Here is a 72,089-nt window from a genome sequence, read left to right as displayed (position 1 = left end):
GAGTATCCCAAGTGGGGCTCAAGCTCATGAAAGTAGCCCTATGCAGAGCTCCAGCTTGTGAGATCATGACCTGAGCCGAAACAGAGTCAGATGCTGTTTAAGCTGTTTAACTGACTGAGTCACCCAGGCGCCCCTTCTTTCTGATTCTAACATTGTCAATATCAAATTTAGCATTTTGGTCATGATTCTACTTCAGGCTGATTAGGTTACAGAGTTCATGATTGATTGTCCTATCAATTATTGTACCGTGCTGGAAGTGATTATATTGCAGAAGCAGCTGATCACACAGCCCTTGCAGTATTCAGTAGTTTCCAAAGTGGGGGGTCGATGGCTTTCTAATTTCTTAGACAGGGAATATTTATGAACATCTTGTTTCTGGGAACCCTGAAATATGGTACTTTAGGAAGGTGGGGATAAGTGATCTTGGATTTCAGTGTATGTTTTCCTATATATTTGAGGTTATAGAAATAAATCACTCATAGTTAAATCCAGAAAATATGACATTAGAAGATAGTTGATATGATCACATACTTAGGAATTTTTCAATACACTTTAATCTGTTAATGTACTTTTTGTACCCAAATAATATTCACTGAAATGTTTGTTGTTAAAGGTCAGAAAACTTGGGCCAAGATAGAAGGAAATAATCCCTTGAATATTTTCCCAATTACACTTTGTATCCTTAAAACATAAGGTTTATGGGGGGAATCTTACTTTGTTCTGAGATAGAAACAGCATGGCTGTGCTGTTAACCATAGTCCTGATAAATCAAGCAAATTCCTATTTTTATCTGCATTCTAATCAGGCAAAATCAAAGTTTTGTCTTTATCCAGATTTTTGAGAAAACTGTGGCTACACAGACCTGCCCAGATTTTTGTGGGCTGAAAAGTTAATATAGATTATCCTTTCTATAAATTTGATGTTGATTAAGTAAAGGAGAGAAAGAAAGCAAAAACCTTGATAGGAAGGTATAGATGAGGACAGATTCGGGATAGAGAGCAGACAGTGGAGGGGAGATCGAGAATAGATTGAGCAAAAGTTGATGGAGTCAGCTACAGAAAACTTCAAGTAGTGGGATCACACACTTCCTGCTGAAATCTTTACTTCTCATCCTTGGAGCTAGACTTCTACTTGGAGTTTAAACCAACCATCAACTGGGGCGCCTGGGTGGCTCAGTCTGTTGAACGTCCGACGTCGGCTCAGGTCATGATCTCGCGGTTCAGGACTTGGAGCCCCGCGTCGGGCTCTGTGCTGACAGCTGGGAGCCTGGAGCCTGCTTCGGATTCTGTGGCTCCCTCTCTCTCCGCCCACCCCTGCTTGTGCTCTGTCTCTCTCTGTCTTCCAAAAATGGATAAATATTTTTTAAAAATCTTAAACCAACCATCAACCAAGGCTGTAGCATTAAGAAAAATGGTAGAAAATTTTAGAAGTTGGCCCATACTGGCCCCTTCTTGTGGCTTTTTGAAAAGCTCCACAAGAAAGTGATGAATTTAGGCAGCAGCAATGGAAGGAAAGATAAATGTACTAAGAGAGATGCTTTCAGCCTTTCGGCCATACCTGTCCTGGATTTTCTCTAAAGGAGAAAAAAATAAACCCCCAATTTGTTTGAGCCACTGTTTTCCACATTCTGTAACTACCAGCCAAATGTAAATTCCTAACTGATTCACTGGACAGCAGGTAGTCTCTCTTTACTTAGTGAATCTTAGGACTGTGTGTTCACAATTCACTTAGTGAAGTAGAAGTCCAGGTCTGTCTGTTGAGAATTATATGGTCTGAATCAATTCAATAAGAATGTTATTGAATGGCTATCACGTGCTTGGCAGTAATGTGCATTGAAAGAAATGTTTACTGACAATACCAAAGCCCTTAAATTATATTTCCTCTTTCCAGGACAGTTTTGAAGGTCTGCACTTGAGAATTCATCTCCTTTCCTGCTCTGCCCAGTGGGCCGAACCCTGGAGGAAATTTCATGGCTGCAGACTGAAAAATTGAGAACCTGTAACCCGCATTTTTACACTTCAGAATTGAGCACTTTACACCCACTAGGCAACATGTTATATTTAACTTGCATTATGTATAGTCCTACTCACCTGAAAATACACATGATTTTCATTGTGAATAAGATTCGTTCCATAAGTTGTCTGCATTCACTTGCTCTCATGAATATTAATTGGTGGTCTGCTCAGCATCCATTTTCCTCCTTTTCCATTCCTAAGGGCAAGCTGATTGCTGACCAGGTAGCTGCCCCGCTTCCATACACAAATTCACACATATGTGCACCCATTTATGCTTTCCTTCATCTATGAGCCTATGTCTATGACAGGATTTCTCTTGTTACACAATCAAAAGGCCTTTGTAGATAGTAAATAAGGAGGCTGCAGATGGCAATGAATTTGTGGGAAAAACAGATGAATAACAGAGTAAGGAACAGGGCTGGTGGGTGATAGTATACTCCCCTCAAATGGCAATTATCCGGTGTTCAATTCTCTGACACCAGAGCCATGCGAAAGGACAGGTCCCTAGAGGGCCTGGCTGCACTTACCAGGACTGATGGTGGCAGGCAGTTAACAGGGAAGGATCTTGAGACATACCCAGAAAGGTGAGATCCCAGGAAATCATTCTGAGCAGCCAGAAGCCGGAGAGAGGAGAGCAGGGATCCAGGAGACAAAGTGGGCCAGATGGTAAAGAAGCAGTAAGGCCAAGGCACCAAAGAAATGATAGGAACTAGGGCTAGTAGGGGGGCTGAAAAGCTCAAGGTAAGCATCAATGAAACAGGCTGGGATGGAGCTTGGTGTGTGTGTGTGTGTGTGTGTGTGTGTGCGCGCGCGCGCGCATGCTCAGGATAAGGGTAATTCAGAAACTCATCTCAAAGAAGTGGGAATGTAGTTTCAGACCCCTTATCTGAATGTTTGGGTTGCTCTTGCCAACAGCGTTGAGCCAGCAGATTCCAACCAAGTTGTACTTCACTGAGAATAAACATCATAGCAGAATGGAATACCTACACTTTTAAATCCATAACCTTATCATATAAGAATATGTTTACTGGGGCACCTGGGTGGGTCCGTCGGTTGGGCCTCCGACTTCAGCTCAGGTCATGATCTCGCAATTCGTGAGTTCGAGCCCCACGTCGGGCTCTGTGCTGGCAGCTCGGAGCCTGGAGCCTGCTTCGGATTCTGTGTCTCCCTCTCTCTCTGCCCCTCCCCTACTCATGCTCTGTCTCTCTGTCAAAAATAAATGTTAAAAAAATTAAAAAAAAAAAAGTTTACAGATAGTACCCTACAGGGCCACCAGGTGCCAGGCACTCCTAAGGAAATTTAGCATGAATGATCTCAGTGGATTTTTAGAATAGCCTTATGAGATAGGTACTATCATTGTTCCCATTTTGAAAATGAGAAAGCAAAGGATCAGAAATGGTAAGTCATCTGCCCAAGATCATCCAGTGAATAAGTGGCACAGCAGGACTGCAGGCCCAAATGTGTCACATTCCAGAAAGTATGGGCTCATAAGTGCATGTTCTCCTGCCAGCCTGATACCTCCTATGCTGTTTTCAGAGAGATAGGCCATATGCTCTTCCTCATTAATAGTTTGCTTAGCACGTAGATGAAGGTGCCACTTCATCCATTTGGCAGCGAAGAGGAAATACATGAATACAGAATGAAAAAGACTCAAGAAAGCAAGAAATAGCTGAGCTCAGGGGATAGAAGTCCCCTCCATTCCACAGGATTCACCTGGCAATGCTGAGTAAATACCAGCTGCGGTGAATTGCATGCCACCAGGAAGCTGCGTTATAATAAACCAAGGATACATTTTTTTCCCTGAAAAATTGTATTTTTTGCTGATGCAGTCTTTGGAATGTCTGTCACTTTCAGGAGGCTCTCGGGGATATGGTAGATCAACACTTGACATTCTGTGCACAGCTCATGGTCTGATGCAGGATGTCTTGGCAAACTCAAGAAGCTTTACACTCCTCACAAAGTTCAAGTGGCTTTCCTTTCAGTGCTTTCGTGAACCTCTCAAGATTTTTTTTAAATGTTCATTTATTTTTGAGACAGACAGAGACAGAGCATGAGCAGAGGAGGGGAGAGAGAGAGAGAGAGGGAGACACAGAATCTGAAGCAGGCTCCAGGCTCTGAGCTGTCAGCCCAGAGCCCGACGTGGGGCTCGAACTCACAAGCTGTGAGATCATGACCTGAGCCGAAGTCGGACACCCAACCGACTGAGCCACCCAGCACCCCAAACCTCTCAAGATTTTAAAAATAAAAATGGTTTATTGCAGCACAAGCGTGTAGTAATTATTCCATAAACAGTACCACTTCAGAATACTTACAGGTTAAGTCTTTCAAAATGAGGAATAAGGTGACTTCAACTGCCGTTTAAGGCAGGGCAATCCATAAAACACAAAAGACCCCAAGTAGCCAAGGTAATCTTGAAAAATAAAAACAGAGCTAGAGGTAGCACAGTTCTAGATTTCAAGATCTACTACAAAACTGTAGTAACCAAAGCAGTACTGGCACAAAAAGACACATAGATATTTTTTTAATTTTTAAAGTTTATTTATTTATTTTTGAGAGAGAGACAGAGAGAGTGAGCGAGGCAGGGGCAGAGAGAGAAAGAGGGAGACAGGGAATGTCAAGCAGGATCCGCACTGTCAGCACAGAGGTCGATGTGGGGCTCAAACTCACAAACCATGAGACCATGACCTGAGCTGAAACCAAGAGTCGGACATTTAACTGACTGAGCCACCCAGGTGCCCCAAAAATAGATACATAGATTAATGAAAAAGAATAGAGAGCACAGAAATAAAGCCATGCTTATATGGCCAATTACTCTATGACAAAGGAGGCAAGAATATACAATGGTGAACAGACAGTCTCTTCAATAAGTGGTGCTGGGGAAATTGGACAGCTACATGCAAAAGAATGAAAGTGGACCACTTTCTAACACCATACACAAAAATAAACTCAAAATGGATTAAAGACCTGCATGTGAGACTTGAAACCATAAAAATCCTAGAAAAGAACTCAGACAGTAATTTCTTTGACATCTGTTGTAGCTACATTTTCCTAGATACATCTCCTCAGGCGAGGGAAACAAGAGCAAAAATGAACTACTGGACTACATAAAAATAAAAAGCTTTTACACAGTGAAGGAAACCATCAACAAAACAAAAAGGCAACCTACTGAATGGGTTCATAAATGATATATCTGGTAGGGGGTTCATATCCAAAATACATAAAGAACTTATACAACTCAGCACACACACACAATCTGATTATATATATATATATATATGTATGTGTGTATATATATATACATATATGTATATATATGTATGTATATGTACATATATATATATATATATATTACGCACTCAATGCCCACGCTCTCCACACTGCCCTCACCCAGGCAGTGTGGAATCATTCCAGAGCCTCTAGGGTTTGAGTGGGGAGTGTCAAATCTCTGAACGTTCAGGAGCTTGAAGGGAGAAGCCAGTGCTATCAAGGGTTTATTCTGCTGCTTCTGGCAAAAGTTGCAGTTGTGAAGATGTGCGAGTCTTCTGAGGCCTGAAGTTCAAAGTGAACTGCTCCATAGTGGCAGCCTCCTGTGTGTTTCACCAGGCCTTGGTGTGCCAAGGGGTCCACCAGTGGCCGGGTGGTACCCTAGACGGGCAGTCTCTGCTGCTTCTGGAACACCTCTCAGCACTCCCGCTGATCACTCAGGTCCAGCTTGGCCATGGCTGAGGGCTGCCTTGCTGTGGCCTGGCTCCCACCCCTGGCCTGGCCTGAGAGGCATGGAGTGGGGCCTTGGCAGCCAGGTGGGAGCAGGGCACCAAAGGCCCCTGGGCTGCTTCTCTCCAGGTGGCTTGGTGGCCACATTACTCCTTGCCCACCACATGGTTCTATACAGATGTTTTTGATAACACAGTACTGTAAATGTATTTTCTCTTCCTTATAATTTTCTTTTTTAAAATTGTTTAAATTTTTTATTTTTTATTTTTCAGAGAGAAAGAGAGAGAGACAGGCAGAGCGCGAGCAGGGTAGGGGCACAGAGAGAGGGAGACAGAGAATCTGAAGCATGCTCTGTGCTATCCGTGCAAAGCCAGATGTGGGGCTCGAACTCACAAACCCTGAAATTATGACCTGAGCCAAAGTTGAGTAGTCAACCAACTGAGCCACCCAGGTGCCCCCCCTTATAATTTTCTTAATAACATTTTCTTTTCTCTAACTTACTTTAACATGAGAATATAGTATATGATACATATAACGTACAAAATATATGTTCATCGACTATTGATGTTATCAGTGAGGCTACTAGTCAACAGTAGGCTATCAGTAGTTAAGCTTTCTTTTTTTTTTTTTAATTTTTTTTCAACGTTTATTTATTTTTGGGACAGAGAGAGACAGAGCATGAACGGGGGAGGGGCAGAGAGAGAGGGACACACAGAATCGGAAACAGGCTCCAGGCTCTGAGCCATCAGCCCAGAGCCTGACGCGGGGCTCGAACTCCTGGACCGCGAGATCGCGACCTGGCTGAAGTCGGACACTTAACCGACTGCGCCACCCAGGCGCCCCTCAGTAGTTAAGCTTTGAGGAGCTAAAGGTTATATGCAGATTTCCTTTGTTTTAATTTAATTTTTTATTTTTAGAGAGAGAGAGAGAGCACAAGCAGAGGAGAGGAGCAGAGGGAGAGAAAGAGAATCTCAAATAGGCTCCACACTCAGCGAGGAGCCTGACATGGGGCTCAGTCCCACAACTGTGAGATCATGACCTGAACAGAAATCAAGAGTTGGACACTCAATCGACTGAGCCACCCAGGCACCCCTATATGCAGATTTTCAACTAGGGTGAGGAGTCAGCACCCCTAACCCTAACCCTGTTGTTCAAGGGTCATCTGTAGTAGTGAAAATAATAGCAGCAAATATTTATATAGAACAAATATTATTTGACTTGTGAAAATTAATAAGGGACACCTCATCAGGAATAGGATTGGGAACCCAGCAGAACTCTCACACCCTATCACTCTCAATTGCAGATCCAATAGGAAGAGACATACCTTGCAAATCAATACTACTTTAGCTACTACCTTACTACCCCAGCAGAAGGAAGAAAGGTTTCCCCTTCCCTGGAAGAAAGGTTTCCCCTTCCCTGGAAACAGCTCAGCCAATAAGAGACAGTCACAATTCAGCCAATGAAAAGCCACTATCCTTCAAACTCCCAGTTTACTCCAATGGGCTATTCGTTTATAAAAGTCCTTCCCAATTCCCCCCTTTCCTCTGTAAAATAGGTTTCCTCTACTTGGTTCTCCGAGTTTGCCTATGGTTTTGCCATAGCTTACTTGTCCAGAATCACAATATTCTATTCCCTAATAAATTCATTTTTGCTGGTAAAATAACTGGCAGTATTATTTTCCTTTTTTTAAATAAATGCAACTGATTTTTTTATTTTTATTATTTTTTTAATGTTTATTTATTTTTTGAGAGAGAGAGACAGAGCATGAGTGGAGGAGGAGCAGAGAGAGAGGGAGACACAGAATCGGAAGCAGGCTCCAGGCTCTGAGCTCTCAGCACATAGCCCCACACGGGGCTCGAACCCTCGAACCATGAGATCATGACCTGAGCCGAAGTCGACGCTTAATGGACTGAGCCACCCAGGCATCCCCGGAAGTATTATTTTCGAAGTTTGACATGTTTAACCCTCACAACCATTAGTATCCCCATTTTACAGATGAAGAAAATGAGTGACAGAGAGGTTTAGACTATTAACCAGAATCATATGGCTAATAACCTTTAAAGCTGGGAATATGAAGTCAGGCAGTCTGGTCCCAAAGTACATGCTCTTCAAAAAAAATATTGAGGGGCGCCTGGGTGGCGCAGTCGGTTAAGCGTCCGACTTCAGCCAGGTCACGATCTCACGGTCCGTGAGTTCGAGCCCCGCGTCAGGCTCTGGGCTGATGGCTCGGAGCCTGGAGCCTGTTTCCGATTCTGTGTCTCCCTCTCTCTCTGCCCCTCCCCCGTTCATGCTCTGTCTCTCTCTGTCCCAAAAATAAATAAACATTGAAAAAAAATTAAAAAAAATATTGAAGTATAATTGACATACAATATTAGATTGGTTTCAGGTGTACAACATTCAATATTTGTATAATTGCAAAGTGATTACAGTAAGTCTAGTTATCTGTCACCATACAAAGTTGACTTTTGGGATCTCCAGAGTATATGCTCTTTTTAAAAAAAAATTTCTTATTTATGTTTTTTATTTATGTTTGAGACAGAGAGAGACAGAGCACAAGCAGGGGAGGGGCAGAGAGACAGCGAGACTCAGAATCTGAAGCAGGCTCCAGGCTCTGAGTTGTCGGCACAGAGCCCGATGCGGGACTCAAACTCACCGCGAGATCGTGACCTGAGCTGAAGTTGGATGCTTAACCAGCCGAACCATCCAGGCACCCTGGAGTATATGCTCTTAACCACACTTCTAAGGTAACAATTCAGTCAGAAGAAATCCATGATTAACAAAGGCAAGAAGAGCACGTGGTAAAATAATGGTCTAAAGTCTAGAAAAGAATCAAACTGATAAAATGTAGTTCAGATGTAGTTTAGCACAAAGAAAGAGAGCAAGATTACAGAATCCTGAGGGAGGAAAAGAAACCCTAGACAAAGAACAGACTGGAATCAGGGCCCTGATGAAGGAACTCAATATGCATTGTGTCTTAAAATGAACAAGATTGAACTTTGTATCTATTCTATTGATCTGTAATTGTCTGATTGTTCTATACCTATAGTTTATTAATTGGCATTGCCTACTGAGTTATAGAACTTTGCCATTAACTGTAGATATTATTTTTTAGCGATGTAAAAAATGTTGTTGAAAGAGGAAGATACCCTTATAGTCTTGGCCACTTCAACGATTAATTCAATATTAATAGATCAGCATTTCCACCTGGAAAAAGCATTAAATCTAACCTCTAGGACTTAATTTCTTTCTTTATAAAATGAAGGGTTATCATAGATTAATGATTTATATAACTTTCAGCTTAAAAACCTTGCCTGTTTTTCAATTTGCTAAGCACATAAGAGCAAGCAAATCAATGTGCATATTGAAAAAACTCGTAAAGTGTTTTAGAGAAAATATAAATGCAAATGATGAAAACAGGAAAGAGTGGGAAGGTCACACACTTATCTGTACTATGCATTTGGCAATTGATCATGCGCCACTTTGTGACATTACCTCTACTATTATTTGATTTCATGCGTTAAGTAGCTTTATTATACTCATTTAATTAATTGAACAAATAGTTGGCACCTGCTAATGTCAGGAACTGGTTCTAGACACTGGGTATACTGGTTAAAAATCGAGCCCTTTTGGTTTTGCAGAAGAGATTAAGATCACTTTTAGGATACAGACTGTCACAGGTATTTTATATTTGCTTTCAATGATGCTTGGGAGTTGGTATATCCTTGATCATTGTGATTCAGTTTTAGCTTACGGCTCAGTGGGCTAAGCGTCCAACTTCGGCTCAGGTCGTGATCTCAGTTTGTGAGTTTGAGCCCCGTGTCGGGCTCTGTGCTGACAGCTCGGAGCCTGGAGCCTGCTTTGGATTCTGTACCTCCTGCTCTCTCTGCCCTCCCTGCCTTGTGCACGCGCTCTGTCTCTCTTAAAAATAAACATTAAAAACATTTTTTTTTAAAGATATGGTGAAATTCTAGAGACACACTACTCTTGATCGTACATAATAAGATCATCAGATTGTCAAAACTTTCCTGGCCACCAAATATGTACAAAGTGATGTAGGCAATATAAAGAAGCATAAACTAGCTTCATCCTTGACACACTTATCAGAATTTAAAGAGAAGTTACATGGGGCGCCTGGGTGGCGCAGTCGGTTAAGCGTCCGACTTCAGCCAGGTCACGATCTCGCGGTCCGTGAGTTCGAGCCCCGCGTCAGGCTCTGGGCTGATGGCTCAGAGCCTGGACCTGCTTCCGATTCTGTGTCTCCCTCTCTCTCTGCCCCTCTCCCGTTCATGCTCTGTCTCTCTCTGTCCCAAAAATAAATAAACGTTGAAAAAAAAAAATTAAAAAAAAAATAAATGAAGAGAAGTTACAGAAGATCTAATGAAAAGTGTCTGGGGCGCCTGAGTGACTCAGTCAGTAAGACGTCTAACTTCGGCTCAGGTCATGATCTCCCAATTCACAAGTTCAAGCCCCACATCAGGCTCTGTGCTGATAGCACGGAGCCTGAAGCCTGCTTCGGATTCTGTGCCTCCCTCTCTCTCTACCTTTCCCTCACTCACGGTCTCTCTCTCTCTCTCAAAAATAAATAAACTTTAAAAAAATTTAATGAAAAGTGTCTAAATAATAAAGAAACACATTAATTTCATCTTACATAACAGGAAATCTGGAAGGTAGGGCAGTTTCAGGAGTGGTTGCTTGACTCAATAATGTTATTAGAACTTAGGTTCATTGGGTTTTTCCAATCTGCTATCCTTAGTAAGTTGGTTACTCCCCATGTAGTCACAAGATGCATGCAATAGCCTCAGATATCACCTATTCACCAAAAATGTCTACAGTTTGGAAGACAGTAAAAGAATGCTCTGTTCCTTATGTTCTTTTATAACCATAAACATAAAATATATAACTTCTCTATATCTCATGGCCCAGAACTTGCTCGCTAACCTATGCCCACCTCTGGCAAGGGAAATGACATTACTCTGAGTGGCTTATACCACTGAATTTTAACCTTTTAAAACCAGAACCCACAGTAAGAACCCAATTTACATGTTATTACATAACATGTGTATGCACATACACACATGCACTCACACACATAAAGCTTCATAAAATACCTCTTAACCTTGATGCACATAATATGCTTTTATGTTATTTATGATATTCTATTTCTTTAATTTAAAAATGCCGACAATAACCCTTCCAAAAAATTGAAGAAGAGGGAAGAGTTACAAACTCATTGTTTTGAGGCCAGCATTAGCCTGATGCCAAAGCCAGACAGAGATACTAAAAGAAAACTACAGATCTAGATCCCTGATGAATATTGATGCAAAAATCCTCAACAAAGTACTGGCTAAACAAATTCAAAAGCAGATTCAAGGGATCAGAGTTCACGACCAAGTGGGATCTATCCCTGTGATACAAGGATGATTCAACATATGAAAATTCACCAATGTAATACACTATATTAACAGAACAAAAGATAAAAATCACATGTTAATCTCAAAGTGTGCACAGAAAGCATTTGACAAAAGTCGACAACTTTTCAAGATAAAAGCTCAACAAACCAGGCGGAGAATAGAAGGAAACTACTTTATCATAATAAAGGACATAAGAAAAGCTTACAGGTAAGATCCCACTCAATAGTATAAAAAAAGACTGGAAAGATCTTCCTCTTTTAAGATCAGGAGCAAGAGAAGGATGCCCATTCTTGCCACTTCTATTAAACACAATATTGGAAATCCTAGATAGAGCAATTAGGCAAGACAAAGAAATAAAAGGCAACCAAACTGGAAAGGAAGAAGTTAAAATTCTTCTTGTTCACAGACTATATGATCTTATATGTAGGAAATCTGAAGACTACACACACACACACACACACACACACACACACACACACATACTGTTAGAACTATAGACAAATTAAGTAAAGCTGCAAGACACAAAATCAGCACACAAAAATCAGTTACATATCTATATACAAATCAGTTACATATCTGTATACTAACACTGAACAAGCTGAATAGGAAATTAAGAAAACAATCCTATCTACAATAATGTGAAAAGGAACAAAATACTTAGGAGTAAACTTACCTATGGAGTCAAAAGCCTTGCACACTGAAAACTACAAAACATTGCTGAAAGAAATTTAAAGAAGACACAAAGAAATGGAAAAACATCCTATGTTCGTGAATTGGAAGACTTTATATTGTTAAAACATAAATACTACCTAAAGTCATTTACAGATTCAATGCCGACCTTATCAATCCCAGTGGCATTTTTGGCCTAAATAGAAAAAAAATCATCCTAAAATTCGTAATGTATGTAATCTTAAAAGACCCTGAATAGCCCAAATAATCTTGAGAAAGAAGAACAAAGCTGGAGGCCTCACACTTTCTTATTTCAAAAGCATATTATAAGGCCTTGGTAATCAAAACAATATGGTACTGGCATAAAGACAGACATGTTGACTGATGGAACAGAATAGAGTGTGCAGAAATAAGCCTTCACATATATGGTCAAGTGAACTTTTACAAGGACACCAAAAATACATAATGGGAAAATAGTGTCTTCAACAAGTGGTCCTGGGAAAACTAGATATCCACACGCAAATGAATGAAGTCAGATCCTTATCTTATATATCATATACAAAAATTAACTCAAAATGGAATAAAGACCTAAATGTAAGACCTGAAACTATAAAACTCCCGTAAGAAAACACAATGGAAAACCTTTTTGACAGTGAATTTGGCAATCATTTCTTGGATATGACATCAGAAACAGGGACAACAAAAGCAAAAATATTCAAAAGGCCCTACATCGAACTTACAAACTTCTGTGCAACAAAGGAAACAATCAACAAAGTGAAAAGGCAGCATATGAAAGGGAGAAAATATTTGCAAACTATGTTTCTCATAAAGGGTTAACATCTAGAATATATGAAGAATTTCTATAATTCAACAACAACAACAATGCAAACAAACTGATTTTAAAAATGGGCAAAGGTTTGAACCGAGGATATATACAAGGAAGATATATACATAGCCAACAAGGATATGGGAAGATGCACAACTTCACTAATCATCAGGAAAATACAAATCAAAAACACAATGAAAGGGGCGCCTGGGTGGCTCAGTCAGTTAAGCCTCTGACTTCAGCTTGGGTCATGATCTCGTGGTTCATGAGTTCGAGCCCCACATCAGGCTCCATGCTGACATCTCAGAGCCTGGATCCTTCTTCGGATTCTGTGTCTCCCTCTCTCTCTGCCCCTCCATGGCTCACACTCTGTTTCTCTCTGTCTCTTAAAAATAAATAAACGTTAAAGAAAACCCACAATGAGATACCCCCTCATACCCATTGGGATGACCACTATCAAAAATAAATAAAACAGAAAACAACAAGCCTTGATAAGGCTGTAGAGAAATTAGAACCCTTTTGCACAGTCAATGGGAATGTAAAATGGTGCAGCCACGGTGGAAAATAGAATGCAGTTTCCTCAAAAAATTTTTTAAAAAATAGAATTTCCGTATGAGCCAGGAATATCACGTCTGGGTATACATCTAAAAGAATTGAAAACAGGATCTCAAAGAGGTATTTTTACACCAATGACTATTGCATTATTCACAACAGCCAAGAAAGAGCAGAAGCCTAACCGACCATCAAAGGATGAATGGAAAAAGAACATGTGGTATATACATACAATGAAATATTATTCAGCCTTAAAAAAGAAGGCAATCCTGTCATGCTACAACATGGATGAACCATGAAGACATTATGCTAAGTGAAAGAAACCAGTTACAAAAAGACAAATACTGCATGATTCCACTGACATAGGGTATCTAAAGTGGTCGAGTTTCTGGAAACAGAAGGTAGAATGGTGGGTGCCAGGGGGTGGGTGAAGGGGGAAATGGAGAGTTGTTGTTTAGTAGGTATAGAGTTTCAGTTTTGCCAGATGAAAAAGGCCTGGAGATCTGTTGCATATAGTAAATACTAACATACCATTTTCCTGAAAATCGTTAAAATGGTTAATTTTATATTATGTGGGTTTTTTTTTTTACCACAATAAGAAACATATTGATTGTGACTTTTATGTTGATTTGATGACTCACTAATGGGTCACAGCCTGGATGTGAAAAATCCTAGCTTGGATTAATCAAGATTGACCATCTGTGATGTGACCTACTACAAGTGTGTCGTATATGACATGATCAAAATCAGGGCTTTATTAGCAAGCAAAAGGTAGGGGGAAATGGAGTGTTATTTGGCAATCAGTATGTGGTCTTCTGTGACTGGCACAATGTTTTCAAGGTCCACCCAAGGTACAACCCTCTAAACATCTAAAAACATTGAATTATACAATTTTTTAAAAAGTTTATTCATTTATTTTGAAGAGAACAAGGTGGGGCAGGTAGAGAAAGAATCCCAAGCCCCGTGTGGGGCTCAGTCTCACGCACCGTGAGATCATGACCTGAGCTGAGACCAAGAGTCCAACACTTAACAGACTGAGCCACCCAGTCGCCCCTGAATTATACAATTTAAATGGCTACAATGTATGGTATGTGGATTATAGTCCAATTGAGCTGCTAAAAAAAAAGGGGAGCATCATGGCAAACAGAGTTTATATCCAATGAAATAAGGACAATAATTCAGCATATGGAAAATGTATAAATGCATATGCAAACAACTTTAAAATACTCATATATGTGCCTATGTAAGCAATTTTGAAATGAGGAAATCAATGTCAGAATTGTAGAGAGATAGGAAGAACTATTTCCTGATGATACTGTAAATTCATTATATAATGGCAATATGTAACAAGAAGTATCATACTTAGTTTTGAACTAGTAAAAAGAAGAGTCAGGAAGAAAAGCTGATGAGCTAGCAAAACATCAGTGTCTGCACAGGAGATACTTTATTTAGAAATTTCCTTAGCTCTATATTTTCAGTTGAATCTCAGAAAGTAGCCCTTCCTAGCTCAACTATTTTTCTACCTGATTCAGAAAAGTCTGGATTCTCTTCCTATGAATACTATAGTTCTACTACTAAACCACGTTTGTTTGTTTTCATTTCTTATTTAAGTGTTTTTTTATTTATTTAAGTAATCTCTAAACCCAACGTGGGGCTCAAGCTCACGACTCCGAGATCAAGAGTCGCATGCTCCTTTGAGCCAGCCAGGTGCCCCTTCTAAGCCATGTTTGAACTCGATTATTTTAGTTAGCCGTTTGCTAATTTTGTCATCCTTCTTTGTCTTCCACATTAGATTATCAATTTCGTGAGTCTAAAGACTTAATTTCCAGGAGTAACATTGTATTAAGAAATTAACCCCTGTGGAGGGGTGCCTGGGTGGCTCAGTAAGTTAAGCATCAGACTCTTTAAAAAATTTTTTTTATTTACGTTTATTTATTTTTGAGAGACAGAATGAGAGCATGAGCAGAGGAGGGGCAGAGAGGAGACACAGAATCCGAAGCAGTCTCCAGGCTCTGAGCAAGCGTTCAGCACAGAGCCTGATATGGGGCTCAAACCCACAAACTGTGAGATGATGACCTGAGCCGAAGTCAGACACTTAACCGACTGAGCCACCCAGGTGCCCCGAAGCACCAGACTCTTGATTTTGGCTCAGGTCACAATCTCATGGTTTGTGAAATCAAGCCCTGCCTTTGACTCTGAGCTGATATCACAGGGTCTGCTTGAGATTCTCTCTCTCCCTGTCTCTCTGTCCCTACCCTGTCTACTCTTTCTCTCTCTCCAAATGAGTAAATGTTAAAAAAAAAAAGAAAGAAAGAAATTAACCTGGGGAAAGGAAGACACCTGCAAAATTTGACCACTGTCACTTAATCAGCTGTGTGACCTTAACTTCTCTGAACCTCAGTTACTTACCTGTATAGTGGGAATCATAATGTAGTCCAAGGTGTTGTTGTAAGAACTAAACAGGATGAAGTTATATGAAGCCCAGAGCTTGGTACATGGTAGATTTTCAATTAACATTAGTTTTTTTTTGCCTCTCAGTAGCCTTCTGTTGTGTCACAGTTCAGGCAACATGGTCTATATGCCCTAATTCTCCACCTTACATGAGCCCAAAGACACTGCTAACGCTTAAACTTATGGGGATCTTACTGGGCTTCTAGTTTTTACTTCCCATTTGGTCCTCACAATTTCTTTCATTTTATTCACTTTTATCCCTTCCCTGATCTATGTTGATTATATCATTTCCTCTAAATATGAGTACATAGTGGATATCATGACAGTTTTACACTAGCCAACACTGACATTTACATAAAACATTCACAAAAATTTCTTGACTACTGTGAAAAAGGGGGTTTGTGTATTAGATACACAATGGAAATGAACTATTGATCAGAAAGTACTATTGTAATTGAGAAAACAGTAGCTATGACTTTAAATTTAATTGTTAAGATAGGGTTACCCATCTTGGGCCCTCTTCTTAACAGCTAGTCCAGACATTAATCTGTTACATAAGCAAAGGTTCGGGAAGCTACAACAGAGCTCAAGGAAGCTTCTGAGTATCTTCTGTACAGATTAAATTAACTGATATAGCTTCATAATATTTAGATTAAATGCAATAAGTAATTTTACAAGTATGTGCTGAGGGAAGCGGGGAGAGGAACTAGTATTGAAAGACTGAAAAAGAGGTGTTTTTGGGTTGTTCAGACCTTGGAGTTATGTCAATGCCCTCCAGACGAAGGCTACTGGACGCATACCTGTAATCATGTAAGTTGGGTTTATTGCTTGTTACAGGGAGGGAGAATGCACACCATGGGGATCCGTGGAACATCTTATTAAGAGAGTTTAGAAAGGACTTTGGGGGCACCCGGGTGACTTAGTTAAGCGTTGGACTTCGGCTCTGGTCATGATCTCACAGTTTGTGAGTTCGAGCCCTGCATCGGGCTCTGTGCTGACAGGTCAGAGCCTGGAGCCTGCTTCGGATTCCTCTCTCTGCCCCTCCTCCGCTTGTGCTTTCTCTCTCAAAAATAAATAAACATTAAAAAAAATTTTTTTTAAAGAAAAGACAGTATACAGGATTTGGGTCCACATTAGGTGAGTTGGGGAAGTGTTGAAGGATGCAGTCTTTTCTCTGGATATGCAGCATCCATACTCGGTGCTCTCAGGAGGTGGGAGTAACCTCATGATTAGTAACTTTAATAAATCTTACTTAGAAGAAGGGAAGACTAGGCCGAGGGTAAAGCTGTAATTGGCACAGAAGCATCAGTCACCGATGTCAGCTAGGATAAGGGAATGTTTAGTCATTTGTGTGGCTTGGACAGTTCTCTTATTTTGTCTAGGTTCAAACATGATTACACAGCAGTATTTTTTTTTGTTTTTTTTGCCTTGATAGATTGTAGTCACAGAGTGGCTTTTCTTGATGTTCATGCTCGATAAGATTATTCATGTTCAACAGGAGAACACCAAGATCTAGTTGTGCCTGATAGCCAGGCACCTGGGTGTCAGGGCTTGCTTCTCTCTTTCTCAGTTAGATGCATCATCAGGTCTTACCCCATTTTCTCTGTTTTCTGGCTGAGTTCTTGCTGCAAAATCAGAGGTTTTCCAAGATTATTGTTATAAAAGGGGAGGGAAGAGAAACTAACATTTAGTGAGCACTTATATATTAGGCACTGTTGTATATATAAGGACACATCTCGTTTCAACATAGTAGCAACAATTGGGCAGATCAGCACCTGCGTTTTAAAGAGGAAGAAACCAGCTCAGACAAGATAGATAACTTGCTCAAAGTTACACAGCTCGTAAATGGAATCTGATTTTGAATCCAGACCCGTCTCCATAGCTTTACGTGCTTTCTGTGCTACCATTGCTTTGAGGGAGTTTTAGGATACAACCTGTTCTTTATGTCTGTGCTGTTTAAGAAATATATTGGGGCGGCTGGCTGGCTCAGTAGAGTAGGTGGAGTGTGCTAATCTTGATCTTGGAGTTGTGAGTTCAAGCCCTGCATTAGGTGTAGAGGTTACTTAAAAAGTTTAAAAACGTCTCAGGGGCAACCGGGTGGTTCAGTCGGTTGAGTGCCGGACTTTATTTAGCTCAGGTCATGACCTCACGATCCGTGGGTTTGAGCCCCGTGTGGGGCTCTGTGCTGACAGCTGAGAGCCTGGAGCCTGCTTCGGATTCTGTGTCTCCCTCTCTCTCTGCCCCTCCTCCTTTCATGCTCTGTCTCTCTCAAAAATATATAAACATTTCAAAAGCTTAAAAACATATTAAAAAAAGAAAAATATTATATTCCGAATTGAAAGATGAAGAAGTAGTATTTCCTTGAATTCACAGTTTTATTGACTATTTTTAGATTAGATTATGTCAGATGGCAGGAGATATATATATATATATAGTTTTATATTTATTTTAAGACAGAGAGAGAGAGCAGGGGAGAGGCAGAAGGTGAGAATCCCAAGCAGGCTCTGTGCTGTCAGTACGGAGCCTGACACAAGGCTCGAACCCATGAACAATGGGATCATGGCCGAGCCGAAATCAAGAGTCAGGATGCTTAACCGACAGAGCCACTCAGGCGCACCAGAAGCACCTGATATTATAGTCCTGTTCCACCAGACACTGCAAATACCCAGGGTAGGGGGTACAGGGACAAAGCACAAAGAACTAAAGTATCGAAAGCTGCATGTATGGATTTTCCATCATAGGAGTAATTTAGGAGCTGGCCATCGAAGGAAAAGTGGTTTCTAGAAGTAAGCTTCTAGGTTCCAGTTTACAGCTTCTGTCACTTGGTCCAGAACTGCAGACTCAGCCTTGCCCCAGTCTCTGGGAGCCACCTGGCTGTCAGGCAGGGGAACTAGAAAGAACCCTGTACTCACAGCTCAGTCACTCAGCATCAAGTCTGTCTTTCTACCAGTCCCTTTCGTAATAGTTTAGTCTAACAAATGGGCTCTTACTTCGCTCCTTATGAATATGTTTCTACTTTCTTTTCCAGTTCCAGTAACCAAATCTTCCTCGAGAGGAGTCCTCACAAGTAATCCTCTTTTTCCATGACACTGGGTGAAAAAAGGAAATTTCAACAGGCATATTCCTCTTTTCTGATGGAGCTAAATTGCTTCAAGGATTGACATCTAAGTGACTGACCACTCCCTTTATGGACTTCTATTAATGTTCAAACCTGGGAATTGGAATCCGATGGACTTGGTTTGAATCCCTGCTCTTCTACTAAAGTACCTTGGGCGGAGCACCTGGGTGGCTCAGCCGACTTCGGCTCAGGTCATGATCTCGCGGTCCGTGAGTTCAAGTCCCGCCTCAGGCTCTGTGCTGACCGCTCAGAGCCTGGAGCCTGTTTCAGATTCTGTGTCTCTCCCTCTCTCTGACCCTCCCCCATTCATGCTCAGTCTCTCTCTCTCTGTCTCAAAAATAAATAAATGTTAAAAAAAAATTAAAAAAAAATAAAGTACCTGGGCAAAATGCTCAACCTCAGTTTCCTTCTCCTGAAAACACAAATCCTACTGTCTGACTCACAGGGCTATTAAAAGAGAGTGAGGTGCTGTATGATAAGGTCAAGCAAAGTGCCTGAAACATAAATGTTCAGGAATTGGTACCTCCTTTTTTTTCAATTCAGGTAAACTTGACATAAAATTAACCATTTTAAAGTGTACAATGCAGTGACGTTTTTAGTACATTCACAATGTTTTGCAACAATCTCCTTTTTTGCAGTTCCAAAACATTTTCATGGTGGCCAAAGGAGATCCGGAGGGGTAACTCCTGTAGAGCTCAAAAATGCTTTGAACCCTTGGCGGTAAGGCACATTCATCACAATGAGAACATTAAGATCACAATCTGAGGTTAAGTACAACACTCCATTCATTGTTTTCTGATCTCTGGTCTGATCACCAGAGCTTGGGAAATTCAGCAAAATAGAGGTATAATTCCTAGTCTACTTGCTTTATGGTCACTTTAAGAATTTTTCATCTCACATAAGGTCAACCCGCAGGGTTTTTATAGCTCGGTTGCCCTTTTTACCCACCATCATACCATGAAGTTTTGCTAAAGCACATTACTCAGCTGGGTTCTATGCCAACTTCTTATAACACAATTTATCATTGACCCAGACTAGGTGTTTGCTAATTCACTCAGAATTAATTGTGCACTTTAATCATTTTCTTTGAATCAGTTCCCATGTCTGTAGCTTTTGTAAGTACTAGCTGCATACTAATTAAAAATTTCCCATCAGTTGTATATGAGGTATGACTATAAATTTTCTTTTTAATTTTCCTTCTATGACTCATAAACTGGCTTAGAAACAATTTCAAACAGGAGTAGAAGGTTTGCAAGTGATATGGCAATCCATGGAATAAGTGGTCTTTTTTTTTTTTTTCCTGAGGAGAATAGGCAGATAGGTACATTCCTATTTGTTAAAATGGTCTCGGTATACTGCTCCCAATGAATATTCTCCGTTTCCACATTGCTATTAGACTCCTCATTTTTTTTAAGTTTATTTATTCATTGAGAGAGAGAGAGAGAGAGAGAGAGAGATGTCAGGGGGGAGGTAGATAAAGAAGGAGAGAGGGAATCTCAAACAGTTTCTGTGCTGTCAGTGCAAAGCCAACATGAAGCTCGAACTCATAAACTGTGACCATGACCTGAGCCAAAACCAAGAGTTGGATGCTTAACCAACTGAGCCACTCAGGCACCTTACCTTTGCGACTTTTAGAGTATAATAGGATATAAACTTTCTTACATTCAGATGAAAAAAAAACCAGTTTTTAATGAAGCAGTCATGTGTTGCAACAGGGAAAATATTCTTTACAAATGGATAGTGAGAAGAATAGTTTAGTACTATTCATACCCTGTGTCAATTACTTGAATGAGGGAACAAAAGACTAGAAGTGTGTTGGAAACCTGGGTTCTAGTCCTCAGGCTTAAACTAAATAATATTTTTGGGTAAGTCACACCCTGATACAGGGACCACAGTTTTCTTAATTTGTCACATCACAATATCTTCCCTATCTACCTCATCAAGATGCTGTAAAGACGAACTTGACATATTCTTTTTTTTTAATTTTTTTAATGTTCATTTTTGAGAGAGAGACAGAGATAGAGACAGAGGATGAGTAGGGGAGGGTCAGAGAGAGAGGGAGACACAGAATCTGAAGCAGGCTTCAGGCTCTCAGCTGTCAGCACAGAGCCCCACGTGGGGCTCAAACCCACCAACTGCAAGATCATGACCTGAGCTGAAGTCCGGCACTCAACCGACTGAGCCACCCAGGTACCCCAAACTCGCCATGTTCTAAGATGAACTGATTACATCCACCATCGCTTCTCCCAACTCTCCTTCCCAAATCTTGTCTTTTACGCTCCTAATTGTCTCACAGGTCTTTCTTCTTTATTCCATTCTCATTATACTAGGTCAAATTCAATTCATCTCCGTTTTCTGAACAGCTGTAATAAACTGGCCAGCCTGCCCTCATTCTTGCCCTCCTCCAAACCATCCTGTATTTTTTAAGAGTTATGTACTGAAAATACAATCTGTGCCATTCTCTGGCTTAACATTTGAACGGCTCCCCATTGCAAAGTGATAAAGTTTATTTTTTAAGTCTGGTGTACAAGGCACCATTCAAATCTTCAGCAACCCTACTGTGGCAGATGGGTATGGTCTACCATGCCAGATTGCTGAATCCATCTGATTTTAGCTCAGCATTGGAGAAGCTCAATGTGTCATTGCCAATTTCCTGCACTACGTGTGAGTCATAGCATCTCTCTGCTATTGCTTCCTTGGAAGCTGCAGAAGGCTTCTAAACCATACAGGTGCAACCTGAAAGTATGTGGAGTTAATGTCCCAGGGATAGGGGACAACTCTCAAGCAAAGGAGGACAAAAGTCAATGGATAAATGTCCTAGCTTCTTTGTTCTGTGGTGAGACCATCTGAGGCCTGTTCTATACAGCTGCTCAGGGAATTCCTAGCAGGATTGGGCTCCTGTGGCCCACAGCAGTTGGACTCTTTCTTTGGAGGTGATTCTTGGGACCATTTCCTAAATAAACTGCTTACCCCAAGCCCTTGCTTCAACATCTGTTTTATGGGTAACCCAAATTAAGAGACTTTGTTTTTGTCTGCTTGATTTTTTGATCATTAAGATACATATGCTAAAGTCTCCTAGCATGATAGTGATTTCTCCTTACGTTTCTATTAGATTTTCCTTATTTATTTTAAAGCTCTCTTACTAGATGCCTAAGGGCTCAGGACTATGTTATCTTCTTGGTGGATAAAACCATGATGTTTCCCTCTTTGTCCCGTTAAGTTTATTCACCTTGAATTCTATTTTATATGACATTAATATTGATACACCTGCTCTATTTTCTTAGCATGTGTATAGTATAACTTTTTTGATTTTTAATTTTTATTTTATTTCAGTGGTCTCTTGTAAACAAAAAATAAGTGTATAAATGGATGAAAATCTCCAATCTGATGGTGAAAATCAAAAGTATGCCATCACATTCTATCAGTAAGGCTGCAGGGAAAGAGTCACTATCATATACTGCTGGTGGGACTGCAAAATAGTACAATCCTTTCAGAGGGATGTTTGGAAATCTCCGACAAAACTACATATGCATTTGTCTTCCAACAAAACAATCCTGTCTCCAGGAGTTTATCCTGAAAACAGACCTACAACAATATAAAATACATACAAACAGGGCGCCTGGGTGGCTCAGTTGGTTGAGCGTCTGACTTCGGCTTGGGTCATGGTCTCACGGCTTGTGGGTTCGAGGCCCACGTGGGGATCTGTGCTAATAGCTCGGAGCCTGCAGCCTGCTTCGGATTCTGTGTCTCCCTCTCTCTCTGCCCCTCCCCTGCTTGTGCTCTGTCTCTCTCTGTCTCTCAAAAATGAATAAATGTAAAAACAAAATTTTAAAAATAAATAAATAAATAAATAAATAAAATACATATACACAAGGTTGTTCATTATAGCATTGTGATTTCAAATTACTGGAAACAACCTAAATCCTCATGCAAGAGAGTGCTTGAGTAAACTACATCACACAGTGGAATACTATGCAGATGCAAAAAAGAGTAAGAAAGAACTTTATGATTTCTAGAAGATAATGTTAAGTGAAAAAAGCAAAGTGTAAAACAGTATGCTACCTTTCACACAAGCACAAAAGGTGGAATAAGAAAATCTACATGTTTCAAGGGTGCCTGGGTGGCTCAGTCAGTTGAGCGTCCGACTTTGGCTCAGGTCATGATCTCACAGCTCGTGAGTTCAAACCTCACGTCAGGCTCTGTGCTGACAGCTCAGAGCCTGGAGCCTGCTTTGGATTCTGCGCCTCCCTCTCTCTCTTCCCCAACCCACTCACATTTTGTCTCTCTCTCAAAAATAAATAAACATTAAAAAAATTTTTTAAAAATCTACATGTTTCAGCTTATTTGTGTAAAAAGAAACATGAAAAGGAACTAGAAACTAATGAAATTGGTAGGGGATATGGAAAAAGTGTAGAAGAAATATAAAAGAGTGATACTTCTCTGAATATACACTTTTGTCTGATTCTGACGTTAGGAACCATGTTAATGTTTCACATATTTAAAAATAAATAAAATCAACAAGGATGGGGCAAGGCAAGAAAAACAGAATAGAAACAGAAACAGATGACCCCAACTTTATTTCGAATGGATGACATAACCACTTCAAAGTGTTTGTGTGTTCGTATGGGAAAGGGGGCACCTTAAGACTTAACATAAGTAGCTGAAATTATAGTATTTTGATGGTATACTTTATAAAGACAACAGGAAAAAAATTGGACACCCAATGATGTATGATTTTGAGCCAGCAACCTCTAAACTTCATTTCCTACCTGTGTCTGTAACCTCCTGCAACATTTTGACAAGGCTTGCCCCTTACCCCCACCCCCCACATCCCATAACACCATGCATCGTCTGACTTCTTAAAATCTTGCATTGTACAAGAGCCTCTTTTAAATCTTGTGCTGGTGGGACTTGCTTTCTATAAAATGCCTGTGCAGTGCTATTCATTCTCTCTCAGTTCTGGATTTTCTCCCAAAGAGCCATCCACCCCACTTTTCGCCTTGGGGCTTCCTTACCTTTTTTAATAATACATTTGTTTTAGTCACACCAAAAGTCTTCCATCAGTAGTTTCAACATTTGAACCTAACCTTGGGAGGCAGCTTTCCCACGACACAGTGAGGTTACTATAACAAGGATAAAGGTAGATTGGAAACAAATATTGTACTCTTGTTGGTAGGTTTGATTTTCACAGGGGTATGGGTTAGCAATTCTGCAACTCCTTTATATGTATCCTGGGATTGAGCAAGTAAGTTAATATATTGCCAATAATGAGAACAGTCCACTTATTGTTTCCAATAAGTGACACAATCCAAATGTCCATAAACAAATGAATGGACAACTGTGGAATATCTAGTAAGATGGAATATTATTTAGCTGCAAAAAAGAATAAAGTACTGACATATTCTATGACACTGATGAACCTTGAAAACACTATCCTAAGTGAAAGAAGCCAGACACAAAAGGCCATGTGTGTGATCCCGTTAATATGAAATGTCCTCAATAGGCAAATCCATAGAGACAAAAAGCAGATTAGTAGTTGCTTAGAGTTGGGAGGGAGGTTTTGAAGAGAAAGGGGAGTAGCTACTAATGAGTATTCTGGAATTAGATGGTTGCATGATCCTGTGAATGCACTAAAAAAACACTGAATTATACACCTGAGAAGGTGAACTTTATAGTATATGAATTATATCTCAAGAAAGTTGTTTAAAAAATTATGCCACTTTATTTCAGCTCGTACTTCCGTTATAACAATTTACTTATCATTTTTTCTTTAAAAACCAGGTGCACCAATAAACTAACCAGATAATAATGTAAAATGTATCTTCTTTTTTTAAAAAAAGAAGTACTGTAGTTCTTTCATAGCTTTTTAAACCTGTTTCCATGTGAAAATGACTCCGGTTTTGGTTGAAATGATTTTCCTTTAGTTATAGTTGTTAATCAAGTGAGCCAGCAAAATGGCCAAGTTTACCATTCCTCCATTCTTCTTTCCGGGGAATTTCTATCACACTGCACTGCGATAATCCATATTCTTATCCCTCTGGTACTAGGCGGTGAACTTCCTTTAGGGGATGAATCAAGTCTTATTATTTTCGTACCATTAGGGTCTAAGTTAGTGCCTGAAGCATCATAGCAATTCATGAAACATCTGTTGAACGATCCAATGAATAAGTGATGAATTATAAGCTCTATCTCAAACAGTCCGTGAAAAATGTGCAAATTTATCAGCTCTCTTTTCTTTTTTAGGAGTAGCAATCACTGATACTTCCTGATTCAAAAAAGCTCTGCCAGGCATCCAAAAGTCAGAGCAACATAAAGGTGGGCAATTTTTGCAGAAAATAGTCAATTGGAATATACATGAAGCTGCCTAAATGCCTTAAAATTACAAATAGAAAGGGGCGCCTGGGTGGCTCAGTTGGTTGAACATCTGACTTCGGCTCAGGTCATAATCTCACGGTTCAAGAGTTCTAGCCCCATGTCCGGCTCTGTGCTGACGGCTCAGAGCCTAGAGCCTGCTTCGGATTCTGTGTCTCCCTCTCCCCGGGCCCCTTCCCCACTAGTACTCTGTCTCTCTCTTTCTCTCTCTCTCAAAAATAAATCAATATTAACAAAAATAAAAAAATAAAATTACAAATAGAAAATATTACCCAGTAAACATCTGAAAGTAGAAGTTTCCTTTCTCTCCTCATTTTTCAAAATGCACACAACACATATAGTGCAAAGTGTTAAACTGTTAAAGTTACTAAATGAACAACTAAGATGCTGAGAGAGAGAGAGAGAGAGATCATAGCACATATATGATAAGAAAGGCTGCATCCCATTGGGATTATAATTTGAATCCATGGTGATTTAGTTTTGGGTTAGGCTACCTGTTTTTTTTTTTAATATGATCAGAGATAAGCCATGATCTATGCCCTAAATGGGTTTACAATCCAGTCACTTGGAGAGAATCCCTTCTTTCAGAATTTATTGAGAACCTACTAGATGTTAGGCTCTGTTCGAGGATCTGGGGATATAGCAGCACACAGAAACAGTCAAAAATCTCTGCCTCACAGATCTTTCATACCTAGCTGCTTTTCATGGTTTGCTTCCTCCACCTAACCCGCACTGAAATTTTTTTTCTCCATCTCTGGCCAGCCTGCTTCCAAGTAGGGCCCTGAATATTAATCCTTTTGACGATAAGGAACTGGTAATAGCCCATGAGAAAAGAAGAGCCCTTTTTCTCTTCATGATGTCAATAAAGGATTGGATAATTTGTCAATGAAATAGTAAGGAGTAGGGGTGTCTGGGTGGCTTAGTTGGTTAAGCATCTGACTCAATCTTGGCTCAGATCATGATCTCACCATCAGGAGATCAAGCTCCTCATTGGGCTCTGCGCTGGGCATGGAGCCTGCTTAAGATTCTCTCTCCCGATTTTTGCCCTTCCCTTGCTTGTGCATGCACACGTGTGCACACGCATGTGCATGGGTGCACACATTTGCTCTCTCAAAAAAAATTCTAAGGTATAAGCATTTGTTTAAGCAACCTTTTTGTTCTCTGTTATCCACTCCCTTCTAAGAAATATGGCCCATCTCTCATCCACATAGTGATGGTGAACTCTCGCCATTGCTGTGCTTTCATGGACTGACAACTCCGAATTTTTATAAAGGTTGGTGACATAGAGCTTCCAGCACTCTCTCTTCTGATTGTTCTGTGGCTGCTCTCCTAACTCCAGGTAAGTGAGGATAAATGAAGATGATGAGGGAGTACCATCTCCTCTAGTTTTTCCAGTCTGACATGCTAAACTAGAGTTAAAATACTAGAAGATGCGGAAAATGTACTACCGCGGGCACTGCAAGTTGGTTAGCAGGTCAGGTGAAATACACACACACACACACACACACACACACACACACACTCACATACACACAACTCTATTTTATGCTCAAATGGGGACTGTGATGCTGTTGTCACTCATTATACAGAACTGAGGGGTTTTCTTGTATCCAATATTTTGTTATGAAAATGTTCCCAGATCCAGGAGAGGTAGATGAATTTTACAGTGAACACCCATATTCCCACCACCTATATTCTATAATTAACATTTTATTTTACTTGCTTTATTGCATATTCCCCCACCTATCCATCCGTCTCTATATCCATCCATCAATCTGGAATGGAGGATTTAGAGTACTTTTCACAGGCTTATGCAAGGGATAAGATGTACAAATAGACCTCCTGATTGCTAGACCCTTGCCCTATGCTCTGCCTTGAAGTTAATCTCTTTCCTTTGTCAAATTGAATTTAGTTTTCAAATACTGATAGCTCTGTAAAGACTAATCTTTTCTATTAAGCTCTTGTCTAATTAAAGGGGATTAACCTGGCTAGAAGCTTCTGATGATTTATTTATTTAAGCATTCTTGTAATTGCTCAGTATGTGTTCAGAAACTCAGATAAAACATGAATTTCATTCATCTTGAGAAGATATGCTCACAATAATTCTATTAAATGTCATCTCTAATCCCCAGACTCTCTTGATTTAATCCAGGAAGGTTCTATTGCTGCCAGCAGCTCTTTGTGGACTGTCCATGTTAAATTAATTATAAGATTTAAAACAGGATTATCTCGACTCGTATTTGACTTGATCTTTGTCCTTTTCACCCTTTCAATTCTCTTTTGTACAGTCAGTTCTTATTGACCTCAGTGATACCACTGAGTGTGAAAGGTACAACAGAGACGATTAAACATGGAAAACCCTCAAAGATTATCAACTACACTTCCTAAAACATACTTATGATTTTTAACACATTGAACTTAAAATTTAAGTGTAAAAGTAGTCATGGAAATTGGATGGGCTTAGAACATCTTTCGCTCCCTTAAATAGTGTGTTTTTAAATTTTATTTATTTATTTATTTATTTACTCTGCGAGAGGGGCCGGAGGGAGGGGCAGAGAGAGAGAGAGAGGGAGAGAGAGAATCCCAAGCAGGCTCCACACTGTCAGCACGAGGAGCCCAATGTGGTGCTTGAACCCACAAACCCGAGAGATCATGACCTGAGCTGAAATCAAGAGTTGGACGCTTGGGGCGCCTGGGTGGTTCAGTCAGTTGAGCGTCCGACTTCAGCTCAGGTCATGATCTCACACTCATGGGTTCAAGCTCTGCGTCAGGCTCTGTGCTGACAGCTCAGAGCCTGGAGCCTGCTTCTGATTCTGTGTCTCCGTCTCTCTCTTCCCCTCCCCCACTCATGCTCTGTCTTTGTCTCAAAAATAAAGATAAACATTTAAAAAAAAAAAAGAGTTGGACACTTAACCAACTGAGCCATCCAGGTGCCCCAATTAGTGTCGGTTTTTTTTTAAGGTTTATTTATTTTTGAGAGACAGCACTAGGGGGACAGAGGATCCAAAGGGGGCTCTGCACTGACAGCAAAGAGCCTGATGCAAGGCTCAAACTCATGAACCATGAAATCATGACCTGAGCCAAAGTTGAACGGTCAACTGACTGAGCCACCCAGGTGACCCTAGTGTGTTTTGTTTTTTCGTTTTTTGTTTGTTTTAAAAAGCAAACAAATGAGCAAACAGATTGAGCCAAAGACTTTCCCCAGGAGAATTTAGGCCTCTAATTGTGGGGTATTTTGTTTTGTTCACTGTTGTAATAGAGCTGTAATATCTCCATAGCAAAACTAACTATTCAATTGCATGAGAAAAATAATAAAATGCCATTCCAGGGGTGCCTGGTTGGCTCAATCAGTTAAGCGTCCAACTTTGGCTCAGGTCATGATCTCATGGTTCATGGGTTCAAGCCCCGTGTCAGGTTCTGTGCTGACAGCTGAGAGCCTGGAGCCTGCTTGGGATTCTGTGTCTCCCTGTCTCTCTGTCCCTCCCCCACTCGTGCTCTGTCTCTGTCTCTCTCTCTCTTAAAAATAAATCAACATTAATTAAAAAAAAAATGCCATTTCAAAGTGTCTCGGATTTCCCAAAGTGCTCCTTGAGAAACTGCATCTTGTTCACTATTGTATACCCATCGCCTATTGTTGGAGAAGTGAATAAAGTACGACAAAGATGGCCGGTGGGGCTAAAACAAACTCTGGTCTCTAGCTTAGAGACCCCCTCTTCCAGGTTCTTCTTCCTTGATTTGGTGCACAGGCAAAAACCCCCACAGATATGGAAGCTGACGACTATAAATTACCCTCCCCACTTGCATTCGGGGCTCAGATCTTTGGAGACATGGTCTCCTCTGAGCCCACCAGTGTTAAATAAATCTCCAATCCACCAAGATCTCCGAGTGCCGCTTGGGTTTTCTGCCAGCGTTCCAGCCTGGTTCTGTAACACCATCATGTGGGGGAATATAGTAGGTGCTCAGTAAATAGTTTGAGTCTTTTTATTTTTTATTTTTATTTAAAAAATTTTTTTTTAACATTTATTTATTTTTGAGACAGAGAGAGACAGAGCATGAACAGGGGAGGGTCAGAGAGAGGGAGACACAGAATCCGAAACAGGCTCCAAGCTCTGAGCTGTCAGCACAGAGCCTGATGCGGGGCTCGAACTCACGGACCGCGAGATCATGACCTGAGCCGAAGTCGGCCACTTAACCGACTGAGCCGCCCAGGCGCCCCAGTTTGAGTCTTTTTAAATAAACAGAAAGGTGTGACCCCCCCCCCCTCAGATTTAAGTTTTTGCATGTGGACCATATTTAGTCACAATGATTCAATCAATGGCTCTAAATAAAAGGGTCTAGAAACTATGGACCATGGGTTAAAAATTTGGCCCACTACCGGTTTCTGTAAATAAAGTTCTGTTACAACATAGGCTTGCTCATTTGTCTGTGGCTGCTTTCATGCTACAATAGCAGAGTTGAGTAGTTCTGAAAGAGACTATGTGGCCCACAAAGTCTAAAATATTTATTTACTCTCTGTCCTTCACAGAAAGAGTTTTTCCAATTTGCCGTAGGGAGTGTGTTTAGGCAAAACTAAAAGGGAACTTTCAGGGAATGCAAATCAATACCATAGTGAGATGCCATGCTACAACATCTAGGGTGGCTGTGATTTCTTTAAAAACTGAAAATATGGGCACCTGGGTGGCTCAGTTGGTTGAACGTCCGACTTCAGCTCAGGTCATGATCCCCCGGTCTGTGAGTTCAAGCCCCTCATTGGGCTCTGCTGACAGCTCAGAGCCTGGAACCTGCTTCAGAGCCTGTGTCTCACTCTCTCTGTCTGCCCCTCCCCTCCCAGTGCGCTCTCTCTCTCTCTCTTTCTCTCTCTCTCTCAAAAATAAATAAACATTAAAAAACCCCACAAAACTGAAAAGAAACAATGTTGGCTGGAATGTGGAGAGATCGGAACCCGAGTATGTTGCTGGTAGGAATGCATAAAGGTACAAGTGCTGTGGAAAACAGTTTTGTGATTCCTTGATAAACAAAACACAGGATTGCCATATAACTTAGCAATTCCATTTAGAGGTATATACCCAAAGGAATTGAAAGCAGGGACCTCAGATATTGGCATGCGGCATTGTTTACAATAGACAAAAAGGTGGAAACAACCTATGATGTTGCAATTTATAAGAAACAGATTTGGTCTCCCTCCCGGTTTCTAGAGGCACAGAGCTCCTAAAATCCTTAGAATTTCCTAAGTGATGAGAATAACAAGGGTATCTTTTGTGATGTTAATGCTGTGACTTTTGGACCGCAGCCTAACGTTAGGGTCTGGTTGCTAGGAGAATCAAACGCAAGAACTTTCAGTCCCAACCCTCCCTGACCTGTGGGAGGGGCAGAGGGACTGGAGGTTGAATCAATTGTTATTGGCCATTGATGTAATCAGTCGTGCCTACGAACTGACAGGATTTAGAGAGCTTCATTCATTCTGAGGCTGCTGAATTCAGGGAGGTGGTGGTTGGTCGAGTGCAACGCCAGGAGAGGGCATGGACGCTCCATGCCCCTTTTCCCCTGCCCTGCACATCCCTTCCATCTGGCTGTTCATCTGTATTCTTTATCACCCCCTCTAAAAAACGGGCAAACACGAGTGTTTCTCTGAGTTCTGTGAGCCGCCGTAGCAAATTACTCAAACCCGTGGAGGGAGTTCTGAGAACCTGTCATCTGTAGCCAAATCTGGACAGAAGTTGTGGTTAACCTGGGAGCCTACTACTTGTGACTGGCATCTGAAGTAGGGGTGGGAGCAGTCTTGTGAGACGGAGCCCTTAACCTTTGGGATCTGATGCTATCTCCAGGTAGATAGTGTCAGCATTGAGTTTAATTGTAGGACACCCAACTGGCTTAGGAAACCCAGCTGGCGTGGGTGAAAAAACCCACACACGATGGGTGACCAGAAGTGTCCAAAGGCAAGTATTCTGTGTCAGTAGTAAAGGAGACACACGGGAGAGAAACAACAGGAGATGGAAGACGGAGGTTTTTCCTTTACATAGAACCCGAGTGCCCATCAACAAAGGAATGAGTAAACAAAATGTGGAATATCAGTCATCCATAAAGGAAAAAAAAAACGTTCTGACTCATGCTACGATTGATAAATCATGAACACATTATGCCAAGTGAGAGAAGTCAGACACAAAAAGGCAAACGTGGTTCCACTTATATGAAATATCTAGATTAGGTTATAGAGTTTCTTCTGGGGCTAATAAAAAAAAAAATAGGCACCGGGGCACCTGGGTGGCTCAGTCGGTTGGGTGTCCGACTTTAGCTCAGGTCACGATCTCACAGCTTGTGAGTTCGAGCCCCGTGTCGGGCTCTGTGCTGACAGCTCGGAGCCTGGAGCCTGCTTCGGATTCTGTGTCTCCCTCTCTCTCTCTCCCCTCCTCCGCTCATGCTCTGTCTCTCTCTGTCTCAAAAATAAATAAACATAAAAAAATGAAAAAAAATAGGCACCAAAAACATACTCTTAACTACAGAGAATAAACTGATGGTTACCAGAGGGGAGGTGGGTGGTGAATGGGTTAAATAGGTGATGGGGATCAAGGAGAGCATTTGTGATGAGCACCGAGTGTTGGATGGAAGTGTTGTACACGTGAAAACTAATAATACCCTGTATGTTAACTAAATGGAATTTCAATAAAACTTAAAAAAATAATTTTTGGAAACGGTGATGATGACTGCACAACACGTGAATGTAATACCACCGAGTTGTGCAATTAAAATGGGTAAAGTGGCAAATTTTATCTCATTTAAAAAAATGTTTGTTTCTTTTTAAGAGAGAGAGAGAGACAGAGAGACAGAGTGTGTGCAGTGGAGGGGCAGAGAGAGAGAGGGAGACACAGAATCAGAAACAGGCTCCAGGTTCTGAGCTGTTTGCACAGAGACCAATGCGGGGCTCGAACCCTTGGACTGCGAGATCATGACATGAGCCGAAGTCAGACGCTCAACCAGCTGAGACCCAGGCACCCCACCACAATTTTTATGTACCAATAAATATTGAACATAGCAATAAATATTGAATTGTACACACCAAATGGTTGAATTGTGTGGTATTTGAATTGTATCTCAATAAGGCTGTTAAAAAAAACAATCTAAATTGTGAGGGAATAATGAGTGTTTGGGCTCCTAAAAAAGTCAGAAAAGTCTCAGAGCACTCAAATCGCATGTTTTATTAAATCAATTTAACATTACAGTTAGAAGTTAGGGCAGGAGCACCTGGGTGGCTCAGTCAGTTAAGCGTCCGACTCTTGGTTTCAGCTCAGGTCACAGTCTCACGGTTTGTGAGTTCGAGCCCTGCATGGGGCCCTGTGCTGGCAGTGTGGAGCCTGTTTAGGGTTCTCTCTCTCCCCCTCTCTCTCTCTCTGCCCCTCCTGTGCTCGCACTCTCTCTCTCAAAATAAATAAATCAATTTACAAAAAAAAAGGGGGATAGAAATAGAATATGTTAACACACTTAGGACAAGCTGCCAGTGAACTGAACCACGCCTGGGTTATGCAATGTTTATGTGTTCAGCCTTCCTCACTGATGGTGTAATTGGGCAGACCAGCGATGACGTTTGAGCACAGAGGCTTTGTGAATGAAAGAAGCCCCAAGCCAATCAGACACACATTCTCTATTGGACAGTTGTAGGGGCAGGTGAGCCTGTCCACAGTTGGAACTTGCCATAGCCCAACGAGCAGCTGGAGATTTTTATTTTTTGGTTCCTGGCCAGAGGATACACAGGCCCAGAATAGATGTCACTCATGAATGGCTGATTCAGGTCCTCATGAATACTGAGTGCCTCATATATTTAGTGTGCTGTGAATATTTGGTGCCTCGGGGGCTTGATGTATATTTACTGCATCATGAATATTAGGTGCCTCCTGCACCTCATGAATATTTAGTGCCTACTTAGTTTCCCTATCCCTTCTGATTTATGTTCTGTACACATATACCCTACCTTATGTCTAAAATGTCTCACGAGCTACTTACCTCCTTGTCTGAGCTTAACTTATGTATGAATTTGCTCACTCCCGTTTGTTTTCTTGTTTTCTATGGCAGAATTAAATATTCCTGGTCAATACAACATATCCATATTACAATTAGTTTGCAATATCCCCATTTTACAAATAAGAAAACTGCACAGAGGCATTAAGTTGTGGGACTCACCAGTGTCACAGGTGGAGGTAGGGTTCCAATTCTGGTAGCATGATTGCAGAGCTCATACTTTTGTTTTCATTTTGTTTTAATCTTTATTAAGTTTTTAAAAATTTTAATTCCAGTATAGTTAACATACAGTGTTATATTAGTTGCAAGTGTATGATATCGTGATTCAGCAGTTCTATACATTACTCAGTGCTCATCATAAGTGTACTCTTCTTTTTTTTTTAAGGTTTATTTATTTTTGAGACAGAGAGAGAGAGCAAGCAGGGGAGAGGCAGAGAGAGGGGGAGACACAGAATCCGAAGCAGGATCCAGGCTCAGCCATCAGCACAGAGCCCGATGTGGGGCTTGAACTCATGAACCATGAGATCATGACCTGAGCTGAAGTCAGACACTTAACCGACTGAGCCACCCAGGCACCCCATGATAAGCGTACTCTTAATCCTCTTTACCTATTTCACTCATTCCCCCACATCTCTCCCCTCTGGTAACCATCAGGTTTGTTCTCTATAGTTAAGGGTCTGTTTCTTGCTTTGCCTCTCTCGCATGCATGCTTTTTTTTTTTTTCTTTTGCGGAGCTCGTGCTTTTAACTATTATGTTCTACCTCTAAGGATCAGTGTGAGGTAAGGGACTACAGGAGTATATGATGCACATCATAAAAGCTGCTGTGAGTACCATGGAAGCTCACTGGAGAGAGGTTTATGGGAAGACTTTATGGAAGAATCATCTCAGATGGCCTAGGAAGAAGCAAAGGATAATTACAAGCAGGAATCAGAGCCTGTTAGGTTATTAGTGATTTAAAATACTGCCACATACTTTAACAGTGTGATCGTGTTTGCGTGTCTGTATTAGTTCAAGTTACAACCCAGATGTAACTAGTATTCTAGTTAGGAGCTCACATTCCAGAGAGCCACCTCATTTTTTTTTTAAATACTTATTTTGAGAGAGAGAGAGAGAAAGAAAGAGAGCACGAGCATGGGGCAGGGAAGGCAGAGAGAGAGAATCCCCAGCAGGCTCCATGTTGCCAGCACAGAGCCCGATGTGGGGCTCAATCCCACGAACCTCGAGATTGTGACCTGAGCTGAAATCAAGAGTTGGGATGCTCAATTGACTGAGCCACCCAGGCATCCCGAATCAAATCATTTTAATGAGGAGTCATCTATTAAAGTGCTTCCTTTATTTATAGCTACACTGTCCCTAGCAATACCAAGTGCTTTACTCATTAGCAATTTTATTTTTTTTTAACATTTTATTTATTTTTCAGACAGGGAGAGACAGAGCATGAACAGGGGAGGGTCAGAGAGAGGGAGACACAGAATCTGAAACAGGCTCCAGGCTCTGAGCTGTCAGCACAGAGCCCGATGTGGGGCTCGAACTCACGGACCGTGAGATCATGACTTGAGCCGAAGTCCGCTGTTTAACCGACTGAGCCACCCAGGCGCCCCACTCATTAGCAATTTTAAATGTTGGAAGCTGGTTTTTATTGGTGAATTGTGTGGCTTGTTAGCATAATGAACATTAGAAATGAGTTCTCACCATTGAAATTAAAGATAGCTAAAATATGTGGATTGGCTAAAATATTTTGAGTACACACCTTGTTCTTACAGGAGTAGGATAAAAAAAAGATCCAGTGAGGCCTGGGGTTTTACCATTAGGAAAACCAGAACTGAAATCTAAATGGGATTGAGAATTTCTCGTTGCCAGATGCAGACTACAGGCTAACAGAATTCTGCCTCTGGAACATAATTACATCTTGTATTTTTGTAGATTTTGTGGATTGAGTAAAGGTTTATGTGCACATAGATTCCAGAATCACTTGCAGTCACCTCACAGGGTCCCAGGGATCCATAGTCTACAGCTTGGAAGGGCAGTTTCACGTCATTAGAACGTTATTTTATTTTATTAAAAAATTTGTTTAATGTTTATTCATTTTTGAGAGAGAGACAGAGACAGAACACGAGCAGGAGAGGGGAGGGGCAGAGAGAGAGGGAGACACAACATCTGAAACAGCCTCCAGGCTCTGAGCTGTCAGCGCAGAACCTGACGCGGGGCTCCAACCCATGAACCGTGAGATCATGACCTGAGCCGAAGTCTGATGCTTAACCGACTGAGCCACCCAAATGCCCCTATTTATTTTTAAGTAATCTCTACACCTAACATGGGGCTCGAACGCACAACCCCAAGATCGAGAGTTTCACACGCTCTACTGACTGAGCCAGGAAGGTGACCCTGGAGCTTCATTTTAGGAAGATTAATTCATCTGACTTTGGAATGTGGGATGAATTGAATGGGGGAGAGAACTCTCCAGATAAAAAGTAGTAGGAGCATGTTAACTGTGAGAACAAAGCAGAGAGGTTGGGTTGGAGAAACATGGCGGAGAAAGCATAAGCATGACTCAACAACCAAACACAGGGAGTGAAGGCAGGAGGGGCGATCTTTCTAAACAACGTGGATTTAGAGCTTACTATGTGTCAGGCATATTCTAGGTAGTTTGTGCGTATTATTAACTTGTTTATTCCTCACAGAAACCCTGCAAGTTAGGTAGTTTGGAGGTGAAGAAACTGAGAATATAAATCTAAGGTCAGACTAAGGTCAGAGACTTGGGATTTAAACTCAGGCAGCCTGGCTACAAAATCCTAACTGTTCAACTATACTGCTTTAAAGAATTAAATATAACCCCAAGGGTTTGAGCCCCTGTGATTAGGAGAATGGTGAGGTCATTAACTGAAATAGAGAAATCAGGGGCACCTGGCTGGCCCAGTCAGAAAAGCACATGACTCTTCATCTCAGGGTTGTGAGTTTGAGCCTCGGGTAGGGTGTAGAGATTACTAAATAAATAAATAAACAACAACAACAAAAAAGAAATTTAGAAATCAGCAGAAGTATTTGAGGGAAGGAGAAAAACCATATACATGCATAGGTATTGGTCAGACATTCTACTTTTTTTTTTCTTTCTTTCGTTTTTATTTTTCCAGTTGTATATATAATCGATGTATAGCACTATGTAAGTTTAAGGTGTGCATCGTGACTTGACATACATATGTTGTGAAATGATCACCACCGTATGTTTAGTTAACATCTATTACTTCATAAAGTTACAAAAACAATGTTTTTCCTTATGATGAAAACTGTTAGTATTTACTCTCTTAACAACTTACAAATAGGCCATATCGCAGTGTTAACTATAGTCATCATGTCGTACGTTACATCCCCAGTACTTTCTCCTCAACATTTATCTTATAGCTGGAAGTCTGTACCTTTTGACCACCTCCGTCTGATTCTCCCACCCCACCCCCACTTCTGGTAACCCAAAATCTGACATTGTTCGTCTATGGGTTTGTTTTTGTTTTTGTTTTTGTTTTTGTTTTTTTAGATTTCACGTAGAAGTGGGACCATGCAGGATTTGTCTTTCTCTGACTTATTTCACTTAGCGTAATGCCCTCAATGTCCATCCATGTTGTCCTGAAGGGGAGGATTTCTTTCTTTTTTGTGGCTGAATAGTATTCCTGTATGTGTGTATGTATGTGTGTGTGTGTGTGTGTGTGTGTGTGTGCATCTACACCACATTGTCTTTATCTATTCATTCTAGATGTTCTATTGTAGTATAACTAAAAACTCTGGAATTCAAAAATGTCAAGAATGGATAATTATTATTAATACAACTAATTAATTAGTACAATTAATTAATGCAAGTAATACTCATACAACTATTATTATTACTATTAACTCAACTATTATTAATACTATTAACTCATACAAAGCATACCTTAAACAAGCCATTCTAGTGCAAGCTAAGTGACAACACTCAGGGAATGACAGAATATTGAAGGAAATCAGAATATGTCACCCTGAAATATGCCTCTTTGACATAAAAAATATTTTTGAAGTTAAGGCAGTTAAGAAGCAGTAAACACGGAAAAAGCTCCTCCTTTTCAGCCTAAAGGCAGGAAATAAATTCTCCTCTTACTGGAGACAGATTCTAATCAGCCCAGAGTTGGCACCAGAGAAATCTATATAAACAAACCTTGTTAACTAACCCTTATCTTCCTAGCTACTTCTTCACCGTGAACTACCCTAGTCCAAACCCCTTTGTCTTGTCAACTCTTCACAAATTTGTTTCTTTGTCTAAGAGGTATTACAACAGCTTCCTGTTCCAGTCACTTCTTTGGGCCTTCATTCTCTTGTAAAGACTCCCGTGTACATGTAAAAATTAATAAAACCTGAATGCTTTCCTGTTCATCTTTCCTTTTGTCCTCTTAACCTTTCCCTGCCAGTTTAATTTTCAGACCCAGCCAGAGACCCTAAGCCGGTCGAGGAAAACTTTTATCTCCCCTACCATGTCACCACATAAGCAAGCCACTGAAGCGAAGAAATGAAGGAAAACATAGACCTTATTTTCCTATAACCCCACCTACGCCCTTTTATATATCTTATCACAGTGTGTCTTAATTATGTTGGCTTTCTCTCTGGTTTATCCCCTATCCCCTTAACGAGGTTGTGAGTTCCTTGAGGACAAGGTTCTTATCTTACTCATTTTTTACCTCACAGCACACATTACATCTCGTGATGCTCATTGGTGCCCAGATATTTTTTCAACTGAAAATCACTTGAATGAAAAGAAATTATCTAAATTAATATATCCAGGCCTGTTTCTCCTAGGCTAAACTTCTGCAACGATCTGAAAGGGCTTAGTTACCATATATTAATATGATAATGACGGCGTGAAAATTAGGAATGTTCTCTGCCCTGGTTATTTTCTAACTGTAGTGATCAATTCATACAACAAAAGAGGAGTTTAATTCTTGTCAAATCAGCACTTTGTCCCTCATGGAGAGACATTTAAATTATTAGGTTAACCATAGTCACACAATTTCAGGAAGCAGCATTCATATGAAGTAAGAGTTGGCAAAATTTTTTGTAAAGTAAATATTTTTGGCTTTCCTGACTATAGGCTCCCTATTGCAACTAGTCAACTCTGGAACCGAAGGGGATAGAGCAGCCACAAGCAATATGTAAATGAATGAGCAGGGCAGTGTTCCAATGAAACTTTATAAAATTGGCTATAATCTGTATTTGGTCCTCAGGATGTAGATTTCCAACCCCTGACACAGAATACAGTGTAAATGGTACCTCCTGTAGTTAGTTATGCAGTGTATAAAATTTATACAGACTAAGTCAACTCAGGAATTTTTCATTTTTCTGGAAAGGATCTTAGGGACAATCTACTTCCTACACATTTTACAGATAAGGGAACTTAGACTAAGAGGTTAAGAGAGACATGCTTAAGGTAATATAACTTATCAGTGTCAAAACTACATATGAAACCCAAGTATCCTGGTTCCTACCTAGTCCAATGCTCTTTCCATTATATTGGTTCATCAAGGATCAATATTAAATTATTTCTTAAACAGTTATAGTTTAAAATGTACTGTATTGTATTCTAATTCTTTGCAAATCAATAACCCATGTTAGACACAATTTGTAACTCATACCACAGAGCAATTACCATAAAAGAGCAAAGTAAAAATATGTATATTAGTGGGAGGAATCCCTTACCCCAATGTTAAGTTTTATAAAATATTGGCAGTAATTAAGATAGTATGGTTTTGGCAGGAGGATAGACATATAAATCAATGGGACAAAATAAAAACCCAGAAATGGATCCATGCAGTGTACCCAATTAATTTTTGATAAATGAACAAAATCAGTTCAATGGAGGGAGGATCACCTTTTTAACAAATGGTGCTAAAGCAATTGGATATCTATAAGAAAATAAAAGAGTCTTCATCTACATTTCACACCACATACAAAAATCAGGTCAAAATGGATTACAGATTTTTTTTTATTTTTAAATGTTTATTTATTTTTGAGAGAGAGAGAGAAAGAGAGTGCAAGAAGGGGAGGGGCAGACAGAGAGGGAGACACAGAATCTGAAGCAGGTTCCAGGTTCTGAGCTGTCAGCACAGAGCCCGACACGGGGCTCAAACCCACGAGCCGTGAGATCATAACCTAAGCCAAAGTCGGATGCTTAACCAGTTGAGCCACCCAGGCGCCCCGGCTTACAGATTTAAATGTAAAATGTAAAAATAGAAAACTTTTAGAAAAAAGCATGGTAGAAAACCTCCAGGGGCCAGCACTAGGCAAAGAGTTTTTCGACTTGAAACCAAAAGCATGATCCATAAAGTTAAAAAAAACAACAACAACGAATAAATTGGCCCATTAAAGTCGAAAACGTTTGCTCTGCCAAAGACCCTGTTAACAGGGACGAAAAGATAAACTACAGAGTGGAAGAAAATATTTGCAAACCACATATTCGACAAAGAGCTAGTATCTAGAATTTATAAAGAACTTTGAAAACTCAACAGTTGAAATATGGGCAAAATATAGGAAGAGACATTTCACTGAAGAAGATACACAAGCGGAAAATAAGCACAGGAAAAGATGTTTCACATTAGCCATCAGAGAATACAAATTAGAACTAAAGTGAAATATCACTACACACCTATCCGTATGGCCAAATGAAAAAATACAGTGATTACACCAAAGGCTGGTGAGAATTCAGAGAAATTGGATCTCATATACATTGCCAGTGGGAAGGGAAAATGGTACAGCCATTCGGGAAAACGGTTTGGCAGTTTCTAACAAAACTAAACATGCAACTTACAACCTAGTAATTACACTCCTGGGCATTTATCCCAGAGAAATGAAGACCTGTTCATAAAAAAACCTTTATGTGAATGCTCATAACAGCTTTATTTATAAGAGCCAAAAACTTGAAACAGCCCAAATGTCCTTCCAAGGGTGAATAGTCAAACAAAATGTGGTATATACCTACCATGGAATACTGCTCAGCAATTTAGTAAATTGGGTTATTGAAGCACACAGTTTGGATGAACCTGAACAAAATTATGCTGCATGGAAAAAAGCCAGTCCCCAAAAGATAGACAGTGCATAATTGCATTTATTTCACATTCATGAAATAACATCATTATAGAGGTAGAGAACTTATCAGTGGTTGCCAGGTGTTAGGGATGGGGAGGAGGGGGACATGTGGGGCTATAAAGGGGTAACGTGAGGGAGTCTTGTAGTGATGATACAGTTGAATATCTCCGTTGTGCTGCTGGTTACACAAGACTGCACATGTGATAATATTTCACAGAGCTTCCCTACCAACGCTACCCTGTCACATATACAAATTAGTGCATGTGTAACTGTTGAAATTTGAATAAGCTCAATGGATTGTGCCAAAGTCAATTTTTTTTTTTTGGTTTTGATCATGTATTATAGTGGTATAAGATGTTAGCATTGAAGGAGCCTGGGGAAAGGATACATGGAACTTCCCCTGTGCGCTTCTCTTGCAATCTGCTATGAATCTATAATTATTTTAAAATAAAGGTATATATAGTAAAATAGAAAATATATTTTATTCAAAATAAAAAGTATACACACACACACATATAACAGAGAGACATGAGAGGGAGAAAGGGAGAGGGAGATGGAAGTGAGTGTGTGTTATCTTCAATTTAACAAACATTTATTGCATGCATTCTACGGCCAAGATTCTGGTTAGCGCAAAGCTGAATAAATACATTTTCAAAGACCATCCATTCCATTAAAGAGAGTCTGCTTGAACGGTTCCAATCAAAATGCCCTTCATCTTTCATAGGAACACTTACCAGTCAGTAACATAAAGCAATGAAATCTATTAGGCTTCCTTTGAAATCGATTAATTATGGGGACTACATAATTTATTCTGCCCTCCACTATGCTACAAACTATGTCTTCTAAAACTACCAAGGATGTCCTAATCTGCCAAATGCAAGTCCTAGATGACCTCTAGGCAATATTTGTCCTTGTTAACCAATTTCTCCTTTTTAAAAGTGTTCTACTTTTCCAACTTTTGTGACATCACTTTTTTCCCTGTTCTTTTCCTACCTTTCCAACCATTTTTGTTTAGTTTTTTCCCCCTCACTTTATATGTTGTCCCATAGCTTCAGTAATAAAATCCATGCTAATGGTTCTCACATCTTTTTTTCTTTCCGATATCAACATCTTCCTTGCATTTCAGATCCACATTATCAACCATGCATTAATTGTATCCCCTTGAGTGTCTTCCAGGAATCTCCTATTTAATGTAACTTTCCCCACCCCAACGTTCTTCTTCCTTCCATGTGCCCTACATATATATAGTAACTCTCAAAAAATATCCAAATTAAAATAGAAATATTCTTGATCTTTTTTTCCCAAAGTTTTTATTTTTTTAAGTAATCTCTGTACCCATCGTGGGGCTTGAACTTAAAGCCTCTAGATGAAGAATCATATGCTCTATGGACTGAGCCAGCCAGGCACACCAAAGTACTCTTGGTCTTTTGAATGACACATGATTCTACCATTGTTAAAAATTAGAAACAGTGCAATTCTTGGCTTTTCCCCATTACTCTTAAATCTAGCTAATTAAAAAATGCTATGGATTGTATCTTAATGTTTTTTAAACATTCTCTCCCTCCATTCTATAGCGACCATGTTGGTCAGAGTCCTCAATATGTTTCACATGGACTATTGACATAGGTTCCAAACTGGTCCTTTCAGATTCATGTCTACAAATGAATAACTAATGATATATATGTGAGTGAGAGAGAGATGTATGAATAATGTATGTGAATGAGAGAGATATATGAAAAGCTAGCCACAATATGAAATCAAAGTCCCCAACTGTGCAGCTTAAGTTACCAAAAACACCTTTGGAAGGGCAATTCCTGGTTGTAGAACCAAAGACCTTGTGAGAAATACCAAGCTAAGGAAGTTGAACTTGCAAATGATTTGATGAAAGTTCTTGTTATAAACACCGACTCCTCAAATGCAGTACAGAAGAACCTCGGATTGTGAGTAACTTGTTCTGTGAGTGTTCCACAATATGAGCAAACATTTCTAATAAATTTTAACTTGATAAACAAGCGATGTCTTGCAATACGAGTAGTACGTGATGCCGAATGTCACATGATCACAATCGAGCCAATGGTTCTTCTCTCTCTCTCTCTCTGCCTCTCTCTCTCTCTCTCTCTTTGGCTGCAGATGGGTGATCATCTCCAGGCTCACATGCTCGGTCTCAGGCTGCAGTGTTTGGCAGAAATCAGTGATTTTTCAGAATGTTGGAAGGTGCCCCAAACTGGCACCAGTGTATTTTTGTCACTTCAAAGCACCTATGGACAGTCCTTTGCTTTTCCATACAAGAGGAAGCTTAGGCATGCTGCGCTTCATTCTAGGTCAGGCTGCCTGCAGACATAGACCCTTTCCTCTGCTGCCTTATTGCCAGTTACATTCAATACATTCTATGACAAGAGTTTATTAATACTGTACTGAAGTCAACATCCATGCAAGTATATATAATGACCCCCATGCAGAAAAAGATTCCATTAAGCCGGTTGACAGCAGTGATTCCGTTAGTGATAGTGAAAGTCGTCCTACACAATCACCCTCCTCTCTCTTGTCTCCCTCACACAAGCCACAAAGGTTTTCAAAGGTAAGTGCAGGTTAATTTGTTTGTTTTTCTTTATATTTTGTATTTTCTTTATTATTTTATATTCTCTTACAGTATTGTAATCATTTTTATATGAATATTTTTCGGTTGTGGAATGAATCACCTGAGTTCCCAGGTGTTTTATGGGTTCAGGTCTCCCATTTAGGTTTTTAATCCATTTTGAGTTTATTTTTTTAGATGTTGTAAGAAAGTGGTCCACTTTCATTCTTTTACATGTAGTTGTCCGGTTTTCCCAACATCATTTATTGAAGAGACTGTCTTTTCCTCATTGTTTTTTCTTGCCTCCTTTGTCATAGATTAATTGACCATATAGGTGTGGGTTTATTTCTGGGCCCTTTATCCTGCTCTGTTGATCTGTGTGTCTATTTTCATGCCAGGACCACAGTATTTTAATTACTATAGTTTTGTAGTATATCTTGCAATCTGGGATTGTGATAACTCCAGCTTTGTTCTTTCTAAAGATTGCTTTTTTCCTTTTCTGTTTTTTAAAGTTGTTTTAAGGTTTATTTATTTTTGAGAGAGAGACAGAGAGACAGAGCATGAGCAGGCAGGGGAGGGCAGAGAGAGGAGACACAGATCTGAAGCAGGCTCCAGGTTCTGAGCTGTCAGCACAGAGCCTGACACGGGGCTCAAACCCATGAACCGTGAGATCATGACCTGAGCCGAAGTCAGACGCTCAACTGACTGAGTCACCCAGGCGCCCCTGAAGATTACTTTTTCTACTGGAGGTCTTTTGTGGCTCCATACAAGTCGCTAATAAAGCCAATTGGAACTTTACATTTACTTGGTTACATTTTGTCTTCTAACAAAACAAACCTTGTTGAACTAACCTGTAACTTCCTAGTTAGTTCTCCACCCAGTTAAATACCCTAATCCAAGCCCCTTTGCCTTGTCACATTTTCATAATTTCCTACTCTTTGTTCAACTCAATATATTTAAATGCTCAACTCAAACTGCTTCATTGGGTCTTCATTTTCCTCATGAGGACTTCCATGTACATGTGAAAAAAAAATGAAACCTTGTATGCTTTTCTCCTGTTGATCTGTCTGATGTCAGTTTAACTCCTAATCCCAGCTGGAGACTCTAAGACGATGGAGGAGAAATTTTTCCTCCTCTATGGAGGATAGTGGCCTGAACCAGAATAACGGATGGAGAAGTGGTGGAAGGTAGAGCCAAGGGGATTCATTGGTGGGTTGGATGTAGGGTGGGAGAGAGTAATCAAGAACATCTCCAATGTTTTTGACTTGAGCAATTGGTGGTGCCATTACTAAGAAGAAGAAACATGTTTGTGAATGCCTTAGGCTCTTTCATTAAATCTTGTCTCCTTATGCAGATGACATATGCTACTTAGGAGTAAGAATGGTACCTAGTTAAGTTTTCCTTTCACTCTGCTTCCTAGACGATTAAATATCCAGGAGACACTTCAGGGGATATTTCTGGCTGATTCTGATAAATAAATTAAAAAAAAAGAGATTTTGACGCTAGGCCACCAGGCAGATATTCTAATTGGGGTGCCTCTGTTCCATTCCTTCCCCCCTCCCGCTCCTTGTTACTTGAGTAAAAGAAATGCAGAACACTTAGCAAATCTACATTTTCCTTCAGGGGATAAATTGACCTGCTTATTGATGTCATTCTAGGCAAATTATCTAGATGCCATCACTGGATCTGAATGAATACAGATATTTACATTCTATTTGAATCTAGAGTTAAAAAAAATTACTTTGCACATTTTGCTCCTGGAGAAAAGGAGAGAAGTCAATACCCACCAGAGGATTATGACTGAATTGTAGATGAGATAGCGATCTGTTAATCGCATTCTCATCCTAAACTATTTGTTAGGCACCCAGGTAGGAAAGATCTGCTATAATTTAAACCTAGAGTTTGCTGCTTCCTGTAAATTTGCAAATGCAACATAAGGACCTTTACTCCCCTCATTCTATCATGATACTCCTATTAACTACAGTGTTATATGGAAATACAAGGGAACAGTAATGCTCTGTTAGTGATGGGATTTACATATGAAAAGCAAGTGATGCATATTCAATTGCCCCTGTTTCAGAATCTCATTATCACATTAGTCATTGCTGTGTAACTACCTTGTTTGGATTGATCATATACATGAATCCAATATAAATGAGCACAGCTGGCACGAAAAAGTTTCCTCCCATTAAATTCTGAGGAAATAGTCATCAGGATATTTAAACTTTGCTTTTTAAAAATTTCATATGGTTCTTTCCCTAATGATCACATGTATTTGAATGGAAGCTAGTTTTCCTTTATTATCTACATCTTGATTTTTTTCTGCCTTCAAATTTGCGCTACAAGACTGGATTTATGACATCACCTCTATTTCCATCACAACCTTTGTGATAGCACTAGCCCACCTACCATTTAATTAATGATCAAGCAAAATGAAAAAGCCTGATTAAAAATAAATGGAGGCATTCAAACCTAAATGCCTACTTGCAAATGAAAACAATTATAAAGTGATACTAGGGACATATGCTAGAAGGAAGTGTTTGTTTAATTCCAAAATTATTATGATTATCCCTATTTTCTTCATGTAAAGCAAAATCCCACTAATTTCAGCTCGACTAAATCAGAATTCAGCCTGTGAATAGTGAGGAAAGGTGTGGTAAGGAACAGCGTTACTATCATATTTAGGCTGTGGAAGTGAACAACTTGTTTACAAAAAGCAACCTCGCAACTGTTGAAGTAGCTTACACTCCCCGCAATGACAACTAAAACGTTCACAGTACTTGTAAATCTTTCATATATTTCAGGATCCAGTTGGGGGTGAGTGGGATGAACTGCATCTGCATGGAACAGGGTAGGTGAGCCAGGTTGTGGAGTTAGCTCTGCCCCCTGAGCAAATTCAGTTCTAGGCACCAGAGGAAATGGAGGATGAGAGTCAGCGTATGGTACTTAGCCGGTAGTCAGCCGTCCCGCATTACTGAACACCTACTAGGTGCCAGGTTCTGTGTTAGTCACTGAGGATGTAAAGATGAAGGTCTTCCCTCAAAGAGCTCACATATCTGCAAATGAATAAATTGCAATGCAATGATTAAATGCAGGAATATAAGCAATTATGGGCGCTTGGGTGGTTGAGTCGGTTAAGCGTCTGACTTTGGCTCAGGTCATGATCTCACGGTTCGCGAGTTCAAGCCCCGCCTCGGGGTCTGTGCTGACAGCTCAGAGCCTGGAGCCTGCTTCAGATTCTGGGTCTCCCTCTCTGCTCCTGCCCCTAACTTCAGAGGTTTTAACCCTGACCCTACCCCTACCCCCACCCCTACCCCTATCCCCGGAGACCCTCTGTCTCTGTCTCTCTCTCTCTTTTAAAAAATTCAAAAAAAGAATATAAGCAACATATCCACTGAGTCACGCAGAGGAAATAGTAATTAACTGTGTTCTTGGGGGGAGGATCAAGAAAAGTGATAGACTTTGATATTAGGGCTAAATCAAGCTAGTTGAATGAATGAATGACAGTATATTAAGGGTACAGAGGGGAAGGGGCTTTCCAGGTAGAGGGAGCAGAATGTGATCTGAGGTGTATCATGAAAGTGAAAGTGGTGGCTTGTTTTTCATTCTCTGCCCATTGTCTTTTGAAGAGCCAAAGTTTTAAATTTAGATGAAATCCAATTTTTCATTTTCTTCAGTTATGGACTGTGCTTTTGCTGTCAAATCTGGGAAATCTTTGCCTAATCCAAGGTCACAGAGATTGTCTCCTATATTTTCCATCAGGAGTTTTAGGTTTGTACATTTAGATACAAGGTCCACTTTGAGTTATTTTTGTATATGGTGCAAAATATGAACCTCCATGATCAGAGGTCATTTTTATTTTTACCTATGGATATTCAGCATCATTTATCAAAAATCTTTTCTTTATCCACTGCTTTGACTTTGCATTTGTCAAAAATTAGTTGTCTGTATATGTGTTGGTTTATGTCTGGACTCTCTGTTCTGTTCCATCCATCTCTGTATCTACCTTTGTGCCAACAACATACTGTCTTGATTACCATAATTTTATAATAAGCCTTGGAATCAGATGTTAGCCCCCAACTTCATTGTTTTCAGAATTATTTTGGCCATCCTAAGTCTTTGGTGTTTCCACATCGTAGGGGCCCAGGGCAGGCTGCCCCCAAATGCACTGCAATGGCATACAGATTTCTTTGAATTAAAGCTACTTGGGAATGAGCTAGTAGCAGTCTGCTCAGACCCTTCTCTGTCTCCCTGACAACAGGAAACAGATCACCCATATGAAAAATACCCTCCTTGTACTAAGATGAAAAAGACATCCTTATCACCAGAGATAGGGACCTTTTTTTAAAATTTTTTTTCACATTTATTTATTTTTGGGAGACAGAGAGTGAGCAGGGGAGGGGCAGAGAGAGAGGGAGACACCGAATCTGAAGCAGGTTCCAGGCTCCGAGCTGTCAACACAGAGCCCCACACGGGGCTCGAACTCACAAACCGCGAGATCATGACCCAAGCCGAAGTCGGACGCTTAACCGACTGAGACACCCAGGCACCCCGAGATTGGGACTTTAAAGTTGAGAAAGTTATAGAAATAAGCGTTGTTACTTTTTACTAATCTACTACTCAGCCCAAATTCTGCTTAGAATTCCTTAATAATTAAAACTCCCAAACACCTGTTTTCATTATCCCGTAAATTCCTCACAAATCTATCATCTCTTTATCTAACATGTACACAAGCTGCCCATCTTAGTCATATCTTTGGGTTCCATTTTCATTATTAGACCTCTGTGCATATGTAATAAAACTTTGATTTTTTCCTCCTGTTAATCTGTCTCATCAATTTAATTCATTTTTTAAAGTTTATTTATTTATTTTGAGAGAGAGAAAGCACAGCTGGGAGAGAGGCAGAGAAAGAGGGAAAGAGAGAGAGAATCCTGAGCAGACTCCGTACTGTCAGTGCAGAGCCTGACATGGGATTCAGTCCCACGAGAGATCATGAGATCATGACTTGAGCCAAAATCAACAGTCAGACACTCACCTGACCAAGCCACCCAGGCGCCCCTGTCAATTGAATTCTTAGTCCAGCTGAAAAACATTGAGGGTAGAGGAAGAATTCTTCCTCTCCAACAACATGAACTTTAGAACATTTTCAATTCCAAAAATAAAAAAAGAGCCTACTGGGATTTTGATGGGAATTGTTTTGAATTTATAAATCAATTTTGGGGAGTTGACATCTTAACAATATTGAGTTCTCCAAATCACGAACAGGAAACCTCTATTTATTTTGGCTTTCTGTAATTTCTTTCAGCAATGTTCATGTGCAGGGCTTTCACATCATTGGTTATATGTAGCCCTAAGAATTTCATACTGTTTTTAAATATCAATTTCTGGGGTGCCTGGGTGGCTCAGTCGGTTGAACATCCGACTTCTGATTTCGGCTCAGGTCAAGATCCCAGGGTTGTGGGATGCAGCCCGTGTCCAGCTCTGTGCTGAGTGTGGAGCCTGCTTGGGATTCTCTCTCTTTCCTTCTCTCTGTCCCTCCTGCACTCTATCTCCCTCTCAAAATAAATAAGTAAACTTAAAAAAAACTTCTGTTCAGTCATTGCATTATGAAAGAGGAGACTAGACATGCTGATGAACTTTACCCTTTATAGTAAGTATCATAAAATACCTTAATATTTTAAGGTTAATCACCAAAAAAAACAATAGAAATAGAAACCCTAATTTTCAAATCAGTAGAGGGAACAAAAGGGAATTAAATGATTAAACAACTGAATGAGATGTAGGAAAGGAGGGGGAAAAAAGCAAATAAAAACCAAGAGAAATAATAAGATGATAGTGATAGTCTTGGTCATCTTAGTAAATATAAACAAGCTAAACACACCAATTAAAACACACAGCTCTTAAGTGCAATAAGAAAGCTAAATGTAGCTAATATTGCACTTATAAGATACATACCTAAAATTAGGACACACATACTTTAAGTAAAAGGAAGTGAAAAATATACCTGGAAAATACTAACCCCCAAAAAGCTGGTGTAACTCTTTTAATATCCCACAAAACACTCGTCAAGGAAAGTGGAGAAAGCAATTGTGGTACAGCAGTTTCCCCTTATCCATGGGGGATACATACCAAGACCCCCAGTGGATGCCTGAATCCATGCATAGTACTGAACCCTACATGTACTATGTCTTTTCCTGTACATGCATACCTATGACACAGTTTAATGTATAAATTAGGCATAGTAAGAGATAAACAACAATAATAATGAAACAGAACAATTGTAACGCTGTGATAAAAGCTATGTGAATGTGGTCTCTCTGTCTCTTTCTCTCAAAATATATTATTGGACTGTATTCATCCTTCCTCTTGTGATAATGCGGGATGATAAAATGCCTATGTGATGAGATGAAGTGAGGTGAATGATATAGGCATTGCGATGTAGTGTTAGACTTCTGATGATACATCAAAAAAAGGATCCCCTGCTTCTGGACCGCAGTTGGCCATGGGTAACTGAAACTGCAGAAAGCAAAACTGTGGATAAGGGGGAACTACTATATGTTTATACAATGGAATACAATAGTGAAAATTAATAATATCACAAACCTAATAAACATCATCATCATCATAAGTTGCAGAAGGATATGTACATTATGACACACACAGACACACACACACACACACACACACATATATATTTAAAGTTTATTTATTTATTTCTGAGATACAGAAAGAGCATGAGCAGGAGAGGGCCACGAGACAGGGAGAGAGAAAATCCCAAACAGGCTCTGCGCTGTCAGCACGGGGCTCAATCCCACGAACTGTGAGAGTCTGATGCCTAACCGACTGAGCCACCCAGGCTCCCCTATGATATATTTATATTAAGCTTAAAAGCAGGCATTGCAAAACAACATTCATATCATATGGATACATACATATGTAGTGAAGCAAATGAAGTCATACATTATAATAGTGAATACCAAGTTGAGAATAGTATGGCTAGTGCTGGGTCGTAAACAATGACCGATTAATTCTTTGTGTCCTTTTTCTCTAAATGCCATGTAGATCTTTCTTTTTGTGATTCAACATCACAGATGGTCCAGTTACGTAACAACTGAAGTAGTTCCTGTTTCTTTACATTCCAGTCATGGTTCCCAGGCTATCTAGCTCAACCTTGGTCAGCTTCACAGGACCTGGTCACTTCCCATGTCTCGTCAACCAAAATTTTACAAGCCTCTTCCCCGTATCGATGTTGATTTATGTTGATTTTTTCTTTTGAGAGGGCCGTCTTTTACTCCTCTATTCCATGGATTAAAGAGTGTCTTTCCGTAGTGTTCCATGTAAAGATGTACACACACGCACATACATGCTGAGCTCATATATTGTATATACCTATTTATATACATGCACACATATAGAATCTCACAATTAGAAGCCCCTCAGGCCGTCTTCCTAGCCAATACATGAATTGTTTCTGTAGCATTAGGTAGGCAGTAGAGCATGATGGTAGCAGATGGCTTCTGGGGTCAGTTGACATTGGGTTAGAATCTCAGTTCTGTGTTATTTATTAGCTGTGTGACCTGGGGCAAGTTATTTATCCCTTGTAAGCTTCACTATTCTTATGGGTAAAATGAAGATAATAATGATATCTACTTTGTGGGTTTTGTTGTTTACATAAGAATGCATGTAGAATATTAAGCATATAGCTTAACATAGAATAAGTCTTCAAAATATGTTAGTGATTGTTATCATTATCTCTGATATGGTCATCAGCCTTCTTGAACTCTTTCAATTAATATCCTTCTCTACAAAACACAAACACATACACACACACACACTCACACACATACACACACACCAGTACCCTGCTGTATTTTGGGGAATCTCCATTTATAGGAACACAATAAGCTAATATTCTTTGCCTGTGAACCCTACGGCCTTTATTTTTGTATTTTACTTTTTTAAACTCCACTCCCTTTAAACTCTATTTGTGAGTCCTAGTTCTGCCCTTTCAAACAACACACATTAGGTCTCTATGACTTCAATGGGACGATTCTTCAAAGGTTTGAAATCAATGTCTCTTATTCTCCAGAACATTCTCTACTCACAAGTCAGAACTCTGGAGTATAAATATGTTAAAATTAGCTACCAGATTTCAGCATCGCCTACATATTTATTAGACTGGTGAACCTTAAGTATTGGACAGTCTAGTAATCTGAAATATTAAATTTTGAAGGACTTGATTTATATGTGTAATTAGCTTGTCTCCTGGCATCTAATGAGTTTTAGTATCTAAGGTTTGGGGTAAAAAAAAAAGTCTTCTATTTGTCTTATTAACCTTTGTATCCAAGTTTCTGCTTTTACCAAATTCACCATTTTTGTTCTTTGTTTTTGCCTTCTGTGCTTGTAGTCCATTTTCTGTACCATGGCGCCATGTAAGACACCACTATGGTCCCTTCACATACCAAAGTATGGATATTTCCAGGCAGCATGGGTTGCAGACTTTAACGAAGGTTTGGAGGCATGGAGGAGGGTTACATTTTAGGGCATCAGAGCAAAAGCCTTAAAATTGAACATTAACCATTAACAGCAATGGTTCCCTTAGAGTTCTTCTAAGGGAAGAATCTTCATTGGTTATCTCTCTTGCTTGGCTCCTAGCCTCCTGCCATGTTGCTAAGTCCCCTGTCTACTTTGTTTTTTTTTTTTTAAGTTTATTTATTTATTTTGAGAGAACGAGTGCGAGCATGAGCATGGGAGGGGCAGAGAGAGAGAGAAGGAGAGAGAATCCCAAGCAGGCTCCACGCTGTCAGCACAGAGCCTGACACAGGGCTCACGAACCGCAAGATCATGACTTGCACCAAAACCAAGAGTAGGATGCTTCACCGACTGAGCCACCCAGGGGCCCCGACTTTGTATTTTTTACCTGTCATGTCTGTTTCGTGCGCAACAACCGCGCAAATACACGTTCATTTCTTACGCACAGTTTACCCATCTATTTCTTGCTTCTAGCCCAAACCAGCTATACTCTGAGGGTTGTCTTTCCACAATTAAGATGGCCTATTATAAGTGTTTTGCCAGATAAAGATAGTTTTCTTCACAAGAAGAATACTGCTCCCAGCAGCTCTTATGGTACGTTTTGTATATCCATGCTACACAGCCATGGTATAAGGAAATATACGTATGTCCACAATGAAAGATGTGTGGCACGCATGCTTCCATTATCCTTTTCACCTTAAAAGACATTAATCAACCACAACATGCGTTTCCAAAAATGGCTCAAAATCTTTCTCCTCCATGGCTGTAGCTCCTGCCAAAGAGCCCTTTCTGATAAGGTGCCAGAATTCTAGGGACCAAAGAGGGTCCCAGCTTCTGGGCTCTGGTGGCATCTCTTCTTCCCATTGTTTCTTCAACCCTAGGACTGGTGGTAGCTTTCTGCTTCTGCTAATCCGTAGGTTGTTATGCTCTCCCCATTTTTCACCCATCACATGTGTTATCAAGTCCTTGTATGAAATTCTCTCCATTTGAAAGCTAGAACGGCTTTGGCTTTTCTGATTGGAGTGAATGACACAACCCCTTTGAAAATCTGTAGCGTGTTTTATCTCTTTTTGGTACAGTCCTATTCAGTAACCCCCCAGTCAGATCTTTAAGGCATCCCAACATGCCTCTTTACTTCTGTGCTGGATATTCCCTGTCTTCTCCACATCCATTGGGACAGGGCTTCTCCTCTTTGCTCTTTGCTTGGGAGGCTGGTCTCTATAAACTGCATCACCTGGACTTGCTTGCCCTCTGGCTCCCAGGTAGATTCAGTCTGTACCAGCAGAATGGAAGGGGAAGGAGAAAGTGGGATATTTAATTCTCCAGCCCCCTACTGGCTTTGCCTCTTTATATCTAGGGTCATAGGTTGATAGCTTCTTCCTCGTGGCTACATGGCATGCCAGATTCCAATCGCGATGACCTCCCCTTCCCCCCTGCAAGCCTAGGAGTGGCCTTCTGCTTCTGTCAGTCCTTGGGTGCTCTGCCATCTGTTGTTGGCCCTTGATCCTACCCTCCCCTGTATAGATAGTCCCTCCTTTAAAGTTTCTTTATTTGAGAATGCTGTCTGCTTCCTGCTTCCTGCTTCCTGCTTCCTGGCTTCCTGCCAGGACCATGACCAACACGATCCTATACTTGTATTTGACAACCCACCCTTTTTCACTACTCTTTGTACCATTCTATACCTGTACCTACACTGCTCCATTGGTTTCTGGCTTCTGACTCTTGGCTCTATTTCCTTCTTATCGATGGGCTTGCTCCTAACCTTTGTACTTAGTGCTTGACTTTGGTCTCCTCAGGCTGAAATCTTCCCTCTCCCCAAAGGACTTTGGCTCTGACCTTCTCTCTACTTCTGCTCCCAAGTGTCTCTGGGATATCTAAGTTTGAAAACCCTTAAACCTAATCTTCTTTCCCAACCTGCCTGACAAGTAGTTAATCATCCCAAAGCAGGGAGGAGCATATTTGGGCATATTCTTGGTTACATTATGGTCATTCTTTCTTTGGTCTATTCTACAACCCCTGCCTGGGAAATCTCATCCATTAACACCTCTGAAATTTCTGTCTTCAGCCCTAATCCCTCATGTGAGCTCCAGACCCATGTATTCAACTGCTTATTGAATATTACATATAGATGTCTCAAAGGTACATCAAGCTAAACATGTCCTAAACCAAATTCATATCTCCCTTGATACAATTATCCTCCAGTGTTCTGTATGTCAGTGAATGAAGGCACAAGATCCTGATCAAACCACAAACCAGGAGGTCATTCTAGACTCTTCCTTCTTAATTACCCCAGTTACCGCTTACGCAATTCTTCTCCAAGTAATGCTGATTTTGTCTTCTAAATATATCTCAAAGCTATTCACTTCTGTTTATCCCTACCTACTACCACTTGATGGCAAGTCTAAGGGATTACCACCCTTCTCCTGAACCACTGCCACAGCCTCTCATCCGGTCTCCCCGCATCCACTTTTGTCACTCTTCAGCCTCTCCTCCACGATGCTGCCAGAGGTCTCTTCTTCTCCATGCTGAAAATAAAGGAAAAAACCTATAGCATTGTCCACAAGGCCCTGCATGTGCTTTTCCCTGCAAACCTTTCCGGCCTTCAGGAGACTTCTCCTCACTCTCGACGCTTCTGCAAGTGTGACAGGTTTATTTGATTTCAGAATCTTGGCACACGCTGCTCTCTCTGTGGAACGCTTGCCCTAGTCTCTCCTTGTACACATCTGCTAGATTTTAGCTTAGGTTGTTATCTCCTCAGTAAAGTCTTCCTTGACACTCTAGGCCTGGCAAGGTGGCATCTCGGCTACTCTGTGTGTACCCAAGCACCCTGTACTTCTCCTTTGTAGTGCAGTATTCTCGTAATTATCCGATTGCTGATGTCTATCCCAGTAGGCTATTACCTTCACCAAGGCATAGACTGTGCCTTGTGTTCTCTGTACACACAGTAGGTGCTGAATACATGTTGAATATTGAATGGGTAAATGAATGGACGAATTTAGGTACTTACCATCTTTGCCAGATTGTGAGCTTCTTGACTGCAAACTTTAGATCCCCACAGAACCTAGCCCAGTGTATGGTGCGGTCTCTTTCATTGTCTTCCATGTTTATGTATGATGTAATCAATAAATACTTGATGTGAAAATGAATTGCAATACCTGGAACTGCTCAAGCTATTTTTCAAAATCTCACCTGCGTTTAATATGTGCACTTCCTTTTCCTACTGTATACGTGTTCCATAGTTTTGTCTCCTTTTCCTGCGGGCATAGCAATTCGTTCTCTGTGGCCGGCAGAAGCTTCGTTAGCCAGTAGTTTTCTCCCTTTTAATGTCATTGAATTTATTACAGAGCACAAAAAGAACTGCTGTGTACACTTAGAACACTATACAATTTGTACAAAGTACACGATTTTTACCTAAGAGGAAGTGTCCTCGTTTCTAGGGGTGAGGGGAGAGATAATCACGCATATGAGGGTCTGGCATGGACTGGGAACATTCAGTCAAACCATCAGAGGATTGGGATTTGCATGGCGGGTGATAGTTCATCCGTATTTCTGCATCCTCCCTTCATTCATGGCAATTAAAACTGCCTTTGTGTAAACTTTCCTACAGTCTTTGAATATGCCCCGCCATGGCGCTAAAATTGAAGAGATGAAGAATTCTACTTAATTTGTTTTGAATTTGGGTACAGGGAGTTGATCATCTATAGAGCTCAACTGTTGCTGGCAGAACTGGGAATATTGGAGAATGGATAGCTTTGAAACAGCTATTCAGGGCTCGGAAGCAAAGCACGGTGGGATGAGTACTAAACCAGGCATCCAAAGACTGGCAGGGTAGTCTTGACTCAGCCTGTGTGTAACCACGAATGCCTCCATCACCTCTGTGCCCACGTACAACAGGCTATAATACCTCCACTCAGTTACTCACAGGGTCGCTGTGAGGATCAAATAAAGAAAGCACAAAAGGAAAGATAGGTTAAAAAAATGCCCTACGAGGCGCAGGACATGTTGAAAGATACTGACACTTTAGATGCCTTATGGCACACTTACCCCAGGTCACCTGCACCGGCGGCTGAAATTCCATTGCCCATTTTGCACATCTGACTACTACAGAAACAAACGCATCAATCAGTGTGCAAGTTGGAAGAAAATAAAGGCTGGGAAATAGGGGAATCGGAAGAAACAATGACACCTCAAAGTTATGAATCCCACACATTGGCAGTTGTTACCATTTATAATGGGATGAAGAGACTAATGTGCTTTTACATTCTTCAGACAATAGATACTTGTTATCAGCAAACCAGTTTATTCTCCAGGGATCAAAAATGACATGCTAAATAGTCATTGAAATATTATACTTCTGTTTTTATACAATATGAATCTCTTTCAAATATTGACAGCTTCAAACAGAAGAAACCCAATTTTTTTCTTTCACACAAGTCTTCATTTTGTTAAAAAAAAGTTGTTCCTTCAGCACAAATGCAGGTGAATAAAATGTATTACTAAATATAACCATTTAATTGCATTAGGTGGATTCCTTTTCACCTACTTAGTAAGTTCGGTGGGGTCTGCAGCAGTGAAACTCAGTTGTGAGTCCAAAGCTTCAGATTTGGCATGGATGGAAAGATAAGGCTTGATGAGCCCATCTTTACTTGATTAACCTTAAGATTCCCTGCCTAATACATAATACAGAAGCCTTTTACAATATGCCTTGTTTGATACAACCCACGATTCTGAAATGTATGCAAAGTACATTTTTAGAAATTGATTTAATTTTTTGAGAGAGAGAGGGAGAGGGAGAGAGAGAGAGAGCACGAGAGGGGGAGGGGCAGAGAGAGAGGAAGAGAGAATCTTAAGCACGCTGGGCGTAGAGCCCTACATGGGGCTCAATCTTACGACCGTGAAATCATGACCTGAGTTGAGATCAAAAGTTGGACGCTTAACCAGCCGAGCCAGGCACCCCAGAAATTGAATTATTTTTATTTTTATTAAAAATTTTTTTTTAACGTTTATTTATTTTTGAGACAGGGAGAGACAGCATGAACGGGGGAGGGTCAGAGAGAGAGGGAGACACAGAATCTGAAACAGGCTCCAGGCTCTGAGCTGTCAGCACAGAGCCTGACTCGGGGCTCGAACTCACGGGCCGCGAGATCATGACCTGAGCCGAAGTCGGATGCTTAACCGACTGAGCCACCCAGGCGCCCTAATTATTTTTAAACATATTAGGAGAGGTTACCATTTAGAAAATTCATGTCGTGAGTCTTTTTATTAGGTTGAGTTACATGAAATGGCTGATATCTGAACACTTTTTGACATATGGAAACGGCAATTTCATATGGGTCAGCATAATAATAAGTAATAATAATAAATAATAAATAAATAATAAATGAAGCATCAGTCTTTCATCTTAGAACAGAGTACATCTACATAGAAATAACCTGCTTATATACATTTAGGCTACCGTGCAGTTTTTGGAGAGTGGGGAAGGGGGAAGGAATTGCCAAGTCAGCATTGTGGATAGATGGATAAATTCAAATGATGCCCATGGAGTGCTCTAGCTGACTCTTTGAGCAGTAATATACGTTAATTAGTATACTGAGGGAGAGAATATAATTTAATAGAAGTGGAAAAATTCTTTTCTTTATAGTCAGTTTGCTACGATGAAAACCTTCAGTTTATTTTCCTAAAGATTAAATACCATGTGAGTCACCACAACAACACGTCTGCTTAAATGCATCTCCATTTGTGTCATCACTGGAACTTGTGGCGGGGGGCGGGGGTCATGCTGCTATTTTAGTGCAACTGTGCTGTGTGCTTTGGTTAATGCTCAGTAAAGATCCGGATCCCATGGGGTAGTTGTGATGAAAGAGGGTGCTTGTTTTCCAGGTGAGTCACCTAATCATAAATCAGGACTCTTGCTCCAAGCCAGTGACTAAAGAAGAGGTGTTAAACTCTGGACATGCGGGCTGGGGAGGTCAGGTGGGCAGGAATAGATGCGTAGTCTGTCTGTTCATCAAATCTGGCAACAAGGCACTGGGTAATCTCGCTATTCATCGCTGTCGAAAGCATAATCGGTTCTTTCATGTATCCAGCCACGGACTTAACTGTAAAGTGCATTCAAATACTGTGAGCACAAAAGGGGGTGCCTGGAGCGAGGGGATATGTGTGTCCTTAAGAAGTTGTGGGGTACGCTGCCAGCCTTCGATGAAGTGCGCGCGTGGAAGGCTGCCAAAGAACTAAAACCTTACGGAGGACATGGAGTCCGGGTGTTGAGTAAAGACACAACTCGAACCACCAGACGCAATAACATAAAAGTCACCATGCGTTTTGGAAAATAAAAGGCCCAGAGGGAAGTGTACGCCCTGAGTCTGAGCCTACCTGCTCATCTCTTCTGAATGGTGCAGAATGCACCTGCTGTCTCTTACGATCCGCTGTTGTATCAGGTGTGCCAGAGTCAGCCTTTGCCGCTAAGTTTAGCTCTGCGTGTGGGGATTCCACACCTTGCAGCCCCTTGGAGAGAGGAGTATTGGCAAATGACTGTGTATAAAAGTGGAAAGCACTTGGGAATTTCACCACCAGGCTAGATTTAGATCAGAGTAAAGGGGCCAATCTAAATTGGTAACAGATTAGTGACAGCTGCATGCCTGGTAGAGGTGGCGTTAACCTCACATCCATACCATATCTCTTCCCACCACTGCAGTTCCCGAGGCAGCACCCTGTGAAATTTGGTGACCATCTTTTAGGTGCAAGTGAGAACCAATTGTTTTTGAAGCAGGTAGACTTTTGTTTGTTTGTTTTTAAGCAGGTAGAATTTAACACACGTGTATTAGCTTTTGGGTGGCAAGTATATGACTGGCCTTCTAATTTGTGATTGGTGAACAGTACTCACCTCCTCCGGGTTCCCTTTTGGAACGTTCATTTTGCGAAAAATCAAATTCTTCCCTCACTCCTGGCATACCAGGCTACTTATGAGAATGGGATTTTTAAAAATATATTTCTCTCATAGGTAATAAGCGAACCATGTCATCTTTTGGCAGGGATCAGGAAGGGAAACATTTTCTGGGAAAGACAAATGTGACAGTTGAGGACATTGATCTTAATAAGGATTTGTAGGGGGGTGGTGTTTACTCCTTTCCTCCCTTGTCTTTTTCTTACCCTCAGATCTAAAAGGAGTCCAGTGATAACTAAATAGCTCTCTGATCATTTTTCAGAAAGAAAAAGCTGGCACCCAGAAGCTTGAATGGTTTGTCCAAAGCCACAATCATTCAATGACAGAATACCAAGATTATTTCCTTCCTGCTTTAAAGGATAGCTGAGTCTTTTTTGCCAAGGCCATCTTTAAACAAAGCTCATGTTTGTGTGCAACTCTTCAGGAGCGTGATGGGGAGGGAGAAAAAGGTAAAGAATTTGCACGTATAATGCAAGATTCATTGTCATGAGCACATTTTGACTCAGTCTTCCCTTGGTTTGGGAGAAGCTCATCATTCTGGATTTTTGTAATACATCTGCCATTATCTGAGTTTTTAAGAGTCCAGTAATAGTAATAACACAGATATAAAATGCACATTTCCCCTCTCTAGGTGAATTTGCTGACTAGAAACTACTTTCTGCGCACTTGCTCTTTAAACTGAGACAGTTTCTTTAAATTTCTTCTTTCATTTGGGACAAACCCTTTGACCTTAGATGATAAAATCACGGCTCCTTTGGGAAAGGGTTCGTGGTCCTTTCCATTAACCTCTGACATGATTTACTTTCATGTCAGCAGAGGCGACTCTTTAGGGTAAGTGCTAAATTAAAACTTGTCCCTTACTGGGTGGGGGGGAACCCTCTTTGAACAATCAGCCCCTTCGAGAGCTGATTTTTCTTGTTCTTGGAGCTTCCAAGGATCCTGTGAATTTTACAATAGCTGCATATGAATTTCTGTGGTCTGAGGTTTGCTCACGGCCCAGGCTCTCTTTGGTTACTATGGAAACCTGCCCTCCCAACCAGCTGCCATTTCCTTTATTTCTGGCAAAGAGTGAGTCTTAAGCCTCTTAGATAGCCCACAAACAGAATCAAGATCAAGAAGAACACACACACACACACACACACAAAATACATGAACAACTTGTTAAATAAATAAACAACTTGTTGATTCCCTCCATGGGAAGCCACATGCAACAAAAGAAACTTTCCTGGACATCACCATAGAAGGGTTCACTGAGATCCACTAAAGCTCATGTTCATCCCGGCTTTAAGGAGTGGGGATCCGACTCTGCATCTCTACATCTGTGAATTGAGGAACGCTTTCTGTGCTCTCGGAAGTGATGGGTGAGATGACATGTTTGAGCCGAAGGAGCATGGTGAAGAGCAGGATGAGGAGAATGGCTAGGAGGCTCAGGAATAAGCCCACATACATGTAGAGGTTGGAATACTTATCGGAAGTGTTATCAACCTCTGTTGCCAGGGTGGGGAAATGGGCGCGGCCAGTGAGATTTCCATGGTACTTGAAATGCACCTCCGTCATCACTCAAGACTTCAGTCGGTACCTGCTTCTATTTGCTTTCTATTGCCCTCGAGGCATTCCACAGCCACATAGACTGTCTCTGCGTATCCTGGAGGTGTTCTAACAATCTCATGCAAAGCAATCACGACCCGGACCCCGTCACTAGCGCACAGGCAAGAAAATGGTGATGTTCTAATTTGGCAATTGCCACACTCTGTCCTCCAGCACAGCACCCCTCTCTTACACAGGTTTCATCGGAAATTCTTAATCATTAAAAAAATAATATACAAATAAGTCTTTTATTTTCCACAGTCCTACTCTTACACAGATTGAAACAAATGCGGCGAAACTGCTTTATAATACTGGCATGGGGACAAGAATCTCTGAGTATTAAATCAGACTTTTTACTCTGTTTTGATAGAGGGAGAAAGGCTTTCTGTTTTATGTATAGCTCATCTAAATATGCGCACTAATTATGTGGATTTATTTGGGTTCTTCTGTGAGGAGCCGTTCTAAAGGCTTTTGTATGTTTCAGACTCAGCATATCTGACTTTTCACCCTTCTTGTCTTTCTGAATCTCCCCTAAGGATGGAATTGTAAGATTCCTGCCCCAGCTGCCACAGCTCGAGGGCTGGAAGTCTAGAGGATGTGTGTTGACGTCCCTCACTGTAGGCTGGAGGGAAAGTGTGGTCAGACCTGGGAATTCTCAGAAGGAGGAGGTCTCAAGAGATGCTGACAGCAGTATGTCTAGGCTCAGAAGATTTGACTCTTAAGATTCTTCAACAGATTTATATTCCTGAAAATCAAAAACAGAAATAAAAGATTCAGGTATCTAAGAGAAACAGATGGCAATTTCTTTTGAAAGACAAATTAACGGATATATTGCAAAACGTTTGCGAAACGGCAAATTCGTTTTAAAAGGATATTCTGAGTTTTCAATTTGAATGCTTCTTTCTATGTGGTACATGGCTATTAAAGAAAAGAAAAATTCGGATCACTGAACAGCAACTAATAACTAGGCTAGATTAGGAGAGTGTTTTCCAAACTAATTGATCATAAGATTTACCTGAGATAATAAAGTATAGACCAAGGGCCCCAACATCGACTTTCTAAACCATAATCTCCACAGTAGGGGCCTGGAAAGCACTCTAGAGAGTCAGATTTTATCGGTCTGAGGTGGGGTCCAAACACTGGTATGTTTTGTTAAGTTTATTTATTTATTTTGAAAGAGACAGAGACAGCGCAAGTGGGGGAGGGGCAGAGAGAGAGAGAGAATCCCAAGCAGGCTCTGCCCTGCCAGCACAGAGCCCAATGTGGGCTCAAACCCGCAAACCGTGAGATCATGACCCGAGCCGAGATCAAGAGTGTGACACTTAACCAGCTGAGCCACCCGGATGCCCCAAACACTGGTATTTTTTAAAAGCTCACAAATGGCTGTCAAGTGTAGCCAGGATGAGAACTGCTGCTCTGGCTTACCCAAGAAACCCCAGCATTAAAATAAAGGGGGCCTAGGGGCACCTGGCTGGCTCAGTCGGTAAAGCGTGCGACTCTTGATCTCTGGGTCATGAGTTCAAGCCCCGCGCTGGGCACAAAGCCTACTTAAAAAAAATAAAATAAAATAACGAAGACCTAAATCTAAGGATTCATTTTTTCAAACTCTAGGTCCCAGTGCCGTGGGTCGCTTTAACAAATCATGGAATTTTTAGCAGTGCAGGCCTCCCCCAATTTTGTTTTTATGGCCTTTCTCTCTCCTTTAGGTCCGTGGACGGAGGATATACTATTTTTTCAGTATTTGTAGATCTGAAGGGATCAAGAGGGCGTGTCTGCTCCCGAGCAAATAACTGTATCTTCGATTATTGGCAAAGACAGAACCTTGTCTTTCTTGGCGAAAACATTCCAGTGTGTAAATGGGGTCAACTATTTACTGTCGAAGTCTTCCAAAAATGATTTGGCTTGCCGTCGTGAACATGAATTCTGAGTCTGGGTGACTAAAATAAACAAAATAAACCTCCATCACCCATCAAACTTCTTTGCGTGCTGGTAACAGAGAGCTGACAGTGTAGCCTCGTTCTGTCTCTTGTCAACATACCGAAGAAGAGTAAATAGAAACAGCTCCAACAATCACATTACCCTTCCAATAGTCTTGAATTTTGCCCCCAGCCTGGAAGCACTTAAACTTTATATTTACTAGTCCACATTACTATACTTTCTGGAATCTGGATGAGTCTCAGTCTGCCTACCCACTGCCCTACCGCCCATGCAGGGCCACCTGGCTCACAAGAAACATGAGCAAAGAGACAGGGTATCCTTCTACTGTCTTTGGAGCAGTGGTCGAGGAGACACGTTTGCGCAACGTAAAGGTACGTTTCTTTTGATTTCTGATCCACTAATAAGTAGAAAAGACAATCACAGTACATATCCTTTATCCTGAATTCTGGTATCTTGGATCAAGACCCAGGAATATGAATCCCGGGCCCAAGCTTTTCAAGTGATTCTTTGTACACTGAGCTTTGAAAGGCAACTAAGTGTAGGTCTTTTTCTCCAGATATCCGAGCCAAAGAACATAGCTAATCAGTCTCATTGGTGGTTTGGGCTCTACTTTATTTATTTCTTTTTAAATTTTTAACGCGTATTTACTTTTGAGAGAGAGAGACAGAGACAGAGACAGAGTGTAAGTGAGCAGGGGAGGGGCAAAGAGAGAGGGAGAGACAGATCTGAAGCAGGCTCCAGGCTCCCAGCTGTCAGCACAGAGTCCGGGGCAGGGCTCGAACTCAAGAACTGTGAGATCATGACCTGAGCTGAATTCGGATGCTTAATCAACTGAACCACCCAGGCGCCCCTGGGGCCCTACTTAAAAAAATACATATATTTAAGGGTCACCTGGGTGGATCAATTGGTTAAGCATTCAACTTTGGCTCAGGTCATGATCTCATGGTGTGTGAGTTCAAGCCCTGCGTCAGACTCTGTGCTGACAGCTTGGATCCTGGAGCCTGCTTCGGATTCTGTGTCTTCTCTCTCTCTCTCTCTCAGAAATAAGTAAATGCTAAAAATATTTTTTTAAATAAAAAAGAAAAAAACTATTTAAAACAGTGTTATGGGGTGAACTGTGTCTCCTCCAAAGATATGTTGATATCCTACCACCTGGTACCTGTGAATGTGACCTCATTTGGAAATAGGGTCTTTGTAGATGCGCTCCAGTTAAAATGAGGTCATTAAGTTAGCCCTAATCCGATATGACTGGTGTCCTTATCAGAAGGGAAGAGAGAGGGGCGCCTGGGTGGCTCAGTCGGTTAAACGTCTGACTTCGGCTCAGGTCATGATCTCGAGGTTCATGAATTCAAGCCTCATGTCGGCTCTGTGCTGATGGCTCAGAGCCTGGAGCCTACTTTGGATTCTGTGTCTCCCTCTCTCTCTGCCACTCCCCTGCTCGCTCTCTCTCTCTCTCAAAAATAAATTAACACTAAAAAAAAAAAAAAAAAAGAAAAGAAGGGAAGACAGAAACAGAGATTGGAGTGCTGCATCTCCAAGCCAAGGATTGCCAGGGATTGCCAGCAAACCCCAGAAACTAGAAGAGCCAAGAAAAGACTTTACCCTACAGATTGCAGAGAGAACGTGGCCCTGCTGATGCCCTGATTTCAGACTTCTAGCCTCCAGACCTAAGAGAATACACTGCTGTTGTTTGAAGCCACCTAGTTTGTGGTAGTTTGTTTATGGCAGCCCTAGGAAACGAGTACACAGAGTAATCACCCAGAGTCCCTAGTGTTTTGGAACCTTTGGGGCAATGTTTCTCAGTGTGGTCCCAGGAAGTCCCTTCATCAGACTCACCTGGAGATGCTTACTACAAATGCAGACTTCCAGGTCCTTTCCCTTGCTTTTTAGATCAGAATCTCTGGGTATCGATAGGACCCTGAAATCTGTCCTTTGTGACAAGCTAGCCACTTAGAATTTCTAAGCACACTCTGCAAGGAATGGTTTCTAGTTCCTGCTGCCCTCAGGATCGCTTATAAAAAGCTTTTTGAAAATGTATGTACCTGGGTCCTCCCTCCAGAAGCTCTGATTCAGTAGGTCAGCGTGGGGGCATGAACATCTGTAATGCTTAAAGCTCTACAGGTGATTTTCATACGCAGCCGGGGCTGAGAAACACCACTCTACAAACTCGAGAGAGCACTTCAGGTTCAGGACTCTGACAGTCCCGGGCAGCCCAGACAGAGGCATCACTTTTTCACCTGCCCTCCAAGAGAGAAGTGGAAGGAAGATAACTCACTCACTGCTAGTGCAAGTCAAGTGCGAGATGCCTCTTTGACATTGGAGTAACTCAAGTACAGGTTTGGATAAGTCATACTCCTTGGTTTATGGCATATTGCCATCATGGGTGCAATCTTTTTGAAAAATTTTAAAAGTTTATTTATTTATTTTGAGAGAGACAGAGAGAGAGCACCAGCAGGGGAGGGGCAGAGAGAGACAGGGACAGAGGATCCAAAGCAGGCTCTGTGCTGACAGCAGAAAGCCCGATGCGGGGCTCGAACTCATGAACCAAGAGATCATGACCTGAGCTGAAGTCAGATACTTAACCGACTCAGCCACTCAGGCGCCTCCAGGGCCTCTTTTATTTGCTTATTTAATAAGCTGATGGACAAACACCTGTGAAAAACACTCACCTACTTCAAGATTGAGAACAACTAATAATTTCTTTGGACATCTACCTATGCTCCACCCCATCTCATCCTGCTACCTACTCATCCTCCCAATCAATACTCTGAATTTTGTGAGCCATTACCTTGCTTTTATTTACACACACACACACACACCTATGCCTAAGCAATATGTTGCTTAGTTTTATTTTTAACTTCGTAAAAAAAGTGTCAAGCTATATGATTTATTCACACCTACTCAAATAGAATGAAAAAGGAGTAAAGTTTTGGAAGCCCGCATATTGCCTTTGAGGATCCTAATTGCTTTGGGACTTTCCTCCATTCTCCTTAGCTTGGCATTCAAGGCCGGCAATGCCCGGGTCCTGGCTGACCTACATCCTTCCAGTACCCTCCTTTCCAACTAAGCTGTAATGTTCACTGTCATCTACTTCCCTGCCTCCATGTTTTTATTTGACCAGTTCCTTTCATCTTCACATTTCTCCGTTTGGGCAAATGCTACCATCCCCCATGGTTCGGCTCATGAAACTGACCTTAATTTCCCCATCCAAATCCTAATTCCCACATGCTTTGTATCTCTCCCAGAGAGGTTACATTCGCCTCACGTTACAAATATCTATTTCCTGTGTTTCCCCCCAAATCACAATTTATAAACCCCTTGAGGATCTTTTTCAACATTCTATCCCTTAACCTTGCTCACAGTAGCTGTTCGATAATTAGTGAATAAATGCATGGACAGGAGGAAATGCACTTAGCACTGACAGCTGGAAGAGAAGCATAGTCTTCTCTTTGTTCTCATTGCTAATATACTTTGGGGAAGAGTCCGAAACTCCCTTTTCTTTTCATTCCTCTTCCCCACTCTCCATATCTCATTGTGCAAAGGAAACTAGACTCCTGGTTATAATCTGGAATTAAGAAATAATCACGTTGTCAGAAACTTTGCTCTTGAGTTACGATCAGTTACATGATTTGAAAGGAAAACTACATGGGGTGGGATTGCCGCCTGAAATTTTAGAAAGTTTAATTTTGTCTATAGAGGCTTTTCAGTCACAATTGATAATACATTGTCTGCCTCCTCTGACCCTTCGACCCTGAATCTTCCTGAGGTGCGAATATTTATTAAATATTAGAATTCTGTGAAGCTTGGAGAAGTTGTGGAGAATAGTGATCTCATGTACAGTTCTCAGTTTCTTTACACATCCCATTTGAGGGTTTGGAAGACCAACTAATCACATATTCTTGAAACCTCTATAGTCTGCAGGAGACCAAACACCCTGGTGAATTCAGAGAGGTCTATTGATTAAATTTCCGAAACCCATTAAGGATTGTGAAGTGAGTAAAGGAAAAGTTAGGTTCATTGAGGAATCCTCTTTGTTACTCTGGTCCTGCATCTGTGACAACTTCTCATAAAAGCTTTCTGAACAGGATTGCCAGAGCTCTCTTTGCTAACGCACTAATGAGTTGCACGGAGAATGTGATTGCTCTGCTAAAAGCCCTGCACCATTTGGGAAGAAAAGGCCCCACGCGATTTTAAAAGATATTGAAATTCTGTTGATTCTGAAGGATCCAATTTTCATGGAAAGACCCTTATACAATTTGAGTATCGCACAATCCTTTCCGGGAAACTTATAAAATAAGAATTAGTCTCTAGTTTTTGTAAGAGTGGTTGAAAGCTATGCAGGGATAAGGAGGAGAGTGGGGGATAGGAAAAGGGTAAGGAATTCGGGGGGCAGCGGGGAGGAAGGGGGGATAGAGAGAAAGTGAGAGGAGGAAAGGAAGGAAATGTGAGGAGGAAGAAGATGAGGGTTGTGTGAATAACAGGAAAGAAAGAATGAGTGAGTAAGATGTAGAGACAGGGGCAACTGGGTGGCTCAGTCGGTTGAGTGTCCGACTTGGTTTCCGCTCAGGTCACGATCTCACGATTTGTGGGTTCGAGCCCCACGTCGGGCTCCGTGCTGACAGTGCAGAGCCTGCTTAGGATTCTCTCCCTCCCTCCCTGTCTGCCCAACTCCCCAAATAAATAAATAAATAAATAAAAACTTAAAAAAAGAAGTAGAGATAAAAATAGGGAAGCAGGAAAACATTGTGAAAGGAGGGAGGAAGAAAAGAAATGGGGAGGGGAGTTTGGGGGAACCGCAGAGGGAAAGGGATTAATTTAATAATGGTCCAATGTCCAACATTAGCCTGGACATCTGCTTTCCTTCACTTCTAATGTAAATCAAAATACCCACAAGAGATGCAAATACACCTTTGGTTTTCTCACTGCATGTGTTGTCATCAACTTGGTAAATAGAACTCTCTCGGTAGTTAAAAAAAAAAACAACAACAAACCACTCGTTCTGTTTTGGTGATGAGCCTCAAACTGCCAAGTACTGGGTAATAGTGTTCGACATCAGCATAATACATATACCTTCACAGAAGTAAAATAATGAACACACCCAGATCATGAAGGGAATGTGGGGCTTTCCATCCATCAATCCTGAAAGGGATCCCTTGGGCGAAGCTTGTTTCGAATTAGGAGCAACAAAGTTCTGCCTGGACCACCCAAATCAGATTGGTATTTCTTCGGCCAGAGAAAGTCGAAACTATCCATTGCAACGGCTTGCAGGGGTTAACCCGTCCCGTTTGTATTTATCCGCCCCGTGTGGGAGAGAGATAACTAAGGGAGGTAGAGGCTCTTAGAGTATCTGGTTTCACATCAGCCTATGGAAAAACAATTGGAGCAGCAAAAGCTTCAACGGCTAGAGCCATTAGGTAATAAGCTTTCTCAAGTGAGAGTTGCTGTCTCTCCTGCTGCAGACGGTGCCTACTCGTCACACCTGCCCATAAATAAGATAATGCCGCTCATTTCACCATGAATAACAAATAATAACATAAGATTTCCAAATCTCTCTTACCTTTCCTGGCTTACGGGACGAAATGGGGCTGGCCATTTAAGTATCCCTTTTGAAGCTTGCACCGCCAGGCAACTTGTTCAGGAACATCTCTGGCAAATCTGGAAAACAGAACGAAAGCCTCAGTTTGCCAGAGAAGCAGGACAGTGTGCGCGCAAAGTATGCTTTCTCTCTCGTCCTCCCAAAGAGTCCGACCTTGCCGGCGCCGACACAGGAAAGCACCTTGGATTAGTTACTTGAAACGCCAGTTGCCACTTACAGCCGCAGTGTCGGATGCCTGCGCCTTTTAAACTCCAAAAGAGCCAAGAGAAGTGTCTGCTTGGATGCGTATATACCGTCCGGAACCCTTGGATGGAAGCAGTCTGAACAGTTCAGTCCCCGGTCCCTCTTTCGCAGGCAACAGTTTAGAGGATGCGGGGAAAGGTAGTGTGATTCAGCTCTGCTCTGCCTTAGCGGTGCGGAGAGCAGAGCCCGAGAGGGAGGAGATAAGGGAGAAGCGGAGAGGCAAAGTTTGTGTAAGCCTTCCACTTTAACCCCTTCGAGGCTTCCTCATGAAGCTGTAGGAATAGCGAAGCCTCCCTGTCTTGCCAAAAGCGTCTTCATAGGCCACCCAAGCGGGTCAGATCTCTTGCTGGATTCAAGAGGTTTCTCAGTCGAGGTCTTATGGTAATCAATGCTCAGAATTGAAACCGAACATGCCAGCACGGAGCGTGGTATTTGAATAATTTCATCTTTACGAATAGCATGTATGCATATGTGTGTGCCCAGATTTGGGAAACTTTTTTTTTTTTTGCACCAACTGAATAATTTGTGTGTGTGTGTGGAAATGTAACATCAGTTTTGGAATCCAGGTCTGAGCATTAGGTAGAATATCTTTGAAGAAAGTGTATTTTTCCAGGGTATATGTTCCATTATAAATGGTACGTCCACCTGTAATTTATTTTATTAAAATTTTTTTTCAGAGTTTTAAAAATTATTTATTTATTTATTTATTTATATTAAATATAATTTATTGTCAAATTGGTTTCCATACAACGCCCAGTGCTCATCCCAACAGGTGCCCTCCTCAGTGCCCATCACCCACTTTCCCCTCTCCCATCAACCAAAAAATTTTTTTAATGTTCATTTATTTTTGAGAGAGAGAGAGAGAGAAAACCAGCGGTGGAGGGGCAGAAAGAGAGGGAGACACAGAATCCGGAGCAGGCTTCAGGCTCTGAGCTGTCAGCACAGAGCCTGATGAGGGGCTCAAACCAACTTGAGCTGGGAGATCATGACCTGAGCTGAAGTCAGACGCTTAACCGACTGAGCCACTCAGGCGCCTCTATTTTATTTGTAGTGTTTATTTATTTTTGAAAGAGAGGGAGGCAGAGGGAGACAGTGAATCCCAAGCAGGTCCCATGCTGTCAACACAAAGCCCAAAGTGGGGCTTGAACTCCCAAAGCGTGAGATCACCTGAACCGAGATCAAGAGTCGGATGCTTAACTGACTGAGCCATCCAGGCGCCCCTTATCCACCTGTAGTTTAAATGTCCCTACTGTGTTATATATATTGTGGCAGGAGCAAGGGGATTAACATTTCTTGAGTGCCTACTCTGTTCAAGCAATTAATGTAGGGAATTTCATTTAACCCTCACAACAACCGTATGACTTGGGTATTATTATCCTCATTTTACAAATAAGGAAACTGAGGCTCAGGGAGAAGGCATATCATGCTATTTAGTAAGCTTGGAGCAAGTATTTGAAAACAAGGCAGTGCGATCCCCAATTCTCTGCTCTTCTCCCTGTAGCAGTGGTTCTTAACTGTCTCTGGGTCTTGGATTCCGTTGTGAACCTAGTAAAAGCTGTGGACCTTCCCTTCCCTCAAAAATAGGCATATAATTTCCATGCTCCATGGCCTACAGGTTAAGAACAGCTGAATGGTCTCCTGACTTTTCCAGTATTATAGCATCATTAGTGCACTGTTCATCCAATAACTCATGGTCATCAGCAAATTTTGTTATGGAATTAATAATTGTATATAACAATAATAGTAGTATAATAATGATAGTATATAATAATAATAGTGTTATGCCAATTTTTAAGAAATTACTTCGGTGCTTTCCCCTTTATCCCCAAATTCTCCCTGACAAGCCTTGCATCTTGTCTTTTCGTTTTCCAAATTCTAGCGGTTACAATGGGTAGAGGCTCTCCTTCAAATCCTCAATGTTTTGCCGGCTAGTCTAATACCTTATGGACGATGCTGGGGTCACTCACACTGCAGTGGTACACTCACGATTCACGAAACTACAGGATAAACACAATGCGTCTTTCTAGAGGATCAATTTTCCTTGAAAATTCAGACAGGGAGAGCATAGGTCATTTGAGTGATAATTTTTGATGTGGTTTATATGACAACACGTTGAATAAAACGCACATTTTGTATGCGTTTTTAGTCAAGCATGAGACTTCAGAGACATTTTGCACTTATAGCGGGGCTTCTTCAGGCTGCCCGGTGCTCCCCGGGGATACACATTCACTCCTATTCTGCCATTTGGGGTAGTTCAGTAGACAAGATCGAAGGTTATAGTGTTAACAAACGGACCACGATTTTGAAGTCAGATAGACATGGGTTTCAGCCTCAGATCTGATCTGTATTTTCTGCGCTACCTTGAGAAAGTCAATTTTTTGAGACTGGATTTTCTCATCTGTAAAAGTGGCAAAGACTATCATCACGAGGATTATATGAGAAAATATCTCTAAAGCATGTACTACATGGTAGATGCTGAGTAAATGTGAATATTGCCATTTCAAGTTTTAGATGTCAAAAGAGAATAAGGCTATTTGAATATAAGATTTTACCAGGGGCAGTCCATTTTTTTCTTACCTAATTAGAACAAAATAAGCTCTAGATAACGTGATGTTAAAATTCAAGTTTCTTGGGGCGCCTGGGTGGCTCAGTCGGTTAAGCGTCCGACTTCAGCTCAGGTCACAATCTCACGGTCCGTGAGTTCAAGCCCCGCGTTGGGCTCTGGGCTGATGGCTCAGAGCCTGGAGCCTGCTTCCAATTCTGTGTCTCCCTCTCTCTCTGCCCCTCCCCCATTCATGCTCTGTCTCTCTCTGTCTCAAAAATAAATAAACGTTAAAAAAAATAAAAATAAATAAAATTCAAGTTTCTGGAGCACCTGGGTGGCTCAGTCGATTGAGTGACCGACCCATGATTTTGGCACAGGTCATGATGCCAGGGTGGTGGGATCGAGTCCCACGTCGGGCTAGCATGGAGCCTGCTTAAGATTCTCTCTCTGGCTGTGCCCCCTCTTCCCTGCTCACACGTTCTCTCGAAAATTAAAAAAAAGTAATAATAAAATAAATAAAATTCAGGTTTCCAGGAAGACATAACAGGTGCCCCTACAATGGATGGGAAATTCCAAAGTCAGATTATCATATACAGAACTTATGAAGGAAATGCTCCAGAACAGGTTCCAAGAAATAAAAAGAAGTCAGATTGTGGAGGAGAGTGGGAGAGAAAACATGAGTACATGTCTTTAGAGGTCTCTGATGCCAGGCTAAGACTCCATACCACCTTCCACAGGCGTGCTGGGATTAAGGGATATGTTACCTCCTTCATTTCAACTCTAGCGAGAGGGTGTATCACCAGACCATTCAGAGAACTTGACGTTTGTTCCTGACAGTGGAGGCAGAGGATTGGGGCTGTACTCCATTCTGAGAAAGCTAATGTGGCCCTTGGCAGGAGGACAGGGTTGACTTCGTTGGGATTGGCTGGCATTCCCAGAATTTGTCAGGGCAGAGGATGTTTGAGTGTTTCCTGGGAGCCAAATGGGGGTTATGCAAGAGCGAAAGCCAAGGTGGGTTCATCCTGGACCCTGTCTAATAGAGCCACCTAAAGGGATAGAGAGACCCCAGCAAAAAATAGCTGGAGATTCTTAGGGACTAATCTAAAAATAGCTTTTAGATTCTTAGGGACTGAGGAAGGAGTTGTAAACTACCAACCTGAATAGAAATGCATCAACCCAGGTCTCCCAAATTGTAGGAGAGGGATTCTCAGTGACGGGGACCTTTAAAGAACCCCCAAAATAGGGGCACTTGGGTGGCTCAGTTGGTTAAGCGTCCAACTTTTGTTCAGGTCATCACCTCATAGTTCCTGGGTTCAAGCCCCCACATCAGGCTCTGTGCTGACAGCTCAGAGCCTGGAGCCTGCTTCAGATTCTGTGTCCTTCTCTTTCTGACACTTCCCTGCTTGTGTTTCTCTCTCTCTCTCTCTCTCTCTCTCTCTCTCTCTCTCCTAAAAAAAAAAAAAGAACTTTCAATAACCCAAAGAAGAAAGAGCCAGAGACCCAGAAAATGGGAAGCCATTCATTCTACCAAGGAAGAAATGACTAATCCCTTTACTCTCTTCTCTATTCCTGCTCTGCCCTGGTGAGGGTCCAAATAGGAGGTTGCAAGTGGGGAGAGAAAGAAGTAAACCTATCATCCCCTCCTTCTCTAAAAGCAGGTGGCCATGACCTATAGGCCTTAGCATGGGGTATGAGGGGGGACGTTATCTCTGAGTAAAGCCTGAAGAATTTGATTAATATCTTAGACTGAATACATCCTGATTGCTGAATCAAGTTTGTGTTTTGTGACTTCAAGTGTTCTGAGGAGTGTTTATTCTCCAAAAAAAAAAAAAAAAAAAAAAATGGAAAAGTCATGTGGTCTGCCCAAATTTCCATCCAGGGTCAGAAAAAATT

At 41.1% G+C, this 72,089-nt stretch overlaps 1 protein-coding gene across 1 annotated transcript; it reads right to left on the bottom strand.

Annotated features, from left to right (window-relative positions):
- Positions 1-57,190: 57,190 nt before the first annotated feature.
- Positions 57,191-67,888, bottom strand: SERTM2 (serine rich and transmembrane domain containing 2). Its single transcript, XM_043570244.1, has 3 exons — positions 67,626-67,888; positions 67,370-67,467; positions 57,191-60,619 (listed from the first exon to the last, which is right to left on the bottom strand). The coding sequence occupies exon 3, from the start codon at positions 59,842-59,844 to the stop codon at positions 59,572-59,574; it is 273 nt and encodes a 90-aa protein (XP_043426179.1). The 5' UTR covers positions 59,845-60,619; positions 67,370-67,467; positions 67,626-67,888; the 3' UTR covers positions 57,191-59,571.
- Positions 67,889-72,089: the final 4,201 nt, after the last annotated feature.

This window comes from Prionailurus bengalensis, chromosome X, assembly GCF_016509475.1.
Source record: "Prionailurus bengalensis isolate Pbe53 chromosome X, Fcat_Pben_1.1_paternal_pri, whole genome shotgun sequence".
In the NCBI taxonomy this organism is placed as follows: Eukaryota; Metazoa; Chordata; class Mammalia; order Carnivora; family Felidae; genus Prionailurus; species Prionailurus bengalensis.
The sequence above is the reverse complement of the archived record's forward strand: the minus strand, read 5'-3'. Positions and strand labels throughout refer to the sequence as shown.

Coding starts and splice junctions, on each gene's coding strand:
- SERTM2 (XM_043570244.1), bottom strand. CDS start 59,844: ATGACGGAGGTGCATTTCAAGTACCATGGAAATCTCACTGGCCGCGCC.